Source organism: Ambystoma mexicanum, chromosome 9, assembly GCF_040938575.1.
Source record: "Ambystoma mexicanum isolate Mex_15411 chromosome 9, UKY_AmexF1_1, whole genome shotgun sequence".
NCBI lineage: Eukaryota > Metazoa > Chordata > Amphibia > Caudata > Ambystomatidae > Ambystoma > Ambystoma mexicanum.
This window is the reverse complement of record NC_090931.1, coordinates 1,474,177,271-1,474,249,359: the sequence shown is the minus strand read 5'-3', so window position 1 is coordinate 1,474,249,359 and position 72,089 is coordinate 1,474,177,271.

Genomic DNA, 72,089 nt, shown 5'->3' with positions numbered 1-72,089 from the left:
GGGGTGAGTCCCTTTTGGTGGCAGGTACTCTGAGCGGCCTAACGATCACGTTAGCAACATTATATCCCTTCCTGGTCGAACTCTTTAATGATATATTGGAGACGGGTGTTGCACCAGACTCCTTCTCGGAGGCATTGATCTAGGTTATACCTAAAGAAGGTAGAGATCCCAGATATTGTGCGTCATACCACCCAATCTCTTTGCTCAATATAGACGCGAAAATGTATACGAGAATCCTAGCAGCTCGGCTAGAGACATATGCCGCGGCTCATACACCCAGACGAGGTGGGATTTATTCTGGGACGGCAAGGATTAGACACCATGTGCAAAACTTTACACCTGATACATGAATCCAAAACAATGGCAGGAGAACCCGCTTTTATGTCTGTCGATGCAGAGAAGGCTTTCGACAGAGTTGAATGGGGATTCCTAGAGGCGGTTATGGCTAAGTTACAATTAGGAGAGAGGTTTAGGAGAGGGGTGAAAATGGTATACATGTCCCCCAGGGCCTTGGTGTCAGTTAATTTAGACTACTCGAGATGGTTCACCCTGGGACGGGGTACTAGGCAGGGCTGTCCCCTGTCCGCAATATTATTTGCCATGTCACTTGAACCTCTTGCACAGGTAATCAGATCTGACCCCATGGTCTAGGGGATGCAGGTGCAAGGGAAAGAGTTTAATATAGCATTGTATGCTGATGACCTACTGCTACATGTCACGAGCCCGCTAACATCTAAACCCAGAGCAATACAACTGATAGAACACTACAGACTTCTAACCAGTTTCAAAATAAACACAAATAAGATGTTTCTGTACCCTCTGATTGAACCCACACAGTGTGACAGGAAGAGGTATTCAGTCCTAGGCCTCACTATTGGCAGTACCACTTTGCAATATTTAGGGATAAATCTGGTAAGACATATAGATGCCCTATACAAAGCCAACTCCACCCCCACCCCCTGCTTGACAAATTTCAATCTGATCTAACCAAATGGCAAAAACTCACAATCCCATGGATGCGGAGGCTGAACGCGATCAAAATAGTATGTCTCCCGAGGTTTCTATACCCATTCCAGATGCTGCCAATAAGGATGCCAAAATCCTTTTTTGGGGACGTCAAGAAGGCCGTGATGAGAGTTCTGTGGCAGGGGAAAAAAATCAAGAATTGCTTACGATGTATTGACACTGCCCAAAGAAAAAGGAGGGGTGGATGGGTTTACCAGACCTCAAAATAATACTGCACCTGAGAAATCAAACAGTTACAATGGGTAGGCCTGGACAATCATAGCTTTGCTCCGGCCACCTTATCGGAATGGCTTTTGGTCCCGAGGGATAAACTGACCCGTAGGATCAGGCAGCATACAATCCTGGGCACTATTTGGGAAATCTGGAGGGAGGGCACAGACATGCGGGGCATCACAACATGACCATCCCCCCTGAGACACATCTGGGCACTGGGGATTCAAGAAGAAATCCCAGACCATGGCAGATTGCAACTGTGGTTCTAAGTGGGCCTTGAGAGGGTGGGACAACTTTGGAAGGGAGATAACTTCATTACAATTACCAACCTCGAAAGCGCACTAGGTATAGGGAAGCTGTCGGTCTTCCACTTTCTTCAACTTAAGGCTACATTCATGAGGGAACCATGGAAAGAGAAAATACAAACAGACTTCACCCCCTTTGAATTACTTCTTGACACGCTCACTGTAACTAAAGGGCTGATCTCAATTATGTACAGAACCCTACTAGATGCGGGCAAGGGATCTACGACCAAACTTAAGAATAGATGGGAGACAAATATGAACATGGACATTGACTCTGACCTATGGTCCAAGATGTGTAGGGGTACCTCAACGATATTGATTGCCTCCCAGTATAAACTACACACGACCAAACTCCTTCATAGGTGGCAATATGATCCCCAGAGACTGTCCAGAATGTTTCAAACAGTGAGTCCCCTATGTTGGCGTCAATGTGGCGAAAGCTCAGATTATTGGCACATGTGGTGGGGTTGCCCACGGGTAAGAGTATTTTGGGATGAAGTTCTCGGTTGTATCAGGGATGTAGAAGGGATCCAACGCGAGCACACTCCTCTCCATGCATTGTTTGGGTTGGAGAGAAATGAGGATGACTTTGTGAGAGCAACAGGGTTAATCGCTCCCCTACTCCTTGCGGCAAGAGCATGTATAGTGATCAAATGGAAAGCTGCTGTGGCCCAGAGTAAGAGGGAGTGCGAACATGTTGCCACTAGCATTTGTCTGATGGAGAGGATCACTGCGGCCCTACATGGGAGATCCACACAATACGAGATATTATGGAAAGACTTTATTGACAAGTATCTTACCGGGACCTAAATCAATATGCAGATTGGAATTCCAACGGGGAAATATCACGGCACATATGAACAGGTGAAGGGTGGCAGAATGTTTTGTGAGGAAGGACACATCAAGTGCATGTGAGAAACTGCCCTGGGGAGCACTGCTGAGCGTTTTTGTTTACTGTTCATTCACCTAGAACAATGCATGAGGCCCAAATCTGAACTTGTAGGGTAGTCCACGGACAAAGACCTAGGCACGGACTAACTAACACTATCACGGGGAGCGAGGCAGGAGTGTGGGGAGGAATTTGTTTTGAGGTAAGGTTCTAATGTTTGTGGAAAGGAGAGCGCATAGGCCCTCCATTCTCTAATTGACAATTATGTGTTTAACTGTACCGATATAATGTTTCACTTGCTTTGTTGAAAACTCAATAAAACCAATAAAAAAAGCAGAGGATAGATTGAGGGGAATGAGGACAGAAGGGAGATTATAGTCAAGATTGGAGAGCAAGTCTTCACTGGTGTTCAGGAGAGTAGTTTCCATGCTTCTGGCTGCTCTGAAGCCAGAGTGGTGGTCACGGAGGCAACCAACAGATTCAGTATGTAAATTAAGATGTGTGATGGCCAGTTTTTCAAAGAGTTTCCCCAGGAAAGGAGTGAGTCAGATCGGATGATAGTTAGCTGGAGAGGAAGGGTCGGCCGAGGGCTTCTTTACAAGCAGGTGCACAAGAGAGTGTTTAAGGGGGTGGGGAAAGTTCCAATGGCAAAGGAGTGATTGCAGAAATCGGCCATGGCTGGAGCAAGGGTGTCGATGTGGTCCTTGATTTTTCTGAATGAGCATGGGAGAACCTGCTTTGGCGAGACTTTCATAGATCGGACCTGTCTAGAAACATAGTCAGGGGTTAATAGGGGAAAGGAGGAGGAGAGATGGCCTCAGACGGGCCAGGAGTGGTAGAGGAGAAGTAAGAGGAGGTAGAGGAAGCGAGGGTGGACAGGCTGTCCTGTGTTTTAGTAGTAAAATTAGAGGCCAAGGCCGTGCTGAGCACCTGGTAGGGAACAGGAGAGGTAGAGACTGCAGCAGGAATGGCCAGCTCTGTGCAGATTTTGAAAAGTTTGGCCGAGTTGTTAAATGTCGCAGAGATGTGGGCTTGGATATAGGCTCTCTTCTTGGGAGAGGACAGTCTATACTGAATATGGAGCAGGTGGCAGGGCAGTTTGTCAAGGGGCACGCCTGATGCCCTCCACTTCCTCTCCGCCGCCCTACACTTGCTTTTAAGGGCGGCGAGGTTGGAAGCGTACCAAGAGTTGCACTTGCATTTGGGCTTTAAGCAGATACTCATGACAGGGGCAAGGACATCCAGAGTATTAGAGATAGAGAGATGAAGGTTAGAGAGGGCGGCTTTGTCAGGGTGTGAGTCAGCCAAAACTGACACACACTTTATGCTTCGGATGACCAAGAAGGTAAATGACAGTGCTGGAGTCGGCTTGACCTGTGGGGAAGAGAGCGAGGTAGGAAGAAAGGAGAAAATGATCACTCCAAGAGAGAGGAGTGGTGAGAGTTAGAGAAGGGGAGGTCTGAGGAGATCAGGACATCCAGGGTGTGCCCTGCAGAGTGAGTCTGGCCAGAGGGAAGAGAGAGAGAATCACAGAGTTTGCGAAAGATTCCTGAAGAAGGGCTGTTAGCATCCAGGTGGATGTTCAATTGGCCCTACATCACTGAATCTAATATGCCACTATAATATTCTAGAGGTTTGTGTCCCATGGATGTTTGCTGAGCCAACACTGTGCAGTCATGACCTGACGATTAGAATGTAAAAACAAATAAGATTATTTTGTGTAATCAGCGGTTACTAGTACAGGTGCATTGCTTATGGTATTCCTGGAAACATGTAATAATTTCTCCTGTCCATATGAGTGTTCCTTTTCGGTATGTTACACCCTCACAGGCCTGGTCTGGGGCTGTTCATCTGGAAGTTGTATCCTCGTTGGTGGCTGCATGCAAGTACCAGCCGGCGGGCTGGGGCCGATGAGGCATGGCTCTGTCCCTGAGGTGTGCGCAGGGCTCATGGTGGAACACCATGCATGGACGCTGCCATGATGGGCCATGCTATGCATGCACAAAGGTTCAAACACTGCCTCTTTGTGCTGATGCTCCATGCACAGTGTCCTGCATTGCCAGTCATCGACGCCTGCTGCAATGATCGTGTCACGGAATACTTAAACCCAGCTCTCCACAACACCGGTGCATCTCAGTAAGCTCCATATATTTGTTTCTCCTGAGGATATCATTGTTTGCCTTGCCTTAGCCTTCCTGCTCCCTGCCTTTCATTTGTCTCCTTGCCTGTACCCTCTTCTTACATGTTTCTACCCTTGACAGTGCTATTGTCTTGGGGACTGTCTGCCTCTGGTCTCCTGCCTTGTGCCTCCCGCCTCTGGTCTCCTTCCCTGTGCCTCCCGCCTCTGGTCTCCTGCCTTGTGCCTCCTGCTTCTGGTTTTCTGCCATCCATATCCTGACTTTGTGGTCATCTCCCATCCATCTTGACTGCCTGCTGGTGTACGCCTACAACTGTTTTGCCACTGTTACCAGCTTTCCCTGTCAGCACCCTGCACTGTCCCTACAACATATTAATCCGTGAACAGCTGCCTCGTGGCAAGGGGAGTTGGCCCCCGGGTGCCTGTTCTGTCTCTCACATCCCAGATGGTAGCTCAGATTGGAACTCTGGAGGACAGAAGTGTAACTAGAGTATTAAAAAATCCATGCTCCACACTGGTTACACCAACCGAAAAATTGTTGTATCTCCTTAACAGTAGTTGGCTGTGTTCTGTACTGCATCTGTGTTCTGTACTGCATCTGTTCTTTCTGGGATTACTCGTTTGCCTGCAGATGATATAATCTGTCCCAAATACACCATATCCTTCTGACAATGCTGAATTTTTTCCTTATCCACTTTGTATCCTTTGTCCGCAAGCAGTGTTACTGAATCTGGTCTACACTGGACTTCTCCAGCATGGATCTTTCATGGATTCACATGCTTAGAATATTCCCCGTCGTCAGACTGGGACCCTCGGTACACATATATAGCCTTTTCCTATAGAAAAACTTCTGACACTTTTGTGTCCTATCTGCGTCCTTTTAGGACCTGCCTACGCATGCTCCGTAGGCCGTCCTAGTATAAGAGGCCTGCCCCCGCGGCTCCCCTTCAGATTTCAACCGTCTCCAAAGTAGTGGGATCTCCTCGCGTCGTCTTACTATTTTGTACAAGGTTGTGTACTGGAGTTGGAGGAAATTTTTCCTCTATGTCAGGAAAAGTGCTGTTCCGTCCATGCGCGACGTGCGGCTTGAAAAAAGTTTACGAGGGGGACGGACATATGGATTGTATATACTGCCTCCACCCTTATCATTCGGCTGATGACTGCGACATATGCAAAGGGTTTTCCCAAAAGACCCTCAAAGACCGAAATCGACGCTGGTGGCATGGCTGAATGATGGAGCGGGGGCATACCCGGAGGTAGGCTCCACACAATCGGCGAAAACATCACACCGCGCTGCCTTGTCGGAACCGCCGGCGAAGAAATCTCGACCGACGGAAAAAGAGTCATCTCGGAGTCATTCAGCTAAAGAATCCTCGTCGAAAAAATCGTCATCTTCATCAAAAAAGTATGACAAGGAAAGGCCGAAATCCTCCTCGGGCGATCACCATAGATCGACCTCGAGTCGAGAGTCGAGTAAAGGCAGGCCAAGTGGGGAAAAGGCGGGACCGCCTAAACCACCTGCTAAGTCACCGTCATCGACGGCGGTCCAATCATCGGCCTCCACCCTGCCACTGACGCATGTGGTATCCACCGTCCCACCGACAACGACTGCGACGGTGGCCTTGTCTACGGGGGTTCTACAGGAAGCCTGGAGGCCTGAGGTTTTTGATCCGATCCCCCTGGATACTTTATTGCAAGAAGAGGCTGTGTCGCTGTCCTCGGGGTAGGACGAGAGCGGGAGAATAGCTGGCCCGGCGGACCTCGGGCTACGAGTGGTGGACAAGTCGTCGACGAGGGAATCCGGTATACCGGTATCTGCCCCTCTTCTCAATCCTCAATCTGTTTTGTCGTTGGAAATTCTGTCCACGCTTCAGCCGTTGGTACAGTCATTGGACCAGAGACTACCTCAGGTACCTGCCTCAGTCACCCGTCGACGAGCCGGGCCCGTCCTGTCCACCGACGCACTTACGCACGCCAATCTCAGCACTGGCACCCCAAGAGGAAGGTGAGCTGCCAGATTCGGAGTCTGACAGGGGAGCCATGTCGGATATCTCATCATCCCCCTCCAGGGATCCAACCTGGGAGTCAGAGGTGGAGTTAGAAACTCCAAGAAGTCCAGCTCACCCGTCCCCTCCGGACGACATTGCATCATTCCATTCTATGATGGAGAAGGCGTGTAAGGAATTTGGCTTGTCCCAGGAAGAACAGAAAAAGGACTGTTTTTTGTTCGACCACATGGATAAGAGAAGGAGGTCTGTGTTCTCAATACCAATACTAGACCACGTGTGGAAGGAGGGGTTGCAGACAATGCGTCACCCCTTTTCGGAGCCGGCAGTGAAAGGACGCCTCGAGAAAAAGTTTAAGGCTCCAGAGTCTACCCCCAAGTGTTTATCCTCCCAACCAACGCCAGAATCGGTGGTGTCGGCGGCAGCGGCGAGGAAGGCGAAGGCCCAGCACAAGTGCACGACTCCGCCTGAAAACGAAGCAAGACGCCAGGATGCCTTTGGCAAAAAAGTGCTGTCTGTGGGAGCAACCACAGTAAAGGCCGCAAACTCTCTGGCTATCGTAGCCAGATACGACAGAGAAATGTGGCACAGGCTAGCGCCGTTGCTGGATCGTCTTCCGGAAGAGCATAGGAAGGCAGCGATGTTACTTGTCCGAGAGGGTGAGGAAGCCTCCAATCACGCAATAAACATTGCGGTGGACCTTGCTGAGTCAGGCTTCAAGCAAGTCAATAATGGGGTCGTATTACGACGACAGTCATGGCTCAAGTGTACCTACTTCAGACCAGAGGTACAATACAAAGTATTAGATATGCCTTTTGAGGGAGACCTTCTATTCGGAGAAAAGGTAGACGAGGCCCTAAAGGGAATGAAAGAGGACTCGGACACGGCACGTTCATTGGGGGCAATCCAGAGCGGCCGAAGCTACAAGTCTTTTCGTCCCTTTAGAGGGGCTTCAGGTAATTCCAGATTCTCTGCGTCTGGAGACAGATTCTTTGGCAGGTCGGCTTACCCCTCCCAGGGATACAGGCATGCTTCCCAAACGGCAAACCGACGCCGGAACTTCCAGACGTCCAGGAAGAGGCCATCCTATCCGTCGTCGTCGAGAGACAAACAAAATAAAGATCAACAGTGACAGTCAACACACCGTTCTGGGGGGAAGAGTGTCCGCATATGTCAACGAATGGGAACGAATAACGACGGATCAATGGGTGCTGGACACTGTAAGGAACGGACACTCTCTACAATTCAAGCACAGCCCTCCGCACATTCCACCTGCGTTCACCGCTCATTCCCATCTGAGGATACTGCAACAAGAGGTAACACTCAAGTTAGCAAAGGGTGTGATAGAATTAGTTCCAACATCTCAGAGAGGTCAAGGAGTCTACTCAAGATACTTGGTCGTAAAAAAGCCGAACGGCAAATGGCGTCCCATTTTAGACTTACGCGATCTCAACAAGTCTTTAAAGAGCCTAAAATTCAAAATGCTCACACTGCAGGAAGTAATCCGCGCCGTTCAAGAAGGGGATTTTCTAGCGTCCCTGGATTTACAGGACGCGTACTTCCATCTTCCAATGTGTCGGAAACACAGAAAATTCCTGAGATTTGTAATACGGCGGACTCACTACCAGTTCACGGTTCTTCCCTTTGGGCTCAAGACCTCCCCCAGAACGTTCACGAAATGCCTGGCCCCAGTAGCGGCATGGCTAAGGAAGCAAGGCCACCACGTATACCCATACCTCGACGACTGGCTGGTAGGGGGATCCTCCCCAGCGTCGACCAACACAAGTTTGCAAGCCACCATGCAGCTTCTGCAACAGCTGGGATTTGCCATAAACTTCGAGAAATCCTCTCTGCGGCCATCGAGAATGTTGGTGTTCATGGGAGCACAGTTCGAGACCCAGTTAGGGCTAGTGAAGCCTTCTCTCGACAGAACCTCAAAACTCAATCAGCTGGCGAGTCGCCTACGACAAACCACCAGGCTCTCAGTGAGGAAATACGTTTCGGTCTTAGGGGCCATGGCATCCTGCATCCATCTGGTGGCAAACTGTCGCCTATTCATGAGGCCAGTCCAGGAATTCCTTGCGGACCGATGGACGCAGGCCCAAGGATCGTGGTCAGACAAGATAACCATCGACGACGACAAGCTGCTTCGGACCCTTCAGTGGTGGCAGAGATCCCACAATCTGAACAACGGTGTACCCCTACAGGAACCGGAGTTTCAGCGAACCATAGTCACGGATGCGTCCCTAACCGGATGGGGAGCTCACATGGGTACTCTTCAAACGCAAGGTCGCTGGTCTCCAACGGAGTCACTCCTACACATAAACGTGTTAGAGCTCAGAGCAGTACGATGGGCCTTGAAGGCATTCCTACCACACATCAAGGGATCGCGAGTACGAGTACTGACCGACAATACGACGGCCATGTTTTATTTGAGAAAACAAGGAGGGACGCGATCAAGAACTCTTTCCATAGAGGCCCAGAAAACATGGCATTGGGCATTGAAGCACGGGATTTCCATCGTGGCTCACCATCTCCCGGGAGTGAGGAATTCGCCAGCAGATTCCCTCAGCAGAAGAATGGCCCAGATACACGAATGGGAAATGGACACAGTTCAGCTGATGAAAGTGTTCGAGAAATGGGGTCACCCCCCTCTGGACGCTTTCGCAACCAAGGACAACAAGAAATGCGAGCAATTCGCAAGCAGATGGCCTCAGGAGGGTTCCATGGGGGAGGCATTCTCCTTTCCATGGACGGACATGTTCCTTTATGCTTTTCCTCCGTTCCCCCTCATACGGAGGACAGTACAGTGGATACGCAGATACAGTTGCCGGGTAATTCTAGTGGCACCGTATGGGCCGCGGCAACCGTGGTTCTCCGACCTGCTTCACCTGTCGCTGGAACATCCAATAGCGTTTCTGAGAGTCCAGAACCTACTATCCAGGGACAAAGGCACGGTGTGGCATCACGACCCGGACAGTTTCAACCTTGCAGCCTGGCTCCTGACTTTTCGGAGTTCGGTGCTTTAGACGTTTCGGAGGATTGCCAAAAAATCCTGCAAGCGGCTCGAGCCCCTTCTACCAACAAATCCTACACCTATAAGTGGAGGAGGTTCTGTGAATGGTGTCGAGGACAGCAAGGCCTACAACCGTTGACGGTGACGCCGGAACAAGTGCTACCTTACCTGCTTCTCTTGGCAGAAAGTGGTTTATCCTTCACATTGATAAAGGAGCATCTGGCGGCCATCTCGAGGTTCACGAGGAAGAGACAGTCGTCTCCTCTATTCAGTGACAGACTGGTGAAACACTTCATGAGGGGTTTATTTCGAACTTTTTCCCCGGTGAAACGTTTCCCACCAACATGGAGTCTCAACACAGTGTTAGCAGGCTTAATGAAACCACCATTTGAGCCCATGGCCACGTCGGACATGAAATTCATATCGTGGAAGTTGGCATTCTTAATTGCTATCACGTCAGCTAGGAGACTCTCGGAACTGCAAGCGCTGGTCGTAGACCTGCCATACTTGAGATTCTTTAAGGACAAGGTGGTCCTGGCAACTAATCCTACGTTCGTCCCAAAAGTTCCGACGGTGTATCACAAACATTCGTCCATTGTTCTCCCTACTTTCTTCGCGACCCCATCATCGGCGGCAGAAAAAGCTCTTCATACCCTGGACGTTAAGAGGGCTCTGAAATTTTACCTACATCGTACACAGGAACTCAGGTCTACTCGTCAACTGTTCATCGCATATGGTCCGTCGACGAGGGGAAAAGCAATCTCTAAACAAGGATTGGCTCGATGGGTCTCATCGACGATTGCGTTTTGCCACTCCAAGGCCGGAAGGCCGCTGCAAGGGCATCCTAGAGCCCATTCTACAAGATCAACGTCCTCCTCAGCAGCATTGTGGGCAGGAATTCCGCTGGCAGACATATGCCAGGCTGCGGCATGGTCAGTGCCCCACACGTTTACCCGCCACTACTGCCTTGCCAGGCAGCATGCGGACGAGGTGCAGATGGGAAGAGTTGTCCTGCGCCATCTGTTTCAGTAAGGTAAGCTCCACGCTGTGGAGAGTCGATTTTCTACCTTTTGATGACAGTATACTTTATGTGGGTATGGTTATATGAGTTAACTTATTCCTCTGTATATATGCATTGTGTATTATGGTGAGGGTATGTTACATTACATTCTCACCGCCATTTCAGATGTTACTGCTATACAATCTATTCTAAGCATGTGAATCCATGAAAGATCCAATGCTGGAGAAGGGAATAGTTTCTTACCTGTAATTCCATTTCTCCAGCATTGGTATCTTTCATGGATTCACATGCGCCCGCCAGCCTCCCCGGAATGCAATGTATTTGCTTGATAAGTTTAACCCTTCCTACTTTGGCGGGGCCGAAATCTGAAGGGGAGCCGCGGGGGCGGGCCTCTTATACTGGGACGGCCTACGGAGCATGCGTAGGCGGGTCCTAAAAGGACGCAGATAAGACACAAAAGTGTCGGAAGTTTTCCTATAGGAAAAGGCTATATATGTGTACTGAGGGTCCCAGTCTGACGACGGGGAATATTCTAAGCATGTAAATCCATGAAAGATACCAATGCTGGAGAAATGGAGTTACAGGTAAGAAACTATTCCCTTCTGTTGTGCTGCACACTAGGAGGTCATCTACATGCTGAATGATAGTGCTCTGTAAATCCTGCTCTTCAGGTCGCAAGAATTTGTTCTCGCCCCTCTCAGCCGTGGTTTCAGCTGAATTTAAAATACCTAAACTTGGAGTTCGCCAAGCCGAGCACAAGTGGCGCTTGTCTTATAACTTGACTGACAAAGTCACTTATTCTTCTCTATCTAGGAAGTACCGTTCTTCAATTAAAATTGGGAAACTATTGTTTTTCACTAATACTATTGAAGCTGCTCTTAACCAGTCTAGAGAACTCTTTTCTGTTGTCAAATCCTTCTCTTCTACTGCACGCTTTCTTCCCACAGTCTTGCCATCTCAGTCTCATTGTGAAGCGTTAGCAGACTTTTTTCACGCTAAAATATCTTCCATCCATGATAACGCATCCACACATTCTGGGTTATTGGTTACTGACATCTGTCCAACTGTCACTGTTGGTTGGAACACCTTTCCAGTGTTTACGGATGTGACTATTCTTGCTGTTATTTCTCATATTAAGTCGGCAGCACCATCTGACCCAGTTTCTCTATCTATTCTACAGGATATCTTGCCTAGGATTATTCCTTTGATGACCCAAGCTGTCATTTTTTCATTCACTCATGGTTTTATCCCTGGTGAGCTTAAACAAGCCACTGTGGTTCCTTTACTTAAGAAGCCATCCTTGGATGCTTCTGAGTTGTTTAATTTCCCCCCTATCTCATTGCTTCCTTTTTTATGAAGCTTCTAGAAGCGCTGATTTCTCCTCTTCTTTCTTCTTTCGTGGAGTCTTCTGTAGTGCTCGACCCCTTTCAGTCTGGCTTTCGGCCAGACAGGAGCACGGAGAGTGTCCTGGTCTCGGTCATGGACGATCTCGCCAGGCTGATTGACAGTTGAGGAGTGGGGGCCCTGATTTTACTCAATCTGTCAGCGGCTTTTGATACTGTTGTCCAGCCCCTACTCCTCTCCCTGCTGGCGGCGCTTGGATATCTGGACCTGTGTTGGCCTGGTTTACCTCCTTTCTGACCAACCGTGGCCAGTCTGTATCTCTTCCTCCTTTTCTTCTTCTCATTCTTTGTTCTGTGGGGTTCCCCAGGAACCAGCTGTCACAGCTCACTAAAGGCAGTGTGCAGCCAGATGGAAGAAACATGGCTAGGGCCCTATGTCTGTGCTGGGGGTGACTTGTGGATAGGCGGCTGTTAAGATGGATTTCTGAACTCTAACCTGCCCTGGAGAAACTAGGCTGGCCTTCTGAACCTCTGCCCCTGGGGGGGCAGAGGTTCAGAAGACCAGCCTAGTTTCTTGGAACAGGGTAACCTCTGGACAAGCCAGACCAATCAGGGTAGTGATGGTGGCGGTCAAGACTAAGTCTCAAGAGGGGTGAGGGTGACTGAAAGACCTCAATGAGCACACAAAGCAAGGACACTTACAAATTACTCCAGACAGGTGTTATATTAACACATTTATTACAAGGCCTTTGTAACATCGACCATAGCAAAGAATCACAATAATACTAAAGTAAACCAACACATCACAATCAATACAATATATACGAAATATGTAGACCACCTAGATGGGGAGGAAAACAGGCAGTGCAAGTAATCATTAGACCCAGTTCGACATCAGAAATACACCTAACTAAGATGCAGTCCAAGCCATACGAAGAGAGGAGCCTTATGCTCAATAGTACATGCACGTGCTTGTGCCAATGGACAAAATAGGGTCTCTTCAAGGTTCTCTGACAGTTCAGGAAACTGGATGACGCGATGAAGAACAAGTCCCCACTACTCAAGCAAGACCTCTGCTTGCGGGCAGAGGCAGGGTGAGAGTGCGGGATGGATCCGCTATTTTGCAACAGCGGTAGAAAAGAAATTGGTTCCTGCGCTAGGGGCCACCAGTTGGGGTATGGACAACTCACCGGTCTCCGACGCAGGTAGACCCAGACTTCGCCAGTTCAGTTCACATTGCTGGCAGGTTCGGATGCGGCAATCAGGACGTCTTGACACCGTGTAGACTCCGCGGTAGCAGGAGTCAGGGTGGAGGGGGCCACAAATGCAGCAAACTTGGGCAGGTCGTTACCATAGCAGGGCAACACGGCAACCGCATTTGCTCTGGTCTGGGCATACTCGTCTCACTTCAAACCTGGGAATGCCAAGTGCACAAAATTCGGTGTGAGGGTGCCGTGGACACAGAGCTGGTATTAGGCCAAGTTTTGAGGGCTTCCCCGAAACGGCAGCGGTGACAGAGCAAACGTCCCATGTAAGCTGGTCAGCCCACTGGTTGGCCCAGGGACGCTTCCGAAGAGGCTTACTTGCAGGGTTTGATGAAAGTGCCGAGAATAGTTGGTCCCACTATTCCAATGGGTCAAAGCGCCTTTGCAGACCTTCTAGAACGATCCAATGCAGAGGGGTCTCGCAGAATGACAGTGGGCTCAGGGTGCCAAACCTTCCAGCGGGTCACCAGCGGTTCCTTGACTCAGCTTCTTGTTGCAGGATACTTGGCTCCTTATCCCTTGTTCCGTGTGAACTCAGGATATTGACCTGGTAGTGGTGTTTTCGGCCTCCTCTTATCCAAAGTTCCCTTCGTGCCAAAACTGAGAGGACCAATGGGAGGTCTGCTCACAAACACTCACTCCATACGTGGACCAATCACGGACCATGGTGGTCCCAGGCATTCAGGACACTCCAGATTCTCTGGCACCCAGGATGTGTATCGGGTCAGACATCCCAGCCCACATCCTGGAGGCACACACACAAAGCATGCAGAAGCCCGCCAATGCTATGGGTTTCGCGGGAAAGTGCATGACCAAATAAGGACTGACCCGGGTCGGCTCAACCTGGGGAAGGTGAAGGGGGAAGATGGCCAAAGGACAGGACAAAGAACCGTGTGGCATGGCCATTTTGGAGCCAGGCCACCTATTTGTGCCAAACGCGGTAAGCGCGGATAATATGGCAAAAAAGGGTTCAAAACATAAGATAAATGATAGCTGCCACCAGTCCTGTCCGTGACACACCTGCACAGTTCATAGTAAGTCCAGCGAGAGTTTCTAGGGCCTTTGGAATGACTAGAGACCCAAGATTGCGGTAAAGTGAGTTACTTTGCACTCTTGTTACATGTTGCACAAAAGCTGCAACATGAGGGAAGGACTAAGGGAAACGACGTCTCCCAGTACTGACTGTCTTTAAGGGCATGTCAGTTTCCCCATAAGAATTGAGCGAAAGCCTAGAGGAGTGCGGCGGAGGGCTGTGCTTCTCTGGCAAAGGTTAGATCAGGGTGTAAAACAGCAGCAAAAAGTTTGGGGGTTGCCACATGGAGGGAAAATTACATTCGCATATGAAATCTTTCCTAACAGCGGCTTGTAATTGCCCTAATTTCTCTGAATACCACTTGGGTATGTCTTTATTCTTGGACAGACACAATCCTAATATTATTCTCAATGTTTGTAGTTGTACCCCACCTGCATCCAGCTGTCCCTGAGGTTGCTGCACAGGTGTTGCACCTTGCTGTGCTGCATACTGTGAGCAATATTGCGCACTGTGTCAAAATGGGTGGCTGGCAATTGGTAGTCAGTCTGCCAATAGGGACCTCCACGGTTTGGATGAAACCGAGCCAAGAACTCTAGTGACAGATTGGGTGTGGCTAACAGGCCATGCCTTGCACCCGTTTGTGGGTAAACTAGATTACCTCCAAACCAGTTGACATAATTTGTATGTGTTAAAGCCAATTCAGGATATTGGTATGGGTGATACTGAATGGTGTCTAGAACTCCCCTCACTAGGAGAGTTGCATATACATTATTTGTCCTGTTAGCTGGGGTCTTTAAGTAAGTTAAAGAGGGATTCTGCTGGCAATTCACCAAGTTGCGCTACTGCGAAATTGGTATTCACTGTATGGCAGTGATCTGACGTGAGCCATTCATATAGTGCCATTCTGCAATGGATGGGAATATTGATTTCATTGTGAACCCTCTCCTGTACTCACTCTAACCCCTTTGTTATGAAAGCTTTTTAGAAAAAAATACAATTTCTCTGTTCTTCTACCATGACTGGGACATGAGGTTATTTAATTTTTAGCCATGCCCTGGTCCTCTCTAAGACGTTGCATTTGTACGGGTGTCACGGTATCAGTTAATAACGTTGTGGCAAAAATTATGTTGGTAAAATAAATCACGGCAAAAATGCTGTGGTTTGACCCAGTAAAGGTATGCCACATTATACTATTTAAGGGGAGCAGGGTTTGTGGGGTGTCCCCCACATCCTTTACATGATTGTGTCGGCAAAACCATGGCATTTTTGCAGCAATATTTTGTATACACGGTCATTTTGCTGCGATTGAACCGGTGTCACCTGACTTAATTGCTCCTGTAGAGTGTGGTTTTTGCTACCCCCCTCCACTCCAGGTAGGGCTGTGTGCAGTGGGCATGGAATAAAAAGTCATATTTTATGATAAGGGGTGCTTGAGGAATTCAGTCTAGCGCTTGGACAGTCTCCCTGAGTGTTCGCACCCCTTGACACAATTGACAAAATACAGCCAGGAAAATGTTGTGAAGTTCTTTTGGACTCAGAGAGATTTCAATCTGAAGCATTACTCAGAAATATGAAAGTGACACTTGAAGGTGGCAAGTTAATGGCCCTCATTACGACCCAGGCGCTGGACCATGGTGCAACTAGCACCATGGTCCATGCCGGTAACTCACCGACTCCGCCATGGTGGATGGCGGAATTACCGCCCCATTCCAAGGTTGGCGGGGCCGTTATTCCCCATTCACCATGGCCCCTTCCCCATTCCCATTTTTGCCCATGGGGCATAATGGGAATGGGGAAGGCGCTAATTACGGCACCGTAAATTACGGTGCCGTAATTAGCTCCAAGGTCCCTTTGCGGGTTGGATTTTTAACACCTGCAAAAAGCAGGTGTTAAAGTCTCCAACCCGCAAAGGGACCTCGTAATCAGGCGGTAAGTGTTTAACGGCGCTGTAGCCTTTTACGGCGCCGTTAAACACTTACCGCCAGGGTCATAATGAGGGCCAATATATTTAATATCACACCTAATTCCTACAAGCTCTAATTCTCATTGCACCTGCCATAGAAGCCGCAATCATCACATAGCATTTTGCCATACATGTGAAGAGCACTATTGCATAAGCTAAGAGCATGATTTACATTTAATAAAGAATAAGTACAAGCAATCATTTTCGGGTACCAGCTTGAGTAACATAGAATGTATGTTATATTGGTCTATACTAAGCTATGGTCAGGAGTGCTGTCTCACAAAATGCATACAGTTCAACTTCCACATTTATAAACTCCCGCTTTTAGGGCTTGCTGGGTTGCATAAGAATTGACCACGGCTTCCTGTCAATCAGACCTGCTTGAGCCTCTGATCGAGGACCTGCGATGGATGCACATTCCCAGCCCCCCAGGGTTTGAGTTTTTTCTGCCGCCCTGTGTGTCTTACTTTTGCCCCGTCAGCCTGTGCTTTTTATATTAAGACGGAACTTGGTCTGCCTATAATATGTGCATCATTTCCGCCACCTGGAAAGTTAAACTCTAGAGCTTAATACTGTTCCTGTGCTTTGCTTCGTATTGAACACATGATCTACCTATGTGCAAACTGAAGAAAAAGGAGCTGCCTTTGACCCTTTGCTTGTTTCCCTTAGAGTGGATGGGCTTCTGCTCGGGGGAAGAGTAAATGTCACACTCTTCTGTGTCTGTGCAGGAGCGATGGACGAGCCTCCCTTGACCCAGAGGCTTCACTTCCCCTGTTTCACCCGGAGGAATACCTTGATCTTTAGTAGGGTGTGCACTCCATCCTGCATTTGCAGTGGCGTGATTCACTCATGTCATTGGTGCCAATGTCTGTAGGCTGAATTCAGATGCCAAACGCCTTTTTATGCCTTCACAGCGAGGCCGAGAGTTAAAGGCACCAGTTTCTTCACAGGCTAGAAAGTCCTTCCCACAAGTGAACGTTGCGCGGAGAATGTTGAGTGTCCGAAATTGTCCGTATTATCTTTGTTTGCCGGTATTTTTGTGGGTGAGTAGCGCTGCTTGTAGAAGCTAGCTGCTAGTAGGATTGCGCAGCGCCTTCAATTCGAGTCCGCCTGGTAATGTCTCTCCCTTTCCCTTGCAGGAGAAATTATGTAGTAATAGTGGAGACTTGGCGGTTAGGTAAGTTTGCACGGAGGCTTTTGGTAAGTATGCACCGCGTAGAGAGAGAAAGCTCAGTGAAATAAGTGTCCACGTTATTGGATTGAGCGCAATGAATAATGTCTCTTCTTTCTTTCAGGTGTTTGTGCGCTCGTGCAACTAACCTGGATTCCAGCGTTGCAGGAAGATTCGGTGAGTATGCGCAGTGTTACTGATGTGTGCGTGTTAACGCTGTTCTTCTTTGTTCTTACAGGTGCCGGTGTAGAAGTCCCCTCTTAACTGGAGATAGCTGCTGTGTGGAGTAAGAAACAGTTAATCTGAAGCTGAATGATCCAGAGCAGGTAAGCAGAAGCAGGATGATCCGGAGCAGGTAAGCAGAAACAGGATGATCCAGAGCACAGCAAGTGTGTTGCTGATACAGCTCACAGTAAGCAACACAAAGCACTGCAAGAATCTTGGGTGTGGCTTATATAGCCAGCCACACCCAAACACTAGAGAGCTCATGAGTTATCATGCACTTCCTGTTAATGAAAGGAGGGATTTGTTATGGGTTATTTGTGGGCCTATGCCAAGCCTGCCAAGCCTCCACCCAGCTTGCCCCAACTACCTGCCTGATACCCATGACAGTAAAGCGTGTCATTTACTCCTAGACAACTTCAACCATTTGTTTTCATACTCTTCTTAACTGTGTGCATGCATTGGGTGTCTATTGGTGTTTCCCGTCTTTTCAGATGTAGCTGGTGTAAAAAAATGAAAGGCATCTCTTGAACTCGCTATTTGCCGTTTCAGACAGGAAACTGCCCTTTTGTGGTTAAGGTTTATTCTGCTGGAAAGAGGAAGCTAGTTAATTGCCTTTTGCTAAAACCAAGCAACAGGCTATTCATGTGTTTTGCTACACCCACGTGCATTATTTATTCAAGGCACTATATTTTTCTACAGCAAGTGTTTACCTCTGTCTCTTGACAGTAGCCCTTGCCTTGTGTGGAACCGTGTATATTGTATTCAACGCACAATAGTGGTCTCTCGCTGTTGCCATTACTGAAGTCGCCTGATCGGTGACTGTCTTAGCTCTTTCGTCCATCATCCATAATTCATAAAATCATTGTGTGGCTGAGTTATGTTTAGAAATTCCCTGTGCATACGGCTGCAATGCTGGATACATTACCCATGCAGAGTGCCATTAGCACATCTATCTGTCAGAACCAATAAGGTGTGCCAAAAGGCACAGACAGTAAACAAGTCGATATTCCAAGGCAGCATGTGGCAGTACTTATACTGGTTCCCTGGCTCAATGCTGTCATCGAGATTTTCATGTCAGTTAGATGTCTCCACCTTTGCTGAAACGCATTAAAGGAAGGACGCAAAGCGATCAACCAATGGTCATATCTTAGCCCTTAGGAGTGCTCATCATGACAACATTTATGTTGCTCAGCCTATGTGTGGACCTGCTTAAAGATGTATCACGTCAATAAAACAAACAGGGGCAAGAACACATGGAGTAGTAGTTGCAGTGTACAGTGAGCCTTATGATGGTGTCCATCAATGTATAGTTTGTTATGATATGATATGATTATAAATGCGCTTAATACCCAGAGGTTTCTAAGGGCGGACCCGGGCATCGAACCTGTGTTGCTCCATGTCCTCTTGCTTCCAAGGCGAGCACGTTGCTTTTAGCTATCCTCCCGTGCCATTGCAGTGCCGGTCGTAAATCTTATCACAGACGGGCTCCCTTAGTTGCATGGTCCTCATTATGATAGCATGGCCAAAGTATGCCACACTATTGCTTCATTTAAACCGTTTTTGTTGTTTTTTAAACGGAATATCCAATTCTCTTCACGTTTGAGTAACAATGCTTGCCTATCTCCCCCTCTCCAGGGGCACACAAACTTCTCAATTATTGTATATTGTATGTCTGTGGGCACATGGTTGAGTTCACAAAAGTGTGCCACCGTAGGTGCTTTTGGAATAGCGTGATAGCCGTTGGGATATTGCAGTGGCAGGATCCCCATGTACAGTAAGCATACTCCAGGCACGAGTACAGTCACAAGTAGAAAAAGGGTGTCACACTATCGAGACAGAACACTGTGCCCCAGTACACTGGAGTGACAGTAGTAGGCAGTAATCCATTTACATCATATGCCAATAAATTATCCCAATAGGGGTGCCCGCAGGCAGTGCGAGTGTGTCCTGTTCTAGCAGTAACTGAAGACCCTGAGGCGGAATCAGAGGTAGCAGTTCAGATAGGATTTTCTTTCTTATAGATACTGGAGCCACCGCATAAAAAGAAGGATTTCCATTATCTAATAAAGGTTTGGACACAAGGCTTTTCAGGGACAATTTTAAAAGTTCCTCTGACAAAAGATGTACCCTTGACAATAGGGACACAGAATATTGTAGCACCACTATTGTATTCAAAAGATAATGTCATCAACATTCTGGAGAGCGACTTACTCAGCTAATTGAACGCCACAGTTTCATTTTCTGAGAAGAGGATGGTGTGCTCCACACCTGGAATGTATCCAGTGTTGATTCAGGCATACTACGCACACAGCACGATGAGAGGGATACCACACACACACACACACACACACACACACCCCTCTACTGTAACGCTTACCTGGTACTCTGCAAAGTGCCTGGACTCTCCACGTACCACCCAAAGCTTGTGCAGCGTTCTGCTATCACACACCGCTGAACTTGGGGAAGAAGGGATGGGGGTTCTGGTTAAGGATGATACCCTTGGATGACTGGAGCCCTGATGATGGTGGAACCAACAATGAATGTGGATTGCCTAAAACCAAAAGCACAAGAGTCACTGGTATGCCAGGCTTCCCACGCCATCTCTGATACGCCCCCGGGAAGACTGGACCCACCTTTGGCTTATGAGTGGGCTGTGTGGAGTGCTGGAAGCTTCAGATGTACCAGTTGGCAGTTACTTCACTAGTATACGCTTGCCCAGGACAGCTGTGGCTTGCTCTCATGTAGCTCTTTGGCTTTATTCCTTTTGAGCTTCCTTATGTGCTAAGGGTCTCAATTGTCTATCAATGATTTGCTGCCTGCAGTGCCTTTCTGGCTATGCCGGTGCGTTTTCCTTCTCCTAACGCTGTTTTCACTTGCTAATGTCCTTTCCTGCTTTGCTGCATCAACTAACCAACACTGTTTTTCTCCTCCAGGGTTCACACAGCGTCTGATTCAGTGGAAAGGTCGACGAAGAACAATAGGCAAAGGTAGCTGATACTGGATCTGTTCGGTACGTTTTGTCGTATTGCACTTAACTGGTAGTGAGTCTCTATTGTCTGACGGTGTCCTTTTCCTTTTCAGATGCTGCGGGATGCCGAAGGGATCAGACAAGAGCTTTCAGTATGCGCTCAGCTGTTCAGACCGATGAAACACAAAGCCGTTGGTAGCTTCAGGGTGCGGTTTATATAACACCCGCCTCCCTGGAGAACTGGCATGAGTTCTGTGGTTCTTGGCTGTGGGCCTTCCAGTGGCCATCTTGGGTGTCAGGCTACATGGCAAATGCAGCCACCATTTTGGAAAGGTACTTCCCGTAGCACAGTGTGTGGGTGATTGAGTGCCAAAGGCCCCAATAATGGCAGTCCAACCTCCCACTTTAATATGGATGTTGTGGGTTCTACCTGGGGCCCTTGTATCTCCAATAGCCCAGGAAGGACTCCTCATGTCCTGTGTACCCCAGGAAGGAGTCCTTGTGCCGCTAATCATGATATCTACCTAGAGGAAGTAGTGGTGTGAAAAGACAAGATCATATTGGCTGCCACTGATGAAGACAACATGGAATAGCATTCGATATTATTTATTGATCCCACACTAGCATTAAAAGGAGTAAATGACACAGAGTTGGTCGCAACAAAAGACGATGAGGAAGGAGAGGTAGTGTTTGAACTAAGCATACCTTGTCCAGTACACATAACACATAACAAAGGGCAGTTTCTTTGATGACTCAGATAACTAAAAAGAAAACAAGATATTTGCAGGAAGATTTGGAAAAAGTACCAAAAAGCCTATGGACAACAGAACCACATGATATAGAAATACTAAAAGTGACTGCGGCAGTACACATCTTATTAAAAGAAGGAGCACTATGCCATGAGTAAAGCAGTACCCTCTTTCTCGAGAAGCAGATGAAGGCATTTATGAGACACTGCATGCCCTATGGCAGAAAGGGATAACACATCACCTTGCAACACTGCTATCTATCTGATCAAGAAAGCAACAAGATAGGCATGGTGTTTTATACAGGATTTACGCCCTCTTAACAATATCATTGAGGCCGAGTAGCCATTGGTTGCCAATCTCACAACAATATTTTGTAGCATTCAAGCAGATGCAAACTTTTTCACCATAGTAGATTTGAAGAACGCATTTTTCTCCATAGCACTACACCCAGACTCCAGGTATCTCACCACATTTACTTATTGCAGGACCAGGTTCGAACACTGTACAATGCCCCAAGGGTATTGTGAGGGACCTAGCATCTTTAACAGAGTTATAGAAATGGATTTTAGCAACGTACAGTTTACAATCACAGTGATACAGTACGTTGACGATTTATTGGTGTATAGCGCGACAGAAGAAGAGTGTACAAAGGACTCAGTGACACCACTGACTTTGCTAGCTGACAAAGGATACAAGGTGGACAAAGAGAAATTGCAGTACTGTCAAAAAGAAGTGGTGTACCTGGGTTGATTGTGTCAGCATACGAAAGAAAATCACACCAGAAAGAGTAAAAGCAATACATAAAACTCCATGACCAAAAACAGTGAAAGAGATGCAGCAGTTCTTGGGCCTATTCAATTACTACAGGGCATGCCTTTTTGACTACTCCACTTACACCAGGCCATTGCTACAAGCATTAAAAGAAGCTCAGAAACACAAAACACACCTAAAATGGACAGCTGAAATGGGCGAGAGTTTTGATGAAATAAAACATGAGTTAGCACATGCATCCATACTGGCTGCATCTAAACAGTGCCTTGGTGTAAGGCGCTCTATAAATAAACAAATCAATCAATCAATCAATTACAAAGAGAGGTTTCATCTATTTTCCCATTCAGATGGAAACGTAGTGACAACTGTGCTGACACAGAAAAAGGATAGGGGCACAAACCACTTGTATACTACAGTAGGTCCCTAGATGCAGTGATGCATGGACATTTCCCATGTGAGCAGGCACTTGCTGCTGCTGCATTCGCAATTGAGAAGGCTTCCGTAATAACTATGGGGTGCCTGTCATGATGCCTACCCCCGGGCATCAGGACCAAGGCCCTCAGCTCCGGGAGCAGACATCCAGACATTTACTTAAACCTCACCAGCCCCGGCTAGGGGTTGTCTGGGTTCGACGCCAGGCTCATAGACTTTACTTACCTGATGCAGATAATGCTGCAAAAGAGTCCAAGCCTACAGGAGGCCTGGATGGGACTATTTTGTTACAGGGACTATTTTTTACTCGGGAGTGGCTCTAGGGAACTTCTTACCTGGAACTACTTTGGAGGCTATTTAAACCACACCCGAACAGCAGCACATGCTTCGTGTTATTCTGCATCCAGCAGCATGACGCTCACTGTGCCTGCAGCCAGCATCCAGTCTTCTGCCACGCCAGCGTGCCTGCAGCCAGAATCCAGTCTTCTGCCACAATAAAGAAGAAGAAAAGGACAAGGTTAGAAAGCGAACTTATTTCAAATTCCTCACCTAATTCCGGAACCATTTCATCTCCGGACCTGGAAAGTACATCAGTCCTGCATGCTTCGCCAGCTCCAGCACAGCGGCATACTCAGAAGTTCTCACAGCATCTTTCGATCTGGCACTGTCTCCATCATTTCTTCGCCGTAATCCGGCACCTAGGGGACACAAGAAAAAACAACGTGAGCCAAGGGAATCAACAAATACAACCTCTTACCACCATAGACTTACCACTGGCAGTATTATTCCATAACTCTCCACATTTTCATATGCCGCATCTGTAAAGAGGGAGAAAAACAACACGTTAACGCATGCAATAGTTACTGGACAGCGTTGGGTAACACAGACTCTTACCTGAACGCCAGCAGCAGCTACGAGACCTTCTTCACACAAACTCAGTTGTAACTTAAGGAAGGAAGGGGGACAAAAGTGAACATCGGGCACATTGAACTCTTTGAACTTGACACTTACCAATCCCGCCAGGGACTTCAGAGTCAATACTTACCGGAACTCTCCCAACGCCTTCAAACCAGTGAAGTAACTGGTATCTACGCACCCCTGCAAGACACGCAGGATGGAGAGCTCATCTTTTACGAACATAAGGTGAGGTTACTAAGGGAATATCGGAGGTGATTAGTGGGGGAGAGCGAGAACAGTTGGGAGGCCATCACTAAAACCCACAGGTGGTTAATCCCTGTCTCCACTTGCAGGAAAATACTTCTTCGGGTCCAGCAGACAAGACTAGGCGGGCCAGTCCAGACAGTCATCTCTGCACTACGCATCACGTTGAAGGAGACCGCAGCTGTCCGGGTCCGATCGACACCCCTGTGGGGTCCAGGTGAGCGTAACAGTGCCCTGTCATTTTATACGTGGAGTATGCATTATTCGCAATATTGGAAAAAATAAAATCAACATTGACAACTCAGATGTCTTCAGGGTATGAGGTAATACTGAGAAACCCAGCAATAGAAGTGGTGAGATGTAGGACTATAAATCCAGCAGAGTTCATTGCAGAATAAATGGAGGCGGGAGATTACATACATGACTGTATTGCGTGCATAGACAGGAGCAAAAGTTAGCCCCTGGTTAAGGAAAAGGTGATTGAAGGGTGGACATGAATTTCATTGACAGAAGCTCCAGTATTGATCAGACAGCAGAACAAAGGCATTCAGGTTCCACAGTGATGGGTCACAGACATGGAGTACACACAGGAGAGAAGTTGATAGAGCACTCACAGACACGACTACCGAGCCACTACTCTGCACAGGCAGCAGAACTGGTGGCTTTGATTGAGGCAGTGAACATGTTAGAGGGCCAGATAGTTAAACAAAAAATCTGATTCGGCCTATGTCACTTCCATGGTGTACTCAGGACTAACAAGTTGGGAGAGTAGAGGGTTCAAAAGAATTGTTGGCACACCTGTTCAGCATGCATGATCACTCAGTAAATTGTTAGACGTGCTACCACACGCAGTAGAATCAGCTTTGATAAAATGCAAGGGACACACAGAAGGGCAAGATTTCATTTTAATAGGAAACGAAAGAGCAGACAGCTGCAAAAGAAGCAGAATATTTAACATAAGGAACACATGTGCTCGCACCCACTGCGGTGAAGATCGAAGGGCGGCGGGGATGGGTTCACATCACCGACATGCGCAAAGACAAGAGCTCCCCGAGCACAACATGATGGGAAGTGTATGGGAGATTTCTTGGCATGTTTTCTCTGCTTTTAGACTTTATTGAAAACCAACAAAAAAAAATGATGCAAAATGTGATTGAAGGTCCAAAGCAAGGGGAATTACAAATGAAAGACCACAAGAGAGTATGGTGCAAATGCAAGGAAGGGCAAAGCATACCCTGGTGTCATACAATAAGGGTAGAGGGAGCAGTGTAGTATGGGGATCAGTGGGAGGGGGGAACAATGCAATGTTGTCATGAAGGATTGGTAGGTTTTGAGCAAAATGTGGCTTCCCTGTCAAATAACAATTGTAGTGCAATCTGGGGAAAATATTTACATGCCTTAACTTGATTAAATGAAAAGCATCAACCAGTTGACATCAAGACCTTTACACGATTCCCTTTGTGTTTCAGGTCGAGTGGGTCTATATACCTGGGTACTTACTCTGAATGGGATGCGCCAAGGTGGTGCAGAATGCAGCACTGGCGCAGGGGACTGGCATGGTGATGGATTTCTGGTGGGCCTGTGTATCCAAGGCTTATGCCCAGCTTCTTCCTGACTGGAGTGTGTCTGTGCTCTTGTCGCCTTGCACAGTCTTGCACTGGTGGTGCCTCGAAATAGCATTACCATAAAGATTGTGTTGCAAGGAAAAATGGCACAGCAAGAGGAGGAACAAAAATCAATGAGAAGGAAATGGGCAAACAATTACCTTTTTGGAAAAGAGTGTAAAAAAGGCCGATATCCTTGATGAGTTCAGACTCTTTTCCACGGCAGCAACCTTTTTTACCTCACTACTGTTCCCAGGTCTCCAGGCAGCCACTAGTGCAAAGTGGCTGCAGCTCACAAAATATGAGCTGTTACAATTGGCAAATTCAACAGCAAAAGGTTTGAATGCAATCAAGGAGGAGATGAGGGTGCTACGCTTGGTGACCCTCCAAAACAGATATGTGTTAGATCTGTTAACGGCTGTTGAAGGTGGGTTCTGTGCCAAGCTCGGGAGCAGTTGCTGCACGATGAGGCCCGATTGAGAAGCCTCAGTGGAGCACTGAAAGCAGCCATTACAGAGATAGGGACACTCCATGAAAAAATGACCCACTAATTTAGTTTAGTGCAAGCAAGCAATTGGTTGGACAATATTTTCGCCTGGGTACCCACCTAGTTTTCTGGACTGTTTTGAGTGACTGTCCCCACATTGGTGCTCATTCTTGTCACCTGAATCATTACGAACATTTTAAAATTCTATTCTAACAAGAAAAAAGGGCAGTTGATGTTATACTTAAGTGTTGATAAAAAGAATAGCAAAAGAAAAGGGTGGTAATTGGGTAACATGAAGAAGGGGATCCTCATGGGTGGTTCTGTACACAGACAGCAGATTTAGAAAACTACCACCGATTCTGGATTTCATGCCTATATAACTAAACTCCAAAATAAAATGTACTTGCATATACATAAAAGAAATGCAGGGGCACTGGTAAATTTAACCAAACTTAGGGGTAGGCTAAAACTCAGTAATCAAGGCTTAACCCCTTAACTGCCAGACTATTATGCAAGTCTATGCAAAAAGGACAAGCATACTCGTTAAAGCACGCTTTTGCATCAAACGTGTGTTAGCTTTTCATTAATTTGCAACGAAGCCGCAGCAGCTGGTAACACATTGCAGGTCCCACGATCCCAGGCTGGTATGGAAAAAATGGAACAATTGTTATTCTTTCAAGCTCCTAGATTAAAGCCCATGGGTCCCACTGACAGGCAAGGAGAGCATAACTATTTAATAATTCAAATGGTTTTCAAAACAGGATTTTTACGTGGAGTCAAAGAACGGCGGTTTCAAATTGCCCCTTAGTAAATTTTCACCTGAGAAAAAGGCCAGAGAGTTCTCAATATGCAACATTTGTATATCAGTATGTCCATGGTTCAAGGCTCTGGCAGTGCCATGGTAGAACAGCGGTTCTCATGAGAAAGTGGACGAGATGACCAGGGTAAGTGAATAAAGATCCGCTGGTCATCTCAAATGTTTCAATGAATTGTCATTGTAATGTGGGAAGTGGGGGTTGGATTGCAATGTCACATATTCTAATTGAGGGTGTTGTGGGAAGGTTTATGGACCCAATTACAGAACAAAATGTATGTTTTTCTATATGGCTACAAGATGCGAGCACCAATCAGCTCGTTGTGGGGAGACTTTCACGTTGCAAAGTCATTAATGTAGATTAGCTTGAGTGTTATAAAAGTATTAGATTTAGGGGTGTTTTTTTGACAGCACCTTTTCATGCAGTTCTGTTCTGAATATTGCTGTCCCAACTGTGTCTGGACCCTGAATAAACCTGTGATACTTCTGCGTACATACACTCCTTTTTTTGGATTAATTTTTTTCATTTTTATTGGTAAATTCTGCGGCTACCCCCGACACATTTTAGTGTGTTTTTGGTTATAAAAACGCTCCTCACTAGAACACACCCTACCATCTCAGCTTTTCACATCTTGCCAAAGATGTTGCAGAAGAACAGCTCTATTCCACCAGACAGACCCATATTGTCAGCTTTAAGCTTAATTTTAGAGCCCTTATCTACTTATTCTGATTTTTTCTTGATACCATTCATGCAAAAAATGAAATCTTTTGTACGAGACACCACTGAGATGATCAATATCCTACTACATACAAACATTGACTCTGATGATCTCTTAGTCACCCTAGATGTAGAGGCCCTCTAACCTAGCATTCCACAGATGGCTAGTGTAGAGATATCTGAATCAACATGCAAGCACGATCAATAAAGTACCATCTGATTTTATATTAGTGTATAAAGATTGCACTGACCGAGAACTATTTCCTTTTTGAGGGCAAGTTTTATAATCGTAAACATGGTGCAAGAATGGGGGCCATGTTCGCACCTGATGTAGTGAAACTCTATATGGATCATTTTGAATTTCAAACTATTTGCAGTGACGACAATCCATTTTGTGAGAACATTGACGGATGGCACTGCTACATCGACAACGTCTTTATGAACTGGAAAGTGAATGAGATGCACCTAGCTAGTTTCTTGACATGACTTGACATGGCTCAACATCCAGGACGAATATGTTAACTGCACCATCTCTTACAATTCTACCGCTATGGCTTTCTGTACCTGAACATCCAGAAATCACTGCATGGCATATTAGAAACAGCATTGTACAGAAACCCCACAGATAATAACACCTTGCTAAACTATGACAGCTTCCGCCCCCTTAGTCTGACGGACAACCTGCCTCTGGTACAGCTCCTCCATATTCGTAGGAACTGTACACTCCTGGCCGAGTATGAATCTCATACTAAAGATCTAACCATGAGATACAAAAGACAGGGGTCCCCATGAAAGATTATACGAGTAGCAAGAAAAAGAGCACAGAACACCAACAGAGACACATGTTTAGCCAAACAAGAAAGAACAAAGTCAGACAAAATCACTTGGATTACTACCTTCAGCATAATTAGTAACAATTTGAGGAGAATTATCCTTTGCAATTGGCACATTGTGAAAACTCCAGATTTCAACCCAGAGAAACCCAGATTTGAGTTTAAAAGACAAAGTGATTTAAAAAATACACTAGTTCATACATATGAAAATCTACCACAAGAATCTTCCAATCAGACCACTTTGTAGGCATTGCTACCGGTAATTGGTCATTTTAGATGTGGCCGCTGCTCAGTCTGTTGTCTCAAAAAAGATCGGACATACATTGATCTTTATGGTGTCAATTGGAAGTTACAAACATATATCAATTGCAAAACACAATTGGCAATTTATGGAATTAAATGCCCTTGTGGGCTTATATACATAAGGAAGACAAAAAGTGGGAAGTACCCATATGTATTATATAGTTGATCATTATCTTACATGGGATTCAAACCTCGAGTATCATCTCCCCAGCATTATCAGCATCTTCAAACAGCTGTCTATCGGACACCCCACTCAGTGGTTGTGTTGGGTCGATACACACAATTGTATGCCATTCATCTCTTTGTCAGTCCCTATTAGCACTATCTTGAAGTCAGCGATCACCACCCCCTCCAAGTCTAGCGTGATAATGGTACCCAGAGCATGGTCTTGGATAACGGCTGGCCTAAACAAAAATTCAGACAGCACTCTCCATGGTTTTTTCCTGATGCCCGGCACGCAGCTCAACACGGTTGCTCCATACATAAACAAATCCGGGTGCAAAGGTATTCCTCCACTAGTGCCATCACTGTACAATGCTTGTGTTATTGACAGGACCCTAGCATAACAAATTCCTGATGTGGAACACACTACCCCTCCTCCCATGAATTAGATTGTCATATTTAACTTGCTTAGCAGGTCCCTGTCTAAGAAGTTCACTAATGTTTCAGATGAAAGCAATAGCAGATCTAACACTTCTTGGGTACCTACCTTGATGGGTAAGTCTTCTGTAAATAGAACCGATTTTATTGCCCCTGAGAATCCCTGTGTGTCCATTACCTCTCCTGATAAGGTTAAGCACCGTTACTATATGCATGATTTTGTTGCACCCATGTCAACCATAAAAACAAATGATGTGTTGCTTATCTCCACACCTACCAGGGGTTCCCCTTCTGGTTTAGCAGTGATTGACAGGACTGGGCATGTCCAAGCTCTCTGTGGGTTGTCTTAATCTGAATATGTGTTTGACCCTGGGAACAGGAAGGGGCTACCACCCACCACACGCGCTCCTTTATACTGCATCACTGTGCGGCATAGAGTTTTTGTCCCACAATTGCAGTGCTGGCTGCTGTGTCTGTTTCTGGCCATACATTGGTGTGCTATTGGGCGCTGGTGGTTGCATCTGTTGTGGTACTGGCACCCGATATTGATACTGGGGCTGTTGCTCTGCTAGAGCCCCTGCTTGGGAAATTTAACATACAAGGCACTTGGAGACATTCTGCATTGCTGATGATATGTAATTGGAGCTATTGATCTGCTGAGATAAACGCAGGAATCATAGAGATACACTTGCCTGTATTCTCAAGAAAAATTGACGATTCTCCCACATGACCAACACGGTCCTGGCACACCAAATCCTGGTCCCATCCCTCCAAATCCTCCTCCTCTAACTCCTCGCCCCCCCTTGAAATTGCCCTCTCCCTCGTTGATAACCTTGGCTATCTGGATAGCTTTGGTGACCTTCTGTCCACTCCTGTGCTATTCACGTTTCTACCAGTGCCATTAGCGGTTCTACCTGCCCTACAGGTGGGCCTGTAATCACTGCTCCTTCTATACTTAAGTTTGCTAATTTTTCCTGTACTAACTTCACTTCAGCCTTCTGCACGTAATCCACCACTTTCTTCTCTTTCTTCTGCCGTCGCCTGTAATAGTGTACTATAATTGTCTGAATCTCTGCCCATCCCTTAACCTCTATCCCCACGACTTTGCCCAAATCTTTCTGCACCTCCTTTGGTAATCTTTCTTTAACATATGATAGAATATTGTTCCACTCTAATCCCATTTTCCCCTGTCTCAGCCCTCCACATCTCCTGAATCTGAAGTATGTATTGTGCCGGGTCTTCGTCTTCTTTCATAGTGCATGCCATAATTGAATGTATATCCAGTTTGTCGGGATAGGCCGCTCCTAAGGAAGCCCACACCTTCGCTCAAAAATTATTGAAATGTGCTGCATCAAGAGTGTCATCACCCATTCGTGCCCCTGGGTAATCCATTTATATCCAACTATCAACCAATTGGCCTCCAAATAATGCGTGAACAAGGTTTTCATGTTGTCTATCGCTATTGTAATGCTTGCAATCTATTTTCAAGTGCATATATCCACTTGCCTGCTCCTAGTGCAAGCAATGTCAGTGTCTTCATCAAATTATTTCTATCCATGTGTGCCCGAGACCTTTTTGTAACAATGGAAGCTGTGTTCCCACCTGTTTAGCTGGTAGCTTTTTCCCCCTTCGCTTCCCGTTCACCACCGCCATACGGGCTGGTCATGCTTTCAGTCTTGGACCTATGACTTATCTTGGGATATCTTCACTGCTTTAGATGGGGAAGCCACTTCCCATGAGGCCAGGGAGGTAAAGCTACTACCCCTTGGGTGTGGTATTTGGCAGGAGAAGCCCATGGGGATGGAGGCCTCCATGGAGAGCAGTAACGATCCCAGGAGAATGCAGTACCACTTTGACCCCTCCACTTCTCCTTATCAATCTTCCCTTCCTTTACCAAGCTACCCAATGCCCCCATATATCTTTGCTGAGGGGCCAGAAATGCAAGGCGGACAATTTGGTAATGGTTGTTCACAAGAAGCCATTTTATTAACTCAAAAGGGTATGACAAACGCCTCACTATCCTAACCTAAAGTGGATTTCCCTGTCTATCAAAATAAAGCAAAAGGAAAAGACTCCAATAAAAGAAATCTGTCCCTCACACACATACATACATTAAACTCATAAAGGTTAAATATGGCAATTCAGGTTTAACAGAAAACAACATTTATACTTATTTTTTAATTTTTATTTTTTATTTGTTATAGCTGAGACAATACAGCCTTTCAAATGTACAAAAAACAAAAAAAACATCAAATAAGCTTACATTCTCCAGCATGGGGTCTGGCATGGATTCACATGCTCATGAATATTCCCCGTCGTCAGGCTGGGAATCCTCGGTAAAGAAAAAACCAGTATCAGTTTCGTTTCTGATCTGTCTTTCGTAGTAGTAACCAATCACTGGTCTCTGCGTCATACTGACCACAGCCAATGACTGCCCTCTACCTAAGCACCGCCTCTGGCAGCCATCTTCAGATTTTTACCGCACGTTCATGTGTTGGGATCCTCGTGCTATTGCTCTCGAGCGTTAGTGCTATTTTTTCACGTTTTTTCTCAAAAACTTCGTTTTTTCGGTCAAAAGAGCCTCAAGCTCCACCGACTCTCCATCCGATCAATGGGGACCCGTGTCGGATTCGTCTGCGCCCCTCAAGGGTGAAGATTTCGTCGAGCTACGCTTTTGGAGGACTCCAGAAGTTTCTCAGGCCCGGTCATGGCCCAGGAGAAGGGAAGCTCGACGCCCGGAAAGCTGTTCAGGGTCTGCCCTGGATGCCAGCTACAGAACGTCTTCAAGGAGGACGAACACTCTTTTTGTCTTTACTGCCTACATGAGGACAAGACGCACGTGGAGAAGGACTGTGCGTTTTGCGGCAACATGTCGGAGCGGACCATGAAGGACCGCCATCAACGTCTCGCCAACTGGCTGGAAGGGAAGATCCCGTCCGGCGAGAAGAAGAGGAAGAAATCCGAGCGGTCTTCTAAGACCTTTGAGGACGCCCCGGCGACGGGGGTCCAACATAAGGCCAAGCACCGCGAGTCCGCTGGCACCGGGAGCGCCGAACGGTCGGGCTCTACGTGCGCCAGGCTGGGCGCACCCTCCCCGGCACCATCAACCACGAGCCAACGCTCTGGGTCGGGTAAGAGGAAGGCCGAGCACCCGGCGAGGCTCCTAGAGAGGCCCCGGTCGAGCTCGAAGGCGGAGGGGGAGCGAGGCACTGTCCCCCCCCTCAAGGATAAGGCAGTGAGCGCACCTAAGGTGGTGAAGGCCTTAATCCATCCGGCCAAGCCCTCTATCGAGTCTGTCGTGGCGGCCCTGGCTCAGCCTGTGGAGGCTACGCCAGTGGTGGCGACCTCGGGGCTCAGAGTCTCCCTGCCACCTCGGAGGGAGTCCTCTTTTGTGCCCATCGATAGGACCCCCGTGAAATCCCCCGTGGGGAAGAAAATGTCGTAGATTCGGCCTCAACCTCGGAGGAGGAGCTGGTCGAAGTCTTAAGCCACGGCCTCGGCGTGGAAGAAGACCGGCCCGTCGGGATGGATCCCGACGCAGGTGACGACGACATTGTCGAGGGTACCGACGGGGACCCTGATCGCCCGTCGGATTCCCCTCTGCCAGCGCCGCGAGACAGCTCGGCGGCCATTTTGTTGGCTATACAGTCCTTATGCTCAGAGATAAGGACGAGACTACCGTTGCCGACGGAACCTCTCTCGTCGGGGGACCCAGAACCGGGACCTTCTGGGGTTCCCCCTACCAAGAAAAGAAGGATCCACCCTCCTCCTCCTTTTCAGCCGTCGCACCCCTTCCAGCCCTCCTCCCCGTCCACCCGAGGGGATGATACGGGGACTGACACGGCAGCGACGGGTACGGACGACGAGGTATACGACGAGGATGTACCGTCGTCGCCTCCCACCAGGGCTTCTCCGCCCGACGAGATTGGATCGTTCCACTCCATGATCGCCAGGGCATCCGAGCTTTTCCAACTCTGCCCTGAGGAGAAGAAGAAGGAAGGTTTCCTTTATCAGCGGCGCGAGGCCAAGAGGAAGACGGTCCTCGCAGTGCCTCTATTGGACGACATTTGGGATGAGGGCCTCACCCTCCTCAAGAACCCTTCCACGACGCCAGCTAGAAGAGACCGGTACGAGAAAAAGTACCGGGTCCCGGACACAGCCCCCCTGTGCCTCCAGGCGCAGCCTACCCCGGACTCTGTCGTCTCCGCGGCGGCCAGGAAAAAAGCGGGGGGGTGCGGCCTCCACATCGACTTCCCCACCAGACGGCGAGGGAAAGAAACTGGACGCTATGGGACGCAGAGTCATCTCGTCTGCAGCGACGACGATTAAAGCTGCCAACGCCTTGGCTATCGTGGCCCGATACGACAGGGAGCTCTGGTACAAACTGGCTCCCCTGCTGGACTTCTTGCCGGACGACAAGAGGGCAGAGGCCCTGGAGATCCTGCAGGAAGGTGAGGTGGCTTCGGACCACGCCATTACCGTTGCGACGGACATCGCCGACACTGGGTTCCGCCAGTTGGGCAACGGCGTTTGCCTTAGGCGGCGTGGATGGCTCAAGGCTACGGACTTCCGTCAAGACGTTCAGACCAGAGTCCTGGACATGCCCTTCGATGGGAACAACCTGTTTGGGAAAACAGTGGACGATTCCCTTCAGGCCATTAAAGCGGACACCGAGACGGCCCGGGTCCTTGGAGTTCTGCAACAACGACGGACGCCCTTTCGGAGCAGCGGAGGCAAGGGCGCCTCAAAAGGTTCCGGCGGCGGTTTCTCCTCCTACCGTCAAGCGGCCCGCTCGTCGTCTCAGGAGGCCTACAGAGGACGAGGCAAGTCTGGCGGACCCCGGCGTCGTCGCCAAGGACAAGGCGGCAAAGCCTCGTCGAAGCAGGATTGAACCGGCCGTGGGGTCGGGCCCCCACCGAAGCACCCCGGTGGGAGGCCGGCTGGCGAGCTTCGTCAGCGTGTGGGAGTCCATCTCCACCGACCGTTGGGTGCTGGACGCCTTTGCCCGGGGCCACGCGCTCGAGTTTCAAAGAAAGTGTCCGCGCGTCCACCCCGTGGCCAGGAAAGAACTTCACGTCCCTCAACTTCTCCTGGAGGTAAAGGCGATGCTCAGGAAGGGCGCCATCGAACTCGTCCCAAAGAGGCTTCGGGGCTCCGGAGTTTACTCGAGATACTTCCTCGTGAAGAAGAAGACGGGGAGATGGCGCCCCATCCTGGACCTGCGACGTCTGAACAAGTTCATCAAGGCGCAAAAGTTCCGGATGGTCACCCTCCAGCACGTCCTGGGTCAGCTGGAGGAAGGAGACTTCCTGTCGTCGTTGGATTTGGAGGATGCCTACTTCCATATTCCCATCCTGAAGGGGCACCGAAAATTCCTCAGGTTTGTGGTCCAAGGGCGTCATTACCAGTTCAAAGCCCTCCCCTTCGGACTACGGTCGGCACCCAGGGTGTTCACCAAGTGCCTCGCACCGGTGGCGGCGCAGCTGCGCCGCGAAGGGATCCACGTCTAACCCTACCTGGACGACTGGCTCATCCGAGCCAAGACAAGGGAGCTCGCCGTGGTTCACACGGCAAGGACCGTCCAACTTCTCACGGACCTGGGATTCTCCGTGAACTACGCCAAATCCCACCTGGTACCCGCGCAAGACGCTCTGTTTCTGGGAGCGAGGCTCAACACAGTGTCCCTTCTGGCCTCCCTGTCGGAGGAGAGGACCAGGACCATCCTGGGCAAGGTGCAGTGGATGTTGGTGACCGACGCGGCCAAGGTGAGGTCCATCAAGTCCCTCCTCGGAATGATGCCTTCCTGCATCTACCTCATTCCCATGTGCAGGCTCCGGATGCGCCCGTTGCAGGAGTTCCTGGACGCGCGCTGGATCCAAACGACGGGCAGCTTCGAGGAAAGGATCACACTCGACGAGAGTTTCCGACGAGCGATCCGGTGGTGGGGCACCCGCGCGCATCTGACGGCGGGCATGGACTTCCAGACCCCAGCCCACCAGGAGACAGTGACCACGGATGCCTCCCTGGAAGGGTGGGGAGCGCACACCGAAAATCTGCACGCAAGAGGCCTTTGGCTCCCGACGGAGAAATCCTTACATATCAACGTCCTGGAGCTCCGTGCAGTGTTTTGGGCCCTCAGGTCCTTCCTTCCGTCCCTCAAGGGCAAGGTGGTGAGGATCTTCACCGACAACACCACCACCATGTTTTACATCAGGAAACAGGGCGGAACCAGGTCCCCAGCACTGTCCAAGGAGGCGCAGGACCTGTGGCATTGGGCAGTCGCCCAAGGGATGTTTCTGGTGCCGTTTCATCTGGCAGGGATAAAAAACACCATCGCCGACTCACTCAGCAGGGAGCTGCGCTCGTGCCACGAGTGGGAACTACGGCAGGATCTAGTGGATCGCCTCTTCCGACGGTGGGGCACACCCCAGATCGACCTGTTCGCGACGGCGACGAACTCCAAGTGCCGGAGGTTCGCCAGCAGGTTTCCCCAGGCAAGGAGCATGGGCGATGCTTTCTCGTTCCCCTGGGAGGGCCTGTTCCTCTACGCGTTCCCTCCTTTGCCACTGCTAATCCGGCTCGTCAACCAGCTCAAGAGGTCACGGTGCAGGATGATCCTCGTCGCACCTGCGTGGCCGAGGCAGATATGGTTCCCGGACCTTCTGGACTTGTCAGCGTCCCCGCCAATCAAGCTGCCGGTGGACGCGGATCTGCTCTCCAGGGAAGGAGGCACCATCCTCCACCACGACCCGAAATCGCTGAACTTGCAGGCCTGGCTCCTGCAGCGCTAGAGTTTGGAGGATACGACATACCGGCCGACTGCAGAGAGGTTCTTGCAAAGGCCAGGGCGTCCTCGACTCTTAAATGCTACGGACACAAATGGAAGAGGTTCTCTGTCTGGTGCCACGCACAGAAGATTAACCCTCTACGGATTACGGCTCCCCAAGTACTGCCGTACCTGCTGACGCTGGCCAAAGCTAGACTGGCACACGCGTCCATCAAGATTCATCTTGCTGCGATCTCCCGATACACCAGAACCACGGGGCGGACGTCCTTGTGGTCTCATCGTCTGGTGAAAGAGTTCATGAAGGGACTGTTCAGATCGTTCCCGCCGGTGAAGGCTCCAGCCCCGGCGTGGGAGCTCAACGTGGTGCTGACCAAGCTCATGGAACCTCCGTTCGAGCCTCTGCACTCGGCCCCGTTGAAGTTTCTGTCGTGGAAAACAGCGTTTCTTGTGGCCATCACCTCCGCACGACAGGTGGGAGAGATCCAGGCCCTTTCCTGCAAGGCCCCGTACCTGACTTTTCACGACACGAGGGTAGTGCTCAGGACGCACCCCTCCTTCATGCCCAAGGTACCGTCGGACTTCCACCTCAACGAACCCTTGGTGTTGCCTGTATTCTAACCGTCGCCTTCGTCGCCGGCTGAGAGAACTTTGCACTCGCTGGATGTGGCTAGAGCGCTGAAGTTCTACGTGGACCGCACGAAGTGTTTTCGGAAGACGTCACAACTCTTTGTGAACTTTGGACCTGTCAATCAGGGGAAGGCTCTCTCGAAGGCTTCCATTTCCAGATGGCTCTCCGGCTGTATCATGTACTGTCATCGGTTGGCAAACCGACCGCTGCCTGGCCGTCCGAGAGCCCATACCACCAGAGCGATCGCAGCTACCACGGCGTTCCTTTCTGGTGTGCCCCTGCTGGACATATGCAGGGCTGCTACGTGGAGGTCGACGCACACCTTCACGAAGTTCTACTGCGTCGATCGGGATTCCAGGGAGGAGTCCAGGGTCGGCCAAGCAGTGCTGCGCAACCTGTTCGCCTGAGGTGAGCCTGGTGGGAGGTAAGATGCTTAATGTTGAGTTTGATGCAATGCTTAATGTTGAGCCTTTGCCACCTTCCGTGGTTGTGCATGTGTGTACTGCTATGTATTCTTTATTCATGAGCATGTGAATCCATGCCAGACCCCATGCTGGAGAAGGAACAAGTTACTTACCTGTAACTGTTGTTCTCCAGCATGGGTCTGGCATGGATTCACATGCGAACCCTCCCGCCTACCCCTCTGCGGCTCTTCACTTGGTCATACTGCCACTTCACGTGCTTCCAAATCTGAAGATGGCTGCCAGAGGCGGTGCTTAGGTAGAGGGCAGTCATTGGCTGTGGTCAGTATGACGCAGAGACCAGTGATTGGTTACTACTACGAAAGACAGATCAGAAACGAAACTGATACTGGTTTTTTCTTTACCGAGGATTCCCAGCCTGACGACGGGGAATATTCATGAGCATGTGAATCCATGCCAGACCCATGCTGGAGAACAACAGTTACAGGTAAGTAACTTGTTCCTTTTAAATTGGTAAATCTTTCGTCACATTTGATATAACATTTGATATTAATAGCAAATGCAGAATTCTTAAAATTACTAATATAAGAACAAACACATTTTTTTAAGACTATACAGGCAAGACAGGATCCATATTAATCAAGAGAATAAAAAGATAAAAAAACAAAACGGAACAAAACACAAAAACAACAGAAGGAATATTATCAATTTCCCATCTGAAACTACTATACTCTTAAGTGGTCAGCAGTTCACAGAAGTACTTCACCAAAAACATTATGTGAGTACAATCTCATAGGATCCCATAATGTTAACCCTAGCAAAAGGTTCAAAGTTTGCATAAATGAAACCATCGCCACATTTACTCGCAAGGAGTGGCTATCATAAAGAGCTTGCCACAGCAAGTCACAGTCAAATATTTGGTATCCTTCTAACATATGCCGGAAATATATTGTTCTTAGGGCTAGAAGTGCCGGGCATTTGGTGATCAAATGCTTTATTGACTCGACTTGCAGTTTATTAAAGCAGAATCTACAACCATAATCTCGGGTAAGGTTACGCCTAAACAGATTTTCCTTGGTGTACCATAAATTTCATCTCAACCTCAAGTATAGCAATCAGTTCCTGGGGTCAGGAAATATTAACATATATGGTTTTGTTGAATGCAACCTTTTTATGCTGAAGGCTTGCTCCCTAAACGACTGTAACAAGCAGCACTTCTCTCTTGTAAGAAACCAGTCATTTAGCCATATCTTTTTTTTTTTTACTTTGAGTGGATTATTAATCAAAAGACTCTCAGATGACCCTACAGACTCTAATAGGGTCTTAGCCTTTCCACTCCAGGCCTGGATCTTTGCTTGTTTAGACGTTAGAACGAATTTGACTAAAGCAGACATAATAACAGAGGGTTTCCCTACCATCAAGTACTTTCAATAGAGGGAAAACAGCATCCAACAATACATCACATAAAGCGACACCAAACCTAGTTAACGACGAACAAGACACATGGTTGTCGCCACAGGTAACCTCAAAAGAACCTTCCAAAAGTGGCCCTCCATTTTCTGCCAAAAAGCCTTGGTTAAACCGTGCTTTGTGTCAGCACCGTAAACTGAAATGGGCGTCACTGTTTGTAAAAAATGATAGCAGGGGAAAAAGAAAATTTCTCATATTTGGCCTAGATGATCCGAGCCTGAAATATGGCTGATTTTAGCTTGGACTCCAATTCATGATAATATGGTTTCTCACTCAAATGATTACTAATAATCAAGCCCAAATACTTACATTCCAACACTACTTCAAGGTTTTTCCCCTGCAACATCCACGGCACAGCTTTTAGGTTCCTCTTCAAATTCAAACCCCACATCATGATCTTACACTTTGATTGGTTGATTGTCAAAAGATTGGACTCGACATATGAACCAAGTTGAAGGAGGAGGGCACGCAATCCCCTGTGAGTTCCAGCCAACAATACCAAATAGTCAGCATATTACAACTAGGGGATCGCACTCCCACCCAACCTGGGCAAGTCTGAAATCACATTGCAAAGTCGTGGCACGTGTCGGAAACAAATGATTACTAATAATCAAGCCCAAATACTTACATTCCAACACTACTTCAAGGTTTTTCCCCTGCAACATCCACGGCACAGCTTTTAGGTTCCTCTTCAAATTCAAACCCCACATCATGATCTTACACTTTGATTGGTTGATTGTCAAAAGATTGGACTCGACATATGAACCAAGTTGAAGGAGGAGGGCACGCAATCCCCTGTAAGTTCCAGCCAACAATACCAAATAGTCAGCATATTACAAGTAGGGGATCGCACTCCCACCCAACCTGGGCAAGTCTGAAATCACATTGCAAAGTCGTGGCACGTGTCGGAAACAAAAAAATTGAAGCGGGTACAAGCCAACGGACAACCCTGCTTAATTCCTCTAAAAGTCTCAATGTCACGACCACAGGCGCATGGTGAGTTTGGCGGCGAAGGAGACTCTGACGCCATTAGGCTGTTCCTCCACATTTTCTCGGAAACGAGATCCGCGGTCTAGTCTTTTCCATCATGGCCGCCGCCTTAGTATATCCCTATTCACTTCTCGCCGGCTGAGCGCATTGCAACTGTGCTTCCCCGTGTTGCTATAGCGCTCCCAGTTCTACTTCCTTCCGACCTGTTCGCCCCTCTCTGTTCCCTCTCAGTCCCCCTTTTCCTCCCGTGTGTTCCCGTCTTACCTGCCTTCCTTCGGCTGGTTCCTCATTGGTACTCCCTGTGTTTTTCGCTCCTTCCCCATCGGTTCCGGTGCTGTTCGCCTTCACTTCCATTGTATTCTCCTCCGGAATTCTGCTATACTCCCGACTTGGACTTCCTATTGGACCATCTTCCACTGTCCAGTTCATCGACATCGAGGGTTTTTGTGCCTGGTGGCTTTTTCCCCTCATACTATTGGCTGTCGCGGAGAGAGGGCCACCGTGATTTTCCCTGTAAAGGGTCACGGTGGCTTCCTTTCGCAGCAGACCGTATGTGCTCAATAAAAAGAAGGCTCAAGTACGACACCCTAGACGGAAGAAGCTCAACTATTCGTCTTCTTCAGGTGAGGAGGAGGAAGGTACTTTGGGGGAGCCCTGTTGGTCAAGTGGCACCGTCCACAGTTCCTGATAGCTTGCAACGCCAAAAGAAAGAGATTATGGCCACGCCACAGCAGTTGCAGGAGTTAGTGGTAGCCGTTCAAAACCTCAATGTTGAGGTCCAGACACTCAAGACCGACAATGCAGTACTGCAGCAGAGAGTGGCTGCTAGAGAACAACAATCTACAGATTTACCCCCCTTACCTTTGGTGTCAGGGAAGTTCGATGGCACGGAGAGAGAGGTAAAGGAATTCCTTGAAGCCTGTAATATTCACTTCACCTTCAGACCCAATGCCTTTTCCACTGATCATGCCAAGGTGGGGTTCATGATCACCCATTTAACTGGGAATGCCTTGGCATGGGCTACCCCATTGGTATCCCAGTCAGACCCAGTCCTACGGGACTATGCCGCCTTCAAAGACCTCCTGAAGCAAACCTTCCTAAGGACCGTGTGTGCCTATATTGCCAGTGAAGACTTGCTGGATGTGCGGCAAGGTACCTCTGAACTGCTTTCCTACATTTCCACATTTAAGAAATTGGCTACGGAAGCCGGTTGGCAAGAACAAGCGCAGTACACGATCTTCTGCAGGGGTTTGCAGGAGGAATTAAAGGACGAGTTAGCCAGGATTCCTCGTACGGACACCTTCTCGGATCTACTAGCAGCTGTATTATGGATTGATTTCCGTTTAACCGAGAGAAGAAATGAAAGGAAGAAAAGCAGTACCACAACCCCACTCCAGGAATCTCACACTTCTGCCTCCTCACCTGCAACCCGGACTGCCCGAGATGAACCCATGCAAATCGGCACCACCAGGTCCCCCTTAACCGCTGAAGAAAAGAAGAAGAGATGGGATGAAAACCGATGTCTGTATTGTGGTTCAGCTGCCCACCTGTTGAGGGATTGCCCTGATGTGCCCCCCAGAAGGTCGGGAAACAAACGCCCTCGGTAGCTTGTGGGACGGACTACCGAGTGGCGCTTCCTTGTTCCTGCACTACACTCTGTCACCTCCGAAACTCCTTCTGAAGATCTGCGCCTTATGGTTGCAGGAGTTAAACTCTGTTTCAGAGACAAAGTGGTTGACACTCAAGCCTTACTCGATTGTGGTGCGGCAGGTAACTTTCTGGACACCTTATGGGCCGATAAGGTGGGTCTACTTAGAATCGCTAAGAAAGAGGATCAAAAGGTCGAAGGGGTGGATGGAACACCCCTATGCTCCGGGCTTATCACCCATACCACGGAAGCAGTACAAGTGTCGATACAACAACACAAGGAGGAGATCCTGTTTGATATAATTCGTGCTGCACATTTTCTGGTCATCTTGGGTACCGATTGGCTTCGAAAGCACAATCCAACAGTGGATTGGACTAACAATCTGTTGAGTTTTCATTCCAAATATTGCCAGAAGGAATGTCTACCAGAACCCCAGCACGAAACCATTAAGATGGTAAGTGCCACGGAGCAGAGCTCTATTTATTGCATTCCGAGTTGTTTCTCGAACTTTTCGGAAGTATTCCAGGAAAAGGTCCCCCTGGAACTCCCACCACATAAACCAGAAGATTGTGGTATTGACCTAGTTCCCCAGGCCTTGGTTCCTTTTGGTAGGATGTATCCTCTCTCTCTATCTGAAAAGGCTGTACTCGGGTGCTACCTCGACGATAATCTTGCTAACGGACTTATCCACTCTTCCAAGTCACCTGCCATAGCCTCATTGTTTTTCAGACCCAAGCGAGACAGCAAGGAGTTGAGACCGTGCATTGACTATCGGGGTCTAAACAAAGTTACCATCAAGGATCGGTACCCCATTCCCATAATTTACGAGATCCTGGAAGTTGTTCAGGGCTCGGTAATATTTACCAAGCTCGATCCCCGCAATGCCTACCATTTACTCCGGATAAGGACGGGAGATTAATGGAAAACTGCCTTTCGCACTCCCTACGGCCTGTATGAATACCAAGTAATGCCGTTTGGCCTGGTGAACGCGCCTTCGATCTTCCAAAGATTCATGGATCGTTTGTTTTCGGATCTGTTGGATCAGAATACCGTGGTCTACTTAGATGACATCCTGGTCTACTCCCGCAAGCAGGAGGAACACATTTCCCATGTTGAAGAGGTTCTACATAGACTACAACAACACTGTCTTCTTGTTAAGCCGGAGAAATGTATTTGTTCCCAGTCTTCTTTGCCCTACCTGGGATTTATCATCTCTGAACAGGGGATTACCATGGATCCCAAAAAAGTCGAAGCCTTCCTAGGTTGGCTATCACCCACCTCCGTCAAGGAGATCAAACGGTTTTTGGGACTGGCAAACTTTTACAGGAAGTTCATTCCAGAGTTTTCTCAACTAACTCTCCCCATCACCTCCTTATTGAAAAAGACTTCTGAACCCTTTGTTTGGTCAAGTGCCGCAGAGAACAGTTTTCTTTGCCTGACACAACGTTTCTGTTCAGCACCCATTCTTAAGCAGCCTGATCAACTGAAGCCGTTCATCCTGGAGACTGATGCCTCAGCAGCAGCCGTAGGAGCCGTTCTTCTCCAATCAGACCGAGGCCATGAACACCCGGTGGCTTATTATTCGAAGACTTTAACCACAAGCCAACAGAATTATTCAGTCATTGAGATGGAGCTCCTGGCCATGAAGTTGGCTTGCCCCGAGTGGAGACATCTGCTTCAAGGAAGGCTTCACCCCTTTCAGATACGCACCGACCATAAGAACCTACACGTCCTCAAACAGCAGGAATGCTTCAACACCAGACAAGCCAGATGGGCACACTTCTTTGCCCAGTTCCATTTCTCCATTACCTACATACCGGGTACCCAGAACCAGATTGTGGACGCCTTGTCCCGTAGGGATGACACAAACCCTACCTACAGAAGGGAGTTGATGTTCCCACATACGCGTATAATCTCAACTTTGACCTCCATTATGCAGGAGGTAAGAGAAGCCTCCCAGGATGTGTCTTCTTTGGACACAAACAGGCTGCCAGTCTGTGTTAAGGACGGACTATATTTCGTACACGGAAGGTTGTTTCTGCTTACTCAGAAACTTCGCCAACAGGTTCTCTGGTGGTGTCACGATTCCAAGACTGCTGGACATCGGGGAATAAAGGGCACACTGGAACTGCTCAAACGTTCTTTTCATTGGCCAAACATCAAGGCCGATACACAGAGATCTGTACAGTCGTGTCTAGTGTGTCAACAGAACAAGTACTCCACCCAAAGACCTTTGGGGTTATTACAGCAAGACCCCATTCCAGCAGGGCCCTGGAAGTCCATTTCCACCGATTTTATTGTTGAACTACCGAACTCTCAGGTTTGCACTTGCATCATGTTTATGTGGACTCCTACTCCAAGCTTGCTCATTTTTCTCCCCTGTCCAGTTTACCGGCAGCTTCCCAGATGGCAGAAGGGTTTCTCAAAGATATCTTCCATTTGCACGGATTACCCCCAGAAGATCGTGTCCGATCGAGTAACCCAGTACACCTCTAGATTTTAGGCGGCCTTGTGTAAACTCTTGCGCGTGCAAAGAGCCCTTTCTTTGGGTTACCATCCCCAAACAAACGGCCAGACCAAAAGACTCAATGGGATGCTGGAACAGTATCTGAGATGCTTTACAAATCAGCAACAAGACAACTGGGTGGCCCTACTTCCTACAGCTGAGTTTGCCTACAATAATGCGGTACATTCCGCTACTGGCATCAGCCCTTTTTTTTGTACTTACGGATTCCATCCCCAGTCCTTTCTACCTACAGCCTGGAATGAGACTAATGTTCCGTCTTTGGAGACCACACTCAACTGGCTCAAAGAAGCTCATGACACGGCGGAAAGGAGTCTAAGGGAAACCAGTCGACGGAATAAGGAGCAAGCCGATAGACATCGGAGACAAGTACCCACTTGGGAGAAGGGCACAAGGGTTATGTTGTCTACCAAGTTTTTGCCCTGCTGGGTCCGTCCATCCAAACTCTCTCCACGATTCATCGGACCTTATGAGATTGAGTCCAAGATCAATCCAGTAGCCTACCGTTTAAGACTACCTAAGACCCTTAAACAAATTCATCCGGCATTCCATTCCTCACTCCTAAGGCCTTTTGTACCTAGCGCTAGGAAACAGGTAACACCGAAGTTGATGATCCTACCCACTTCTACCTCAGAAGAACATGAGGTCTCCCAGATTCGAGACTCTCGGTATCACCGGGGGCGCCTTGAGTATCTCGTACACTGGAAGGGCTACCCCTCTTCCGAGGATACTTGGGAACCGGTTACACAAATACATGCCTCCCGTTTGCTATCCCGGTATCACAGTCTTCACCCGGGCAAACCGGACCGGGAGGAAGGGGTCTTCGAGGGGGCATACTGTCATGACCACAGGCGCCTGGCGAGTTTGGCGGCAATGGAGACTCTGACACCATTAGGCTGTTCCGCCACGTTTTCTCGGAAACAAGATCCGCAGTCTAGTCTTTTCCATCATGGCCGCCGCCTTAGTATATCCCTATTCACTTCTCGCCGGCTCAGCGCGTTGCAACTGTTCTTCCCCGCATTGCTATAGCGCTCCCAGTTCTACTTCCTTGTGGGCTGTTCGCCCCTCTCTGTTCCCTCTCAGTCCCCCTTTTCCTCCCGTGTTTTCCCGTCTTACCTGCCTTCCTTCGGCTGGTTCCTCCTTGGTACTCCCTGTGTTTTTCGCTCCTTCCGCATCGGTTCCAGTGCTGTTCGCCTTCACTTCCATTGTATTCTCCTCTGGAATTCTGCTATACTCCCGATTTGGACTTCCTATCGGACCATCTTCCACTGTCCAGTTCATCAACATCGAGGGTTTTTGTGCCTGGTGGCTTTTTCCCCTCATACTATTGGCTGTCGCGGAGAGAGGGCCACCGTGATTTTCCCTGTAAAGGGTCACGGTGGCTTCCTTACGCGGCAGACCGTATCTGCTCTTCAAAAAGAAGGCTCAAGTACGACACCCTAGACGGAAGAAGCTCAACTATTCGTCTTCTTCAGGTGAGGAGGAGGAAGGTACTTTGGGGGAGCTCTGTTTGTCAAGTGGCGAGGAGGATATTGTTGACCCAGTGGCCATTCCTATAGGACCGTCCACAGTTCCTGATACTCAATAGGTTTGGATACATTTCCGTCGAGGGACAATCCGATTTGTATGGTGGTCTGCACACCGGGGAAACGGAGAGCCATACCTCCTGAAGGGCTATGACATCATAATCTCTCAGAAGATTTTTTGTAGAGTTGGTAAGGATTAGCTCTGCCATCCTGGTGAGTACTGATCTGCTGATTTAGAATCTTATTCTCCTGCGGGGTATATTGTTTACCTAGGGCAGGCACACGTTGGTGATCAAACGAAAATCAACAAAAATCCCAAATGGTAGAGATCTAGTCTAGCCTGCCACAAAACATTCCTTACAAGAGCTGACTTCATCCACAACTTCACTACAGACAGATCATGGTTGTGGATGAATTCTATTTGGTCAATATCAGATGTCGAAAGATCTTCAAGAGCCGTAATTCCTGGAAAAATATTCATGTCCGATTGTCTGTTGAGGTCATACATTGAAAACGGATGACAATGAAGAATTAAATGTGTGAGTTTATGATTTGGTAGCAGAGATTGCTTCAATTCCTGGCCCGGGGGGTGTATAATAGGAAGTTGACTGTTAGCAAGAGGGGGAAGCGCCTTGGTGTGAAAGGGGCCCCTAGGGGTCCCTTACGTCTATCGAAACAAGGCGAGTCACCACACACGATAGATACGCCAGACACGAGGTTGTATTCCCAAAGCTAGGGTTTATTGCAAAGCAAATAGTCTCAGTTGGCCAACTTGGTCTCACTCCCCGCGACGTGTATCTCTAGACCTCGCGGGACGCAAGAGAGTGAATTACGTACATCAGTTACATAAATACAAAATGCATATCATACAATCAGCTATGACATGTTTAACACCCCCCTTTATTGGGTTTCTTTGAACTCTGTGTTATGATGGACACTTTCGACAATTATGACACCTTCAAATATCTATTCTAGAAACAATATGCATTTTGCAAGTGCTGAGGCATCTTTCAGTTGTTGAACAGAACACAGTGCTTCTGTTCTTGGAAGCGAGCTACATACGGGGGAAGAGTCGGGTTCCAGACCTTGCCATCTATGAGGTGCTATTCGTGTCTTGGGAGCCGACAAGCTCTAACAGGGCTCAGTAAAGTGGGGCGTAAAAAAAGAAGCATAAGTCAAGCCTTTAGATGCTTTATTCGAAACATATTTTACCATATAACGAGACTGGCTGGCAGCTGCGAAATGATTAAATGCCCTGCAGCTCTGCTTCAAGGCTACATTCGGGAGGGAGCCGGGCATTCTTTCCTGGCGCTGCCTACGTTGTGTTTCAACAAACTCTTGTTATCCTCGCGGCCCTGCGGCCTTGTCCTTTCACGTGCAGACAACAATGTTTTACAGTCGAGCAGTGTAAGCAGAAAATGTACTGTGAAGCAATAAGAACAGAAAGCAATGAGCAATGGTTAGAAAACAAAATGGTGATCCTTGTTACATCAAAATGGCCGTTCATTGGCAAACTCGGAAACCTATATGTCTGTCATATCGTGCACATATGAGAGGTATCCATTTTTCTAGACTGACAAACCCTTCTTTGGCTGTATGCCAAAGGTCTCATCCATTCATTGTATCCTCTTCTAATGACGATAAGTCTGAAGTACTTATGTCTGAATTTTGCATGCTATTGTAAGCATCATCATCTTCATTAATATCTATAGCCATCAATTCTTTTACTGTTTTCATCTCATTTGTGTCTTGGTCAGCCCGACCATGAGTTTGTTTTCTTTTTGTCATCATATGCATACATCCCTTAGTACATCCCTCAGTTACCTCAGTGCAAACTATTGGTAGGCAGTGTATGCAACAACAGCACGATAGGGAGTTCGGAATTTAGGACATGCATTTTCTTTGTTACTTCAAAGATTGTAGGGGAATAGTCATCTACAAATACACAACACGCTGATCCCACTATTTTGCAAATTCCCCCACGATCAACCAGGATCACATCGAGAGCCATTCTATTTTGCAGCGTCATTAACCTGATTCCTTTTTCTTCCAACGTCATGTTAAATAGTATATCTGTCATTGTGTTTATGGTATTTTTTAGTATTCTGCACAGCTGCCTTATATTATAGGAGTTCACTATCGGGGACAAGAATGGAATGAATGATTTTGCTACGTCAGTCGCTATCAAAACACCTTCGCTACTCCTTTTGACTCTAGATCTGGATAGTCTGGCCATGTCTGCTGTTTCTAAGAGGAACACTCCTGGGAACAGTAGACCTAGGTAACATGTACCTCCCCAATTTCTGGGCATCCAAGGATATGCTTTCTCTCCACATATAAAATAAACTGGATCTCCCACATATACTGGTTCTATTTCCCATTTCAATACCACTGTATTCATGCATCCAGTAAATGTTGTGACTGAAAAGGAGCCTTTCTTTTTTAGACAAAAAGGGACAGTTCTTGGGTTATAATGCACTGTGTAAGAAGGGGGGACTGCATCTTGGTGGGGACAATCTATGTTGTCTATTTTGTCGTGTTATCTTTCACGTACTTTTCCTCGTGGGCTCTGGGGTCATTACTTGTGCTTTATGGAATATGGAACAACTCACAGGCCTCATTGTTATTTCCTCAAACTCATTCATGTTTGTTCTGTCTAATTGACCCGTACTACTCTTATTCCATTTCCCATAGAACATTGCACTTAAAGATGCACTACATGCAGAAATTAATGGTAATGGCTGTACATACCAACCTATTCCTTTCCCAGCATGCTGCGGTAAATGGGCACATGTTAGGCAGAAACCTGTGCAGTTCCCTTAGGGAACAATGCAAAAGATTTAGGACTACAGGTGTTAGCAGTAAACCCACTTGGTAGCAGTCTGTACCACCCAGATTTACCTGAAAGCTGTGGCTGAGCAGTCAGACTTCCCTCAAGAAGAGTTAGGCAGTATGCAAAGTATACACAATAGGCACTCAGATACAATAATACAAACAAACACTGACCAGAGCTTTGGTATCAAAGTATATAATTATTTATTTAAAAACACACTGTTTGAAACACTCCAGCACTCTTGATGTAAAACAATCTACACAGTTACTATTATAATATATACAACTCTTATTCCTTATCAGATAATTATTAGAAAAACACCACTTATTTTCATACAGAGGTGAGCGCTTAACTATAGATGGCACTCCAATAAGTTTGTGGAAAAGGGAGGGAAAAAAACAGAATATGGAAAGGTACACCACTCTAAGATTTAGGAACACTATTAGCAAGGCAGAAGAGCAAAAGTCACTTGTGAGCCAAAGTCCATAGGCTGGGCCCACTCTTAGAGAGAGCAGAGCACAAATGCGCCCAAGATCACACAGTTACACTAGGCTTAGAAAGTCTTGCAGAGAGTTCGAAGAGAATTTAGAGAGGCTCAGAAAAGTTTAGCCAGGGTGTCCCAGGATAACCCAGGTTCGAAAGCCGGGGGCTAAATCTACCCCGTACAGTCGGTGGCAAGGGAAGCCAGGCGGGACACGTACCTTAAGTGGGAAGGATCCTTCAGCAGTGGCAGTTGTTCCTGGCAGTGGGTGCAAGTCTCGTCGTCGGCCAGGGGAAGAGAAGATCTCAACTTGGAGGAAAGATGAAGGTCGTTGCACTACCAGGGAAGAAACCAGCCGCTGAGTTTTCCGGTTAAAGGTGGTACCCTTTAATTCGCGGTCGTGGTAAAACGTGGTATCCCGGTTGCCGGGGTGCTTGGCACAGGCAAGGCGGCCACGAGATACGTCGGGAAGGCGAAAACACGGTGAAACTGGTTATCCCCACCAGTCACAGGAAGAAGACTCTCTGGCGGGAGATCTCCTCTGTCGTTGGGAAAAGTGGTGAGACGGTCCAGCAGGGCTCCACCGGTGGTGTCGTTGTGGCAGGTCAGCTCAGTTTCTCCCTCGTCGGATTCTTAGGTCCTGTGGCGACTTCTGAAGTTCCAGTCCCCAAAGCCCTGCTTTTATGCAGAAAACCCCCATTCACTCAGCCTAGCTGTCACTCAAACATGCTAAGTGGTGGGCCGGCTCACCACTTGGGTCAATCAGGACGTAGTGCGACTCGAGTTGCCGAGGCAACTCAGTCCAGGGTGCCTAAATCCCCCTCCACCCCTCATAAGTACCCCAGACATAGTGGCACCACTTTGGAGGGCTTCTGTGGAGAAGCCCGCCAAAAAGTGGAACAAAGGGCTCGACTTGGGTTGGAGTCACAGAAGAGAACACAAACACCATTTTAGAACCGAGTTTTGGCAAAAAATACCAACCGGAGAATTAATATTAATTAAATAAACAGGCGGTATGTTCGAGGCTATCGTAATTAAATAAATAAAGATATTAGCCTCGAACAATGGGAAAATCCCGTAGAGAAATATTCGCGGTTGAATATAAAAAGTAGTATCCACTGCCACCAGCCAAAACTCGATCAGGGGGGACGGAGACGTGCCCCCTCGACTAACAGACCCCGGGGCAATTGAATTGCCCCAGCCAGTACGTCCACAATATGATGGTTTGTACTGGTTCTGTTCAGAATTCAAGACTAATAAAGTCAATGGTGACTTTACATGCCCTGGGAGACAGTAGTCAGTCCCAGGGTATGGAGTCTATACTGGAGGTCACTATGACACCCCTGTGTTACTGCACTGAGGGTGCTGTGTAACACACATCATAAAAAACACATGAAGCCCTATGGAGTAAAAGACCCCATAGCCCATTAAACACATCTAGATTCAAAGAAACACACTCAAATCATGCCCAAGAGTGAGGGTAAAAGAGTCTTACTCTTGGCAGGAGAAGAAAATAAACCCCAAAAATCCAGCAAAGCTGCTGGGGGACTCACTAGGTTAGGAAATTCAGCTTAACAGTGAATTCTCCCTAACACTCGCGCCCCCCCTCCCCCATACTAAGGGACAGGAGGATTTAATCCACTCCTGGATGAACCTCATACCTCTAGTCGATGACATACATCCTAGAGAGTCCATCAGTATTTTGATGGTGACACCCTGACCTGTGCTCAATGGTGAAATCAAACCCTTGCAGGCAGATTGACCATCTCAATAGTTTTGGATTTTCTCCATTCATTTGCATTAACCATCTCAAGGGTTGGTGGTCAGTCTGAATGACAAAAGTAGACCCATACAAGTATGGCCTAAACTTCTTCAGTGCCCACACAATAGCAAAGCATTCTCTTTCGATTGTTGCCCACCTTGTCTCAGGATCCTTCAGCTTACAGCTGATGAAGCAAATGGGGTGCTCCCTACCCTTCTCATCCAGTTGGCTTAGAACTGCACCTATACCTACATTGGAAGCATCAGTTTGTACAATGAAAGTTTGGTGGCAGTCAGGAGCTCTTGTCATGATCTCTGCTTCCAAAAGATCAGGACTTGCCCGACTCCCTTGGAAGCAGACCCATAACCCCGGTTCCGAGTGCCAGCCAGTCCCAATTGGGACCTTTTGGACCCTGTCCTGGCGCCAGTGGCACCAGGCTAATAAAGATGCCCAGTCCCAGGGCTGGAAGCGCCGGGCTCATAATGCTTGGGTGGACTTACCTGCAGCAGACCATGCTGCTTACTTACCTGCCAGTTGAACCCCTGATCCTCTTCTGTTTGGGACTACTTTTCCTGTTGGGTGGGGCAGGAGCCACTCCCTAGGTTCAGAACACTGGAACTCTTCTGGAAAGCAGGAACTCTTTTCTTACCTAGGCGTGGCTGTGGAAGGAGACACCTAAGCACTACAGGAGGCTATTTAAACCACACCCGATGGATGAATCTTGCTTTGCGTTATTCTGCATTCTCTGCAGCAGAACGCTCATCGTGTCTTCTGCTTCTGATCCTGGGCCTAAGGGAACAAAGGCTTACCATCCTGGAATCCAGTCTTCAGCAGCACCTGTAAAGACAAAGAAAGAACAGGTTAGCACTACGGTCTTCAGTGGCAGCGCATCTCTTACCTGGTCCATCGGCTGTCACCAACGCCTCGCGCTGCATTCCGGCATCTGAAAGACAAAGGCTTACCTACTCTTCGCATGCTGCGGAGGTCTTCGCACTGCATTCCGGCATCTGAAAGACAAAAGCTTACCAGCTCTTCACACGCTCTGGAGGCCTTCGGCGCTGCATCCCGCATCTGAAAGACAAAAGAAGGTGCGTTTAAAGACATTGGGCAACTTTATTACTCACGTGCCATTACTCCTTCCCACGCCAAATCCAGTGGGTATTCCAGCACCCTTTAGCTCCGAACTTGTACCTGCAAGATAAAAGGGACAGTTAGTGCGCATCGTGAAGCAGGCTACAAGCGCTTACTTACGTGCTTCCAGGCACTTCTATTCCTCACGCGGGTTCGATCCTCAACTCTCATCAGCCCGCCATCCGCCATCGCCGGAACCCTGCAAAACAAGAGATATCATTACAAAAGACTTTTAAGACATTTGAAGTGCCCAGAACTTACCGTTCGTGCAGGTAACGACGGACAGCAGTCCTCTGAGGTCAAGAGGCCTGCACCCTTATCCAGTGAAGAAACTGGTTACGGCACCCTGCCCCGAGGCAGATGGAGAGCTCGGCGTTCACTTACCTAAGACATCTTACTCTTCGAGTCAGACATACAGTGCACAGAGGTCCAGCCCAAAGAGCCAACCGTGTGTTCATCACCTTTGAAGATACGGCATTCACCCAGTCAAGACCGGCGCCTGTGCGGGAATCAGGTGAGCGTTACAGAACGCAAAGCCTACCGCAAAACTCCCACCCAGGCGCTATGGAAACCTCGGATACCGACCAGCTAGCCCAGTTACTTGGGGAACTAAGAGCAGAAGTGCATGCAGCCCGTCAGGAAACGAATGCTCTAAGAAGGGAACTGGTAACTGATTATTTCCAAGGAGCGAACAGACGATCTCGGTAGACAATTGCTACAGTCACAAGCCGGACAAACTCCGTTACCCGCATCAGGGGCAAAACTTCCTTCAACATCCTCTACGAACCCAGTGCAGATCAACCTACCTGGGAATGTACCTCTGGCTCCGCCCGAACGATTTTCTGGTGACCCAAAGAGGTTTGCAGTATTTATTAATCAGTGCCGGTTGCACTTCTTATGCCGGCCAGCAGCCTTTCCAACTGATCAAGCTAAGGTAGCTTTCGTGCTTTCGTACCTTAGTGGCAATGCGGCAGACTGGTCGATCCCTCTAGTTAATCAAGATGATCCGGTTCTCCATGATTTTCAAGCTTTTCATTTCAGTATGGAAAAACTGTTTGCAAGACATTCATAGGGGCAGGCCTTGGACAATGAGCTCCTTTCATTGCGACAGGGTAATCAAGACCTTTTGGCTTATATTGCGTCTTTCAACAGACTGATAGTGGAAACTGGATGGCCTGAGGACAAAAGGATTACGCTGTTTTATAGAGGTCTACGTGGAGAGCTCAAAGATGTGTTAGCCCAAGTAGTGAATCCCCCGCAAGACTGGTCGGACTATATTGACTTAGTCGTTCAAATTGACCACAGACTGCAGAACAGGAAGGCCGATCGTTCCAAGTTTGATGCTCGAGTATTTTCCAAACCACCAACTCCTACCAAAGGAGTAGACTCCGGGGAAACCATGCAAATAGGGGGCCTGAAAGGACCACTAACACAAAAGGAGCGGGAAAGGAGAAAACAGCTGCAATTATGCCTCTATTGCGGAAACTCGGGGCACTTTCTTTGAGACTGTCCGGTGAAACCAGCCAAGAAGGCAGTAGGAGCTGCAGTTACCAGGGTCACAAACTCTGAGCAGGGAAACGACCTCGCCCGACAAGAATAGAGGTCCTCTTGCCGAGCGTTAAAACCAGTTCCGTGACCTCGCATTTCGTGATACCTATGGTCCTCATTAGCCCTGAACATCCGGATCGATTACATGCGATTGAAGCTTACGTCGACAGCGGTGCCATCGGCAATTATGTGGATCATGAAATGGTTTTGAGGATGAATCTGACTCTTTGTCCAAAGGCTGTAAAGGACGTCATTACTACGGTGGATGGTACGGAGATAGCCTCCGGACCAGTAACGCATACCACCCAAGAAGTGACGCTAGTAAGTCAAGATGGACACCATGAGAAGATCGTGTTTGATGTGATCAAGGCCCCTCAGTTTCAGATTATTCTAGGAATTCCTTGGTTAGAGAAGCACAATCCTCAGATCGATTGGCGAGCAAGAACGGTTCAGTTTCCAGAATGTGTCTCTACTTGTCACCCTCGACCTGGTGTTGCACTGGCAGCAATTTCCTCGGAGGCTCCCCAGTTACCTCCTGAATACCTAGAATTCCGAGATGTTTTCCGGAAGGATCAGGCTAACTCTCTACCTCCTCATAGGTCTTATGACTGCCAGATAGACCTGATACCTGGATCTACTCCTCCTTGTAGTAGAATGTATGCCCTCACCGAGCCTGAGAATCTTCACCTCCGACAATACCTGGATCAATACCTAGCGAATGGGTTTATTCGTCCTTCCAAGTCCCCTGCTTCCTCAGCTTTGTTCTTCGTTCCAAAAAAAGAAGGGGACCTTAGAACTTGTATAGATTATCGCGCCCTGAACCAGATCACCGTTAAGAATAGATATCCGTTACCTTTGATCCCTGAACTCCTGGACCAAGTCAGAAAAGCATGCATATATACAAAGCTGGATCTTAGAGGAGCCTACCACTTGGTACGAGTAAAAGAGGACGATGAATGGAAGACGGCCATCCGCACCAAGTATGGGCTATTTGAATATCAGGTCATGCCCTTCGGACTTTGCAATGCCCCGGCCGCCTTTCAATATTTTATGAACGATGTCCTCAGAGAGCTCGTAGATGTGTGTGTTGTTGTTTACATTGACGACATCCTCGTTTATTCTTCATCGGAAACTGAACATCGGAAACACGTGAAAATGGTCCTCGAGAGATTGCGTCAACACAAACTTTTCGCTAAGTTGGAACAATGTGTTTTCAACGTGACTGAAGTTGAATTCTTGGGATTCATATAATCACCTAGCGGAGTGCTTATGGATTCAAAGAAGGTGGATGCAATTCTCAAATGGCCATCGCCATCCTCCGTAAAAGGTGTTCAAAGCATGTTAGGCTTTGCTAACTTTCACCGCAGGTTTATCCCCGAATTCTCTCGAATAGTCCAGCCCATCACCGCCTTGTTAAAGAAAAACAAACGTTTTGAATGGTCTACCGAGGAGGAACAAGCTTTCCAGAATTTGAAGACTAGATTTATCTCTGCACCGATCTTAAAACATCCTCGCCCAGAACTCCCCTACATCGTTGAAACTGATGCTTCGAGCCTTGCCATGGGGGCAGTTCTATCACAAAAGGATCCAGTAACCAATCAGTTGCATCCCGTGGCATTTTGGTCTCGCAAATTCTCGCCTACTGAAATCAATTACACTATTACTGATAAGGAACTTCTAGCTATCAACTCCGCCTTTAAGGCTTGGTGGCATTATCTTCTGGGGGCCCGACACACCGTTACTGTGATTACAGATCACCGAAACCTGCAATATTTGAAAACCGCAAAAGCTCAATCCTCTAGGCAACTCCGTTGGGCACTATTCTTTGCCGAGTTTGACTTCATAATTACCTATCGACCTGGTACAAAAAACGGTAAAGCTCATGCCCTTTCTCGGATGGGAGTGGAAGAACATTTGATCAATCCTAAACCTGTACCTATCATTCCTGAACAAAGAATTCTAGGTGTAATCGCCACACAATCCATAGAGGAAGTTAAGGATAAAGCCAGGCTACTGGTAACTCCAGCAGACATACAGAATTGGCATCTGCAGGGAAAGGACTTTACGGTGAAGGACAACCTATTATATTTCCAAGAACGGTTATACCTGCCCAGCACAGATTTACAGAAAAAGGTAATCTCTTGTTATCACGATTCTTTAATGGAAGGACATCCCGGTATGACCAAGACCTCGGAAAAGATCAAGCGCTACTTCTGGTGGCCGTCTTGGAAAAAAGATATCAGAGACTTTATAATGTCCTGTGGAGTATGCGCCCAAAACAAGAGTCAAAAGGAAAAACCAGCCGGCCTCTTACGCCCTATTGACATCCCGCCTCGCCCTTGGCATACGCTTTCTATGGACTTCATCACCGATCTACCTCCATGCTCCGGATACAATACGATCCTAGTAATCGTGGACCTATTCTCCAAGATGGCGCATTTCATTCCACTCAAAGGCTTACCAACAGCAGCAACTCTGGCCCGAGAATTTCTAGAAAACATCGTCCGACTGCACGGTTTTCCTTCAGTTCTAATTTCGGATCGAGGTAGTCAATTTATTTCTAATTTTTGGCGAAGTTGCTGTCGGTCGGCTCAAATTGATGTGAGACTTTTGACCAGCCACCACCCTCAAACGGACGGACAAACCGAGAGGACCAATCAAACTCTGGAACAGTATTTGCGCTGCATGCTACAACAAACTGAAAAAACTTGGAAAGATATCCTTTGGATAGCCGAATATGCCTACAATAACTCTGTCCACTCGGGAACTGTGAAGACCCCGTTTTTTCTTTTATACGGTAGTCACCCTCGAACCTCAGAGTTGGATCCACTCCAAGATCTTGGAACACCAGCAGTAGACCACCTGCATTCTACAATCACCCAAGCCTTTAAGGAAGCCGTTTCTCACCTTCAAAGGGCTAAAGAACAATACAAGAAAGGAGCAGACCAACATCGGAAGGAAGCCCCCCAATATCAAGTAGGAGATCAAGTCTGGTTATCCACCAAATATCTACCTCTAAAAGGACCACGCACATTCAACCCAAGATACCTTGGTCCCTATTCCATCACTACCATAGTAAATCCAGTAGCGGTCAAGTTGGACTTGCCCCCTCACATGAAGATACATCCGGTCTTCCACGTCTCTCTATTAAAACCCGTGCAACCTCAAACCCGACTAACTACATCTCCAAAACCTATTCTAGTTGATGGAGAACTCGAGTTTGAAGTCAAAAGCATCCTGGATTCCAAGATCTCCAAATCTAAACTCTTTTACCTGATTGACTGGAAAGGCTACGGTCCCCAAGAAAGATCCTGGGAACCTGCAGAATATGTCCACGCGCCTCGTCTAATCAAAAGATTTCATCGAACATTTCCTAACAAGCCCAAACCCCCGGAGAAGCCCGGTTTGGGAGGGGCCTTGAGGGGGGGTGCTTTCATGATCTCTGCTTCCAAAAGATCAGGACTTACCCGACTCCCTTCGAAGCAGACCCATAACCCCGGTACCGAGTGCCAGCCAGTCCCAATTGGGACCATTTGGACCCTGTCCTGGCGCCAGTGGCACCAGGCTCATAAAGATGCCCAGGCCCAGCGCTGGAAGCGCCGGGCTCATAATGCTTGGGTGGACTTACCTGCAGCAGACCATGCTGCTTACTTACCTTCCAGTTGAACCCCTGATCCTCTTCTGTTTGGGACTACTTTTCCTGTTGGGTGGGGCAGGAGCCACTCCCTAGGTTCAGAACACTGGAACTCTTCTGGAAAGCAGGAACTCTTTTCTTACCTAGGCGTGGCTGTGGAAGGAGACACCTAAGCACTACAGGAGGCTATTTAAACCACACCCGATGGATGAATCTTGCTTTGCGTTATTCTGCATTCTCTGCAGCAGAACGCTCATCGTGTCTTCTGCTTATGATCCTGGGCCTAAGGGAACAAAGGCTTACCATCCTGGAATCCAGTCTTCAGCAGCACCTGTAAAGACAAATAAAGAACAGGTTAGCACTACGGTCTTCAGTGGCAGCGCATCTCTTACCTGGTCCATCGGCTGTCACCAACGCCTTGCGCTGCATTCCGGCATCTGAAAGACAAAGGCTTACCTACTCTTCGCATGCTCCGGAGGCCTTCGGTGCTGCATCCCGCATCTGAAAGACAAAAGAAGGTGCGTTTAAAGACATTGGGCAACTTTATTACTCACGTGCCATTACTCCTTCCCACGCCGAATCCAGTGGGTATTCCAGCACCCTTCAGCTTCTCTAAAGCTCCGAACTTGTACCTACAAGATAAAAGGGACAGTTAGTGCGCATCGTGAAGCAGGCTACAAGCGCTTACTTACGTGCTTCCAGGCGCTTCTATTCCTCACGCGGGTTCGATCCTCAACTCTCATCAGCCCGCCATCCGCCATCGCCGGAACCCTGCAAAACAAGAGATATCATTACAAAAGACTTTTAAGACACTTGAAGTGCCCAGAACTTACCGTTTGTGCAGTTAACGACGGACAGCAGTCCTCTGAGGTCAAGAGGCCTGCACCCTTATCCAGTGAAGAAACTGGTTACGGCACCCTGCCCCGAGGCAGATGGAGAGCTCGGCGTTCACTTACCTAAGACATCTTACTCTTCGAGTCAGACTTACAGTGCACAGAGGTCCAGCCCAAAGAGCCAACCGTGTGTTCATCACCTTTGAAGATACGGCATTCACCCAGTCAAGACTGGCGCCTCTGCGGGAATCAGGTGAGCGTTACACTCTCAGTACTGGAGCTTGGCAAAAAGCTTTCTTCAGTTTTTCAAAGGCCTGATTGCATTCCTCATTCCATTTGACCTTTTTAGGAAATTTTGAAGAGGAGATTACATTCAGTGGAGAAGCTTTGGTCCCGTAGTTCTCAATGAAATTCCTGTAATACCCAGGGAGGCCTAGGAAGGCTCTCACCTGGGTTTGAGTAGTAGGTTTTGTCCAATTTTGCACAGCTTCAATTTTGCTGAGCAAAGGCCTTATTTCTCCACCTCCTACCTCATGCCCAAGGTAGACCACTTTACTTTGACCTTGATAGTCAAATTGGCCTGCCCAAGAGCCTGCAAAACATGCCCTAGGTGGTTCACATGATCCTCCCAGGAGTGGCTGAAGACTGCAATGTCATCCAAGTATGCCATGCAGAAGTCCTCCATCCCAGCTAGAACTTGATTCATCATCCTTTGGAATGTAGCAGGTGCATTTTTTAATCCAAAAGGCATGACCTTAAACTGGTACAAGCCAACTGGGGTTGAAAATGGAGTTTTCTCCTTGGCATGGTCTGTCAAGGCTATTTGCCAATAGCCTGACGTAAGGTCAAATGTGCTGAGGTACTTGGCTGCACCAAGTTTATCCACCAACTCATCTGTCCTTGGCAAAGGGTGGGCATCAGTCTTAGTGACTGCATTAAGAGCTCTATAGTCCACAAAGAATCTCAATTCCTTGGATCCTGCCTTTGGTACTAACACAACTGGGCTAGACCATGGACTAGTAGAGGGTTCTATTACCCCGAGATCAAGCATCTTCTTGACCTCCCCCTTGATATGGGTTCTCACATTTTCTGACATTCTGTATCCTCTGCTTTTGACTGGCAGACAGTCACCAGTGAGTATCTCGTGCTGTCCCCAAGGGGTCAAGCATGGTGAGAGTGAGAACAGGGAGGCAAACTGATTTAACATAGATTTGCACTTCTCTTGTTGCTCAGGTGTCAGGTCTGAAGAGAGATTGACTCCTTCAATTTTTTCATCTAAAGGTACACCTCTGAGGAGATCAGGGAGAGACTCACTCTCTTCTTCCTCTGCTGCTGAAGCTAGAAGCAAGGCTCCTACTTCAGGTCTGGAGACGTACGCTTTCAGTCGGTTGGTGTGGAAGACTCTAGGAGCTTCCCTGGGTCTGCCCAGATCCACCAGATAGTTGACCTCTCCAGGTTTTCCCACAACTTTGAAGGGTCCCATCCATTTGTCTTGCAAGGCCCTCTGCCTTGTTGGGAGCATAACGACAACTAGCTGGTCTTGAGTGAACTCAACCATGTTAGCATTTTGATCATGCCAATGCTCGACCAAAGCTTGTCCAGCTTTCAGGTTATCACTAGCTTCAGCCATCATGTGTGACATTCTCCTCCGGAGACCTATCACATAGTCAGTCACTATGACTGGCTTGAGGGGAGGAGCACCTTCTAATCCCTCCTTAATCAGGGCCAATGGACCTCTGACTGGATGGCCATAGAGAAGTTCAAAGGGAGAATAACCTACTCCCTCCTGAGGGACTTCTCTGTAAGCAAAGAGAAGGCATGGCAGTAGAAGGTCCCTCTTTCTTTTCAGAGGTTCCTCTAAAGCTCCTATCATGCTCTTCATGGTTCTGTTAAACCTTTCTACCAACCCATTGGTTTGGGGGTGGTATGCGGTTGAGAACTTGTAAGTAACTCCACAGGTTTTCCACATGGCTTTCATGTAGTGGGACATACAGTTTGACCCCCTGCCGGATATTACTTCCTTAGGAAACCCAACCATGGTAAAAATACCAAGGAGGGCCTTAGCCACAGCCGGAGCTGTAGCAGTTCTCATATGAATTGCCTCAGGGTACCTAGTAGCATGGTCTACTACAACAAGGATAAACCTGTTTCCTGAGGTGGTTGGGGGATCAAGGGGACCAACAATGTCAATCCCTACCCCCTCAAATGGGACTCCAACAACTGGGAGAGGCACTAAAGGTGCCACATTCTTGGCGCCAACCTTACCAGACGTTTGGCAGGTATGGCAGCTCTTGCAAAACTTATCTACTTCTGCCCCCCATTTTTGGCCAATAGAAGTAGAGTGAGAGCCTTTCCATGGTCTTCTTGAAACTCAAGTGACCAGCCAAAGGAATCTCGTGGGCTAAGTGCAAGAACTGTTGCCTGTTTACTTGAGGTACTACAAGGCGTTTGTAGTCTCCAGGTTCAGACTCAGTTGGTTCGCTGTAGAAGAGGCCATCTTCCCAGTGCAACCTATACTTCCCAAGCTCTTGCCCACCAGCCTGAGCAGCTGCCTGGTGGCGGAGACCCTCCAGAGTTGGACATTCTCTTTGTCCTTACGGAAAGCTGCCCTGCTGGGTCCACCTTCTGCCAGTAAAGACTGCAGCTCAGGATGGTCCTCAGGGTCTAGATCTCCAATAAGTTCTTGGCCTCCTACTAGCTCTTCTTCAGAGTCTAGTTCAACCACACAGTGTTGTACCTCCCTCTTAGCCTCAGCTGGAGGTGGCGTTACAGGTGTAACTGTTGGAAGCACTGGAGTGCTTGCTGCTGACTTCTTCCTAGGAGCCTTGGTTTGCCCCTTTGCTCCCGATCTGGTAGTTACTGCAGTGAGTTGCTCCAGTGGTAAAGGAGTGATCTCTGTCATCTCCTGAGATAACCCTCACAGGGTTTTCTCTCTTGCAGGTTTTGTGAGCTCCTGTAACCTTTTACTAGGTGGTCTGGGGGTATGTGACACAACTCCAAGAGCTTTCAGGTCATTACCCAACAGAACCCTACCTGGTACTTCACATTGTATACTGACAGGTATCTTTACAGCCATATCAATATACTGGATGAGAACTGGTAACTGAGGACACTTCTGCACAGGCCCTCCAGCTAACTTGTTGAGGCATTTGGGTGCCTTATTAACATCCTCTGCCTTGAAAAATGATTCATCCACCACAGTTATGCTGGCCCCAGTGTCTCTAATGGCAGGAGTCTCCTGACCATTCACCTGGACACTGTCTTTATAATACTCTTTAGTATTATCCGGGATAGAATTATACACATCTAAGTTCTGTTGTTCCCACAACCCCAGAGAAACTAAAGAAACACTGGCTGAGACACCAATGGGTTCATCAGCCAGCAGTAGAAAGTTTCCATTTGCCATTGGGACTTCCTCTTCTGGAGAGAAGGCTAAGGAGGCAAGTTGGATCCCTGAAGGTTTACCCTTGCATCTGGGATCTCCCTTCACATGGTCAGTAGAGCCACAAACAAAGCATTTACCAAATGCCTTCTGGAATGGTGGCTTGTTCTGGCCCCCCTCTGGTTTGGCACCACAGGGTAAACTATTCTGCTGTGGTTTCCCTTGTGGCTTACCCTTATGGTTTTGTTTGGGGCCCTCTTTGGAATTTGCAGTATTAGAATTCTCTTTGGAGTCCTTTTTAGGCTGTTTCCCCTCATCCGTTTTCTGAGTTCCCCCAGAATCCTTGTGAGTGGCCCTGTTGGCAACCCACAAGTCAGCAGCCTTAGCTAGCTTTCTGGAATCTAATTCCTTTGAATCAGCCAAGTGCTGTCTGAGCTCAGGGGAGCAGGCATCATAAATTGACTCCAACATAAACAGATTTTTCATACCTTCATAAGTGTTCACTTTGTAACCCTTAATCCATCCCTCTAAGTTTTTCAACCCTTCACTCACCCAGGTAGCCCAAGGGGTACCATCATGCTTTTTGAGGGTTCTAAACCTCTTAAGATACTGGGTAGGGGTCTTCCCAAATCTAGCTATCAGAGCTAGTTTCACACATTCATACTCTTTCCTATCCTCCTCCCCCAACTCCATTACCACATCAGTTGCAACAGGGGGAAGTCTAGAGAACAACCAGGTGAGTAAGTCATTTCCTGTGTGTTCTGGAGCCCATGATTATATTCAAACAGAGACAACCAATCCAACACATCCAACTTAGGCTCATACATACCAACCCATTCTTTAGGCATCCGGGGTCTTTTAGGACTGGAACTTCTAGAGGAGCCAGAGAGAGAAGCATTTTCAACAGATAATTTGTTCATTTCTAGCTCATGCTTGAGCTCCATTTCCCTTAGTCTTAGTTCTTGATTCAGTTCCTGGTGTCTCTGTTCAGCCTGAGTATTCAGTCTCTTGAACTCTAGTTCAAGTTTCATTTTCTCTAATTCAACATATTGAGGACTAAGTGTGGGACCTGGCAAAGGTCCAGTAGGTACAGTAGGTAGAGCAGACAGAGGCCTAGGGGGGACAGTCACAGCAGCCTCACCCTCCTCTTCTGACTCTTCCTCAAGATTATCAACATTTTGATCAACATCAATCTCTATACTGTTATCTACAGCTTCTGGCATGGTAGGTTGCTCTGAACCATCATCCATACTTTGGTTAGCTAACAATCTTTCTATCAATTCCATTTTCTTGCCTTTAGTCAGGAGATTCTTATGCTTACAGAGAACTCTTAAACAATCATCAGTTTTTGTAGCAAAGGACTCTTGACTATAATTTTCCATAGTTGACATGTTAGAAAGATTACTTTTTTTCAGTGTTAAGTTTTGTGGTTAGTTGTACTAAGGTATCCTAAAGCACTCTAAAATGTATACTCAATACACATCCCACCGCTGTACACCAGTGTTAGGCAGAAACCTGTACAGTTCCCTTAGGGAACACTGCAAAAGATTTAGGACTACAGGTGTTAGCAGTAAACCCACTTGGTAGCAGTCTGTACCACCCAGATTTACCTGGTAGCTGTGGCTGAGCAGTCAGACTTCCCTTAAGAAGAGTTAGGCAGTATGCAAAGTATACACAATAGGCACTCAGATACAATAATACAAACAAACACTGACCAGAGCTTTGGTATCAAAGTATATAATTATTTATTTAAAAACACACTGTTTGAAACACTCCAGCACTCTTGTTGAGAGCGCTTAACTGTAGATGGCACTCCAATAAGTTTGTGGAAAAGGGAGGGAAAAAAACAGAATATGGAAGGGTACACCACTCTAAGATTTAGGAACACTATTAGCAAGGCAGAAGAGCAAAAGTCACTTGTGAGCCAAAGTCCATAGGCTGGGCCCACTCTTGGAGAGAGCAGAGCACAAATGCGCCCAAGATCACACAGTTACACTAGGCTTAGAAAGTCTTGCAGAGAGTTCGAAGAGAATTTAGAGAGGCTCAGAAAAGTTTAGCCAGGGTGTCCCAGGATAACCCAGGTTCGAAAGCCGGGGGCTAAATCTACCCCGTACAGTCGGTGGCAAGGGAAGCCAGGCGGGACACGTACCTTAAGTGGGAAGGATCCTTCAGCAGTGGCAGTTGTTCCTGGCAGTGGGTGCAAGTCTCGTCGTCGTCCAGGAGAAGAGAAGATCTCAACATGGAGGAAAGATGAAGGTCGTTGCACTACCAGGGAAGAAACCAGCCGTTGAGTTTTCCGGTTAAATGTGGTACCCTTTAATTCGCGGTCGTGGTAAAATGTGGTATCCCGGTTGCCGGGGTGCTTGGCACAGGCAAGGCGGCCACGAGATACGTCGGGAAGGCGAAAAGACGGTGAAACTGGTTATCCCCACCAGTCAAAGAAAGAAGACTCTCCGGCGGGAGATCTCCTCTGTCGTTGGGAAAAGTGGTGAGACGGTCCAGCAGGGCTCCACCGGTGGTGTCATCGTGGCAGGTCGGCTCAGCTTCTCCCTCATCGGATTCTTAGGTCCTGTGGCGACTTCTGAAGTTCCAGTCCCCAAAGCCCTGCTTTTATGGAGAAAACCCCCATTCACTCAGCCTAGCTGTCACTCAAACATGCTAAGTGGTGGGCCGGCTCACCACTTGGGTCAATCAGGACGGAGTGCGACTCGAGTTGCCTAGGCAACTCAGTCCAGGGTGCCTAAATCCCCCTCCACCCCTCTTAGGTACCCCAGACAGAGTGGCACCACTTTGGAGGGCTTATGTGGAGAAGCCCGCCAAAAAGTGGAACAAAGGGCTCGACTTGGGTTGGAGTCACAGAAGAGAACATAAACGCCATTTTAGGACCGAGTTTTGGCAAAAAATATCAACCGGAGAATTAATATTAATTAAATAAACCAGCAGTATGTTCGAGGCTATCGTAATTAAATAAATAAAGATATTAGCCTCGAACAATGGGAAAATCCCATAGAGAAATATTCGCGGTTGAATATAAAAAGTAGTATCCACTGCCACCAGCCAAAACTCAATCAGGGGACGGAGACGTGCCCCCTCGATTAACAGACCCCGGGGCAATTGAATTGCCCCAGCCAGTAGGTCCACAATATGATGGTTTGTACTGGTTCTGTTCAGAATTCAAGACTAGTAAAGTCAATGGTGACTTTACATGCCCTGGGAGACAGTAGTCAGTCCCAGGGTATGGAGTCTATACTGGGGGGTCACAATGACACCCCTGTGTTACTGCACTGAGGGTGCTGTGTAACACACATCACAAAAAAACACATGAAGCCCTATGGAGTAAAAGACCCCATAGCCCATTAAACACATCTAGATTCAAAGAAACACACTCAAATCATGCCCAAGAGTGAGGGTAAAAGAGTCTCACTCTTGGCAGGAGAAAAAAATAAACCCCAAAAATCCAGCAAAGCTGCTGGGGGGCTCACTAGGTTAGGAAATTCAGCCCAAACAGAGAATTCTCCCTAACAGCACATACCCAGCAATTTGTTTTCTTCAGAATTGCATGTGTCATATTCATAATTAATAACAACTTGTTGTTCCCAAACCCTTCCCTGTGTCTTTCTTCCATTGGGGACAGGGTATAAGTAATCACCTGAACCGGGTTTTCAGTAGTGGATACATTAACTATTGGTAAATACATTCCCAATGGGTGTATCGATTCCACATACCATAATACTAGGCCTGTCGTTATTGGTGCCACCACGCTCATAAAGCACATAATTATTGTCAGTGCTAGCATACAATTCTTTTTACCATGAGTTTTTCTTAAGCTTACAGTCTTTACAGTTGACTCATTCTCAGCAGTGCTGCAGGAGGAGGCTGGAACCGGTCCCAACATGTTTCTTATCGTCCTTCTTCTTCCTTATTAGAGTTCGTCGTGATATCTCTCTTCGTTCCACTTGCTCTGATGTCAATAAGTTCAACGGAATTTGTCACAGTTCAGTTCTGCCAGTCATTTGTAGCCTGGATTTGCTTATTTTGTTTTTAGGCAAGATCACTTGTCCTTTCTCATACTGCTCAGAGGACTTTTGATCAGTTATCGTATTGCCTTAGTACCATGTGCGCCCAGCTTGTCCGCTCTGGTTCCAGACACATGATTACACCGAGGAGCGGCGAGTCTTGAATTGTCCGACTTGCACAATTCTCACACTACTCTCCTCTACACCTCTAGTTCCTTCTCCGTCCATGAGCAGAACCAGAGGTTGACATAAACACCAAAGAACTGTGGATCACTTTGTCATTCGAGGCCTCAAATTGTATTGCCTCACTCCTGGTATTGTGTGATCCGTGAACAGTGCCGGTACACTTCCAGATTCAGGCTCAAAGTCAGCCTGTGGCTCTACTTCAGGTGCTGGTGTGTGCCGCACCAGTGATGCAGATTCGGTCTTTGGCGTGCTGGCAAGTGCTGGTGGGCGCCAAAGGGGTACACGTTTAGTTTCTGCTGGCATTTGCAAGGCAGATTTTGTGTCGGCCAACAGTGATGTAGATTCTGCTGGGCAACGTTGGGGCACTCTTTGCCCTTCCCCCTTTTTGGCAATCGTCTCAGGCTTTGTTTCGAGTTTCACTTCTCGCTTGGACAGATTTGGTGGCGGCTTACTGGCAACAGTTTCTTCCATTTCTGTGACCGCTGTCTCTTTCCGGTCGTCTGGGTCAGGCAAGTCTTTCAGTGAAGTTGGAATCTTTTTGGCATGGGTGGCATGGATCCACGACTTCCGTCCATCCACCCGTATCGCCGTCTGCGTTGCCAAGAGTAATTGATAGGGGCCACGCCACCTGGGTTCTAACGATGACTTTCTTTCAAAATATTTAAGCAGACCCAGTCGCCTGGCTCCAGCGCATGCCCCGGACTGGTGTATCTCACTGGTAAAGCCTCCTGCACCTGCTGATGAATCAAATGCAATTTCTGCATTAAAAGGCCACAATAAGTACTAAGCACAGGATGTTCTACCTCTCTAAGTCGTTTTGGCTGAGGCGCGCACCAAACATTTGCCGGCCTCCCCATTACGATTTCGTACGGGGAGAGCCCAGTTTTAGCCTGTACAGACGTACGCATGCATAATAGCGCTATTGGTAATGCATCCACCCAACTCAACTTACTTCCTGCACATATCTTGCAGATTTTTGACTTGAGAATCCCGTTGTGCCTCTCCACAAAATCGGCCGAACTCGGATGCCTTGAACTATGGAATCTCTTGTCAATCTGAAGACCCGCACATATCTGTAACATCAATGTGCCCACAAAATGTGGGCCATTATCTGACCATAGGACACGGGCAAGCCAAAACGGGAAAAATATTCTTTAAGCATTACTTTTGCCGTGCTCATTGCTGTGCAGTCTTTTAAGGGATATGCCTCCACCCACTTGCTGAATGCACAGATCACCACTAAGGGCCTCATTACACGGTAGGCGGTAAGGGTTTACTGGTACCGGTATTTTGCCGATACCGGTAAACCCTTACCACCTTACTACGAGGTCCCGTTGCGGGTTGGGGAATTTAACGCCTGCTTTTTGCAGACGTTAAAAACCAACCCGCAAAGGGACCAGAGAGCTAATTACGGTACCGCAATTTGCGGTACCCTAAGTAGCGCCTTCCCCGTTCCCATACAGCCATGTGGGACAAAAATGGGAATGGGGAAGGGCAATGGGGGAAGGGGGAATTACCACCCCACCAACCTTGGAATAGGGCGGTAATTCCCCTTTCTACCAAGGCGGTGCCGGTATTTTAGGTATTTTACCGGCATGGACCAAGATGCTAATAGCACCTTGGTCCACCGCCATCCGTGTAATGAGGCCCTAAGACATATTTCAAATTTTGGCATCCCTCCATCTCTATGAAATCAAAATGGATCACCTCAAAAGGCATAGAGGTCAGGCCAAAACTGCCTATTGGAGTCACTGTTCCCTTTCCTACATTGTGTTGTAAACACGTGATACAGTTCTGCACCAACCTCTCTGCATTCTTCTTTATGTTTACATTGTGTCATACTGTAGGTAGGTGCTGTATTATCTTTTTCACACAGATGTGAGAAGGGCTGTGGGCCATTGTGACCATTGCAGTCACATAAGAATTTGGCAACATCCAGTTTCTAGTTCCCTTGTCCACCCAACAACCCTCCAGATCTAACTCAGCAGAGCCCTTTGCCCACCCTTGTATTTCATCGGCCGTAGCTTCGGCCTGCATTTCTTTGACAGTGGCAACTCCATTTTCTATCATACAGGGTACTTCCTCAGTCTGAACCGTCATGATTTTGGTATTTAAATCAGTGGCAGTTTGTTTCGCAATTCTGTCTGCAAACGCGTTTCCCTCTCCTACTTTGCATGTTACCTTTTTGTGTGCCTCGCATTTCACTATTGCTAGGCGCTTTGGCAGCATGAGTGCAGACAGCAATCGTACAATCAAAGGGCCATGTTGAATTCTGGCACCATGTGATGTCAAAAACCCTCTCTCAGCCCAGAGTCGACCAAAGTTATGAACCACCCCAAAAGAATACTGACTATATTAGTATATATATTCACATTCAAATTTTCAGAAATCTCACAGGCTCTGGTCAATGCTGTTATCTCTGCGGCTTGTGCCGAGTTGTAGGGGATTCTTTTGCTTTCTACAACGCTCTCTAGGGTAGTGATAGAGTACGCGGCAGTTGTCGTGCCATCAGGTTATTTAAAACAAGAGCCGTCACAAAATAACTCTCCATCTGGCTCTTTCTGTGGGATATCACTTAAATCAACTCTCCCCTTGGTATCTTCCTCAGTGACCATTAAGCAATCATGGGGGGTGATTCATTCTCCCCAATTTCTTTTATGGGTAGTGGCATTAATTCTGCATGATTCAAAGCGCTACACCTCATAATTTGGTTATGGGGTGTGAACAAGATAATCTCATATCTTGTCAATCTAGCAGAGGGGAGGTGTTGCGTCTGTGTTCTATTTAATAGAACGTCTATGGCATGTGGCACCATCAGAATTAAAGTATGCCCCAATGCCATCCCTTCCCTTTTCAGTCATTGACACAGCAGCCGCAATGACAGATCACAAACATCGTGGTAGTGTGTGCGCCACAGGGTCCAGCGCAGAAGAAAAATAGCCGCATGGCCTATTTCTTCCACCTTGGTCCTGTGTCAAAACCGCCAATACAAATCCTTCACTTTCACACACAAACAGTCTAAAAACCTTCTCATAATTTGGTGTGCCCAAAACTGGAGCAGAACATAATGCAGTTTTCAATTGATCAAATGCTTTCTGACATTCCTCATCCCACTGTAAAGGCATAACCGCAACCTTTCTAGTCAAATTCACCATCGGTTTCACAATTAACGCAAAATTACTGATCCATTGTCGGCAATATGAAGCCATGCCTATTATGGCTCTGACTCCTTTCTGTGTCTTTGGAATAGGCATACAAGAAATACTTTCTATGCGTTCTGGCATTAGCCTTCTCCCTTCTTTCGAAAGTAGGTAGCCCAAATAAGCCACCTCCTTTCGATTATATTGAAATTTCCTCAAACTAGCTTTATGGCCATGTGCCGCTTGGTGTGACAGTAGTAATACAGTGCTTTCTTTACAAATCTCCTCTGTGTCAGCAGCTAATGATAGATCGTCTATGTATTGCAAGAGTACGCAACCCACTGGTAAGTCTAGCATGTCTAGCTGCTCTTTCAATGCTCTACTGTAAATACTCTGACTTTCCGTGTAACCTTGTGGAATCCGCGTGAATGTAAATGATCGTCCTCCTAATGTGAACGCGAACAAATATCTGCTGTCCTTGTCCACTGGAATGCTAAAGAACGCATTTTTTAGATCAACTACACTGAAGTATTCTGCTGAAACAGGTATCATTGTCAATGTTGTAGTGACATCTGGCACTAAGGGAAATTGTGGATCTACTACTTTGTTTAGCGCACGCAAATCAATTATGAAACGGTATGGTACTTCATTGCCTCCTTTTTTATAAACTGGAAGAATCGGGCTGTTGCATGTACTACCTGTAATTTCTTCAATTACCCCTAATTTCACCAGATCTGTAACAATACTCTTCAATCCTTTCTCACCTTTAACCGAAATTCTGTATTGAGGAATGCGCGGTAGGGTAACACACTCTTTCAACATGATCTTTACTGGCTCTATTTTCAAGCATCCTACATCGTTGTCATGCATTGACCATATACAGGTTGGCACTTAACTTAGTTCTCCTGGTAAAGTTTCAGACATGAATTCTGACACAGGGACATCTTGTGGCCAAATCGTTAGGAACACCCCGTCTGCCGTGCAATGTATAACGGAACCTAATTTTTTCAACAAATTTAATCCCAACAGGTTCTCCCCACAATTTTCTTTTAAAAGGAAAGGACAATGTTCAGTGAATGGTCCTATAGTAACTGGGACTGGTTGGGACACTGGGTTTATGACTGGTGTACCTGCGAACCCTACGGAAACACTCTTTTGCCCTGACAGTGGTATATCCGGAACCAAGTGATGGTCTATTGAACACTTTTGCACTCCTGTATCTACAAGAAAGCGGTGCTCCTCATTCCCGACTCTCATTTCTACGTAGGGTCCTCTCTGATTCACGGGAATAGACACTGGTTCCGACTCCTGTCTTGGGCTGTCCTATTGTGGAAATAACACATCGTCCGATGTGTAATCATTACTGTTACTGTAATACGTGTTTGGCTGTGTATCGAAAACGTTCCCACTCTTCCCTCTATTTCCCCCACTGTGGTTTCCATACTGTTGGTTTTGCTGTCCCTGACTCTGGTTAGGGGCACTTTGGTTTTGGGCTTGGTTTTGATTACCTCCATTATTGTGGTGCTGCTGTATACTATTCCTGTTTGGTCCATTCGTTCCTTGGTGCCCTCTATGCTGTCTCCTCTGACCAGACCCATTTCTATTCTGCAGATGCGGACATTGCGCTCGCCAGTGTCCTTCCGCCTTACAATATGCACACTGATTTGGTCCCACTTCTCCCCCATGCATATTCAAATTACTCCTCCCTTGTGCGTTCCCTCTCCCTCTATTGTGTCCTGCTACTTGCTGCAGTAGCACCTGTGTTTTCAGTAGGCATGCTTTCAAGTCTTCCCCCACCTGTTTTAACAATGATAATCCGTCCACCATCGCCTTCTGCCCCGGTGATGGTAACTGCTGCCGTCCATTATGTGACCCCTGCATTCCCTTCCTATGTCTCCTGATATCCTTACCCCTGTACCCAGGTGTAGTAAACATTTCGGCATAATCATTATCTAATTCATCTTTAAGTTCAAAAAGTCCATATACATGTTCTCTCACTTCTTCATCCCTCTCCTATATCGAAGCCAATGTTGCCGTTCCATCATTCCCGTCTATATACATATCTGCCTGTTGCTGCAATTCCACCTTCCTTTCTTTGCTGATTGCACTGCGAGTTACCCTCATGCATCCCCGTTGTTCAGTCCCGTCTCTCGCCCCCGCGGTTTCAACTTCAACCCCGGGAGGAACAGACGGTACCGAGTCTGTGTCTAAGGCGGGAGGTGCGGATGGGACAATGGGAACAAGGAGTGTCTGCTGTGGGCCTGGTTGGCTAATAGGAAGTGTTACGTGCGCAGTCTGTGGCTCAGGGAGGGCTTGAGCTACAGGAGGGAGAGTTTGGGCTGTGGGTGGGGTTTGGGCACTAGTTACTGACATGTTTGGCCTCACTTCTGATCTTGGGCCTTGTTTTGTATGGGTCAATATGTTTTCTATCAATTCATCTGCTATGTGTAATTCTCGTTGTGGGTATATCTTTTCTATATTCAACTGGTCACGTCTACCTGACCTCCTTAGACTCTCAGTCCACTCCTCCTTTTCCTTTTCTTCCGCTACTTCACCTTTCGATTTATGCCTGCGCGCATGCTTTGCTCTACTTGTAAATCGGAGCATTGCTTCCCTTCTCCAGTCCTTAACGATATCAAATGCTGCAGGACGCGATTTCTTTCTTATCAACACCCTTTCCAAGTTATCTATTCTCGCTGTCTCAAAACTACCATTAATCGGCCACTGATGGTCTTGTTGCTTTCTGGTTTGCCTAGGCCAAGTCTCACAGAATATTATTGCACCCACTCCATACTTCACATACATCTCATATGCCGGCGTTCCCCCAGGTGGTGCTATTTGGCCATCTTCCAAAGATTGTCTACCACAGCGGAAAAACCCTGCTAGGGTGGACAATACCCCAGGCATGTTTCAACCTTCCCCCTGGTTAATCAACCTTACTTAGGGCGTTTGATTTTGCAAAGTTAACTCTCAACCAATATCAGGATCACTTTGAATTGGGGAATGACTCACCTGATAAATCAATTTGTCCTTTTGGACACAAGTCATCTGTATACTGACGCAACCAATGACGTTGTGTCTGCGTTTCTTGGCTTCCGCCTCGTTTCGGGACCCTCGCCTCCTTCTTCTCTAGCCAGGCACGTCGATCAGGGATCAGATGTGTGCAGATCTGCAAAGGAATCTCTCATCACTTCTACAGGGCACTCCGAACACCTCTTGATCCCGGCTCGATCGTCCCGTCCTCGCCGTTCTCCGCCTTGACTCAATTACAACGTATGCAATGGAACAAGTGGGGGAGGGTCCCTATGGAAACAAGGCAAGTCACCACACACGATAGATAAACCATACACGAGGTTGTATTCCCAAAGCTAGGGTTTATTGCAAAGCAAATAGTCTCAGTTGGCCAACTCGGTCTCACGCCCAACGACGTGTATCTCTAGACCTCGAGGGACGCAAGAGAGTGAATTACGTACATCAGTTACATAAATACAAAATGCATATCATACAATTAGCTATGACATGTTTAACACCCCCCTTTATTGGGTTTCTTTGAACTCGGTGTGATGATGGACACTTTCGACAATTATGACACCTTCAAATATCTATTCTAGGAACAATATGCAATTTGCAAGTGCGGAGGGGGAAGAGTCACATTCCAGACCTTGCTATCTATGAGGTGCTATTCGTGTCCTGGGAGCCGACACGCTCTAACAGGGCTCAGTAAAGGGGGGCCGTAAAAAGAGCATAATTCAAGCCTTTAGCTGCTTTATTCTAAACATATTCTACCGTATAACGAGACTGGCTGGCAGCTGCAAAATGATTAAATGCCCTGCAGCTCTGCTTCAAGGCTACATTCGGAAGGGAGCCGGGCATTCTTTCCTGGCGCTGCCTACGTTGTGTTTCAACAAACTCTTGTTATCCTCGCGGCCCTGCGGTCTTGTCCTTTCACGTGCAGACAACAATGTTTTACAGTCCAGCAGTGTAAGCAGAAAATGTACTGCGAAGCAATAAGAACAGAAAGCAATGAGCAATGGTTAGAAAACAAAATGGCGATCCTTGTTACATCAAAATGGCCGTTCATTGGCAAACTCAGAA